Below are 72,089 nucleotides of genomic sequence, written 5' to 3'. Positions count from 1 at the left end.
ACAATAAGTGGCCGTATGCAGCAAGCCAGCTACCGTGGGCGATAGGTTCTCCAGCTGTGTACAGCAATATATCCACTGTTGTTCCGAGATTGGGGTTGCTATGTCTTTTTCCCAGTCCATTCTGGAGAGTGTATGACACTCTGGGGGATGTTTTTTGTGTAGTATTGTATATGCATGTTATCAGTTTCTTAGGGGAGGGATTAGATAGGACACTCTCCAGAACAGAGAGAGTCTGTGGTTCCTCAGTGTATTGTGCTCTGCAGGACCTCCTAAGTTGGTAGAGTAGTAGTGTGTCTGATATTGAAGGTGTCTTTACACATCTGTTGCAACATTAGGAATGTGGCTTCTGGGTATAAATCACCACCCTTCTGTCTCACCCTGAAGACACTGTGCACTTGTCGGTACTGTGCATAAATTTACAAATAATTGCAAAGAGCTTCCTGAATATGATCAAATATGATGCAATATATATTTCTATCTTTAGTGCATATAGTACTTTCACAATGGTGAAACTGAAGTTTTTACAAGCAGTGGGAGATCCGATGATTTTGGGATCCTCCCTAACCTAGAGAGAGTACCAAACAGATGCCTTGAAAACAAAAAAGCACATCTTATTGAACAATTTAGTTGTGGTCCCATCCTCTTAGGACAAACCCAAACACAGTTATTGGCAAAAAAACATTCCCAACCAAAGGCCCTGCAAAGCATTATGGGATGACATTAGCAGTGGGCAGTGAATATTATATAGTATACAATATCAAAAGATTTCTAAAAAGAGCTGCAGTTCAACTGATGGTTACTAGATGTCCCTCACGAGTCAAATGCAAATGCTTGTTGAAAGGGTTTCAATGGTTTTGCATTTGACTCGTGAGGGACATCTAGGGACGACCAGTGGAACTGCAGCTTGATGTAAGAATAATTTCAATGCTTTGCATTTGACTCGTGAGGGACATCTAGTAAGAAGGAGGTGAACTGCAGCTCTTTGTAGAATTATTTTGATATTGGATACTATAATATTCACTGCCACTGCTAATCTCGTCCCATAATGCTTTGCAGGGCCTTTGGTTGTGATTGTTTTTTTGCCAATAACTGAGCTTAGGGTGGTCCTAAAATGATGCGATGAGCCCTGAAGTTCAACAAAATGTGCTTTTTGTTCATGCTCTGTGTGTTCAAGGCATCTGCTTGGTGCTCCCCCTAGGTTAGGGGGGACTCCAAAATCATCAGCTCTCTCATTACCCAATAGTTATAATGTATATGTTCATTTTTGTCAATTAGGTACATGCTGGTAAGTATGTAAAATTGTTCTTACAAAGTATTGGAGAGTATTGTTTATTTAAATGCCTCAATGTACTAGTGAATTAGAATATTGTTGATTTACATGCTACTATGTATAAGTGAATTAGTACGAACTTGACTCCATCATAGCATGTCTTGACAATCAAACATAACAGTCCAATAGATAGAGAGAGAGTTTTTTCCATCCAATCTATAACCCTTCCTTTATTTGCCATCCTGGATCTATTTATAATTATGCCCAGATACTACAACTCCACCCATTGAATAGGGTAGTCTGCTTTGTCTCGTCGGATAGTGCTAATGTTATGGATTTTGTCCAATTTCCCCATACCTGATTACCTCTCTCATTATCACATTGAAGTTGTCTTTGGGATCAGTCATGTCGATGGTCATATCATCCGCGTACATTGAGATTATTAGTCCCCTGGTTGTAAATCCAATGCTCCTGTTCCTATGGTGCTGGTGAAGCCTCGCCGCCAAGGGTTCGGTCGCAATGGCAAAGAGCAACGGCGACAGGGGACATCCCTGCCTCGTACCACGGGTAATGTTAAAGGGCTCAGATACGTGTCTATTCACTCTGCCCGGTGCCAACAGGTTAGAATATAAAATCTGAATTTGGTGGATGAACGCAGGGCTGAGGCCCATACGGGCCAACAATAGGAAGAGGAATTTCCATTCCAGTGAGTCAAAGGCCTTGGTTGCGTCCAATAGCGCCGCCAATGCCTGGACTTGAGGAGCCAAATAATGCAAGGCACCAAATAGCGTGCGCAAGTTGTGTGATGTCGACCTTCCTGGTATAAATCCTGACTGGTCCAGAAGCGTGATTTGCGGCAGCATTGGCTGCAACCTGTTCGCCAGTAGCTTGGCGTATTTTTTGGCATCAAGATTTATTAATGACAACGGTCTGTAGGAGTCAGGGGAAGTGGGATCTTTGTCAGGTTTTAGCAGAGCTTTAATCGTAGCTTCTGTCACGGTGGGTGGAAGTATGCCCGTTTCCATTGCTTCTAGGTACACCTGTAATAAGCGTCAACGTATTCTTTGTAAAATGCAGCCGTTAGGCCATCAGCGCCTGGGGGTTTGTTAGACGGCATGCCGCTGATAACCTGTCGTATGTCTTCTACCGTGATTGGCATGTTCATATATCCGCATGCCCCATCATTGAACCAAGCCAGTGCTTCCGGGCCCGATTCACAGAACTAACTTAAGACAAAATCCTAAACTTACTACTTTTGGTATCCACAGAAGTTAGGATTTTGTCTTAAGACCGACTTAAGACAGACTTAAGACAGACTTAAGTAAGGATTCTGTCTTAAGTCTGTCTTAAGTCTGTCTTAAGACAAAATCCTAACGTCTGTGAATACCAAAAGTAGTAAGTTTAGGATTTTGTCTTAAGTTAGTTCTGTGAATCGGGCCCATTGTGTCCAAGTAGTCCGTTATGTCAAACTCCGACGGGCACGTGCTAGATGAATATAAGCACTGATAATATCTGGACACTGGGCCCGATTTACAGAATGAATTTAAGACTCAATCCTAAACTTACTACTATTTTGGTATTCACAGAATGCACTTATTACTTTTGGCATTCACAGAATGAACTTACTACTTTTGGTATTCACAGAAGTTAGGATTTTGTCTTAAATCTGTCTTAAGTCTGTCTTAAGTCTGTCTTAAGTTTTTCTTAAGACAAACTTAAGACAAAATCCTAACTTCTGTGAATACCAAAAGTAGTAAATTAATTCTGTGAATGCCAAAAGTAGTAAGTGCATTCGTGAATACCAAAATAGTAGTAAGTTTAGGATTGAGTCTTAAGTTCATTCTGTGAATCGGGCCCATAGTATCTACAATATCTCGTGGCGTCCTGGCCGTCTCCCCGTCTGTTGCCTTTAGTTCCGCATGGGCGGATTTTGCGGATCCACGATTCACGGATTTGCGTATTCACGAATCGTGGATCCGCAAAATCCGCGGATTTTGCGGATTTGCGTATCGGCGGATTTGGGGCGGGGCTTCCATGCGAGTGCACATGCATCTTGTGTGTATTAAAGGTCAGACACCGATCAGAGCAGCAGATGAAGATACAGAAGCTCCTGGCCACAGGAACAGCACGAGGATTGTGCTTGTGAAAGTCAAGGATGCAAAGGCCTCTGTCCAGCATCACAGCTGATTTTCGATGGTATATTTGGGAAGAAGGCACACCTGCCCAGCCTTGACAATGCTCACGATTGTTTTTTGGGCCGATGAATGAGTCACTGAATTTAAGCTTCAACTAGGGCACATGCTTAATTGATATCTGTAAGTGCTTCCGGTTGAGGTTTAATTTTTGTGCCAGGACCATCGTGCCAGAATGAACCCTGCCCTTCATATTTATTCAAGAAGACGCCACCGTTTTGTGCCATACCTCTTTGGGTAAATGTATAGTGCTTTTACTACACTACAGCTGCCTAAAGTGCCAGAGAGTTGTCTACAGCGACCAGGTGTGTGTTACTATGCAATCGCGCCGAAGGGCGCAGGGGTCCCTTGAGTGAGCTATCATAGTGGGTAAATGGCGGGAAGACGGTGCCCATCGTGAGTGTGTGAGCGGGGCCAAACGTGCGGGGCTTCCATGCAAGTGCACATGCATCTTGTGTGTATTAAAGGTCAGAGACCGATCAGAGCAGCAGATGAAGATACAGAAGCTCCTGGCCACAGGAACAGCACGAGGATTGCGCTCGTGAAAGTCATTGGATGCAAAGGCCTCTGTCCAGCATCACAGCTGATTCACGATGGTATATTTGGGAAGAGGGCACAGCTGCCCAGCCTTGGCAGCGCTCACGATTGTTTTTTGGGCCGATGAATGAGTCACTGAATTTAAGCTTCAACTAGGGCACATGCTTAATTGATATCTGTAAGTGCTTCCGGTTGAGGTTTAATTTTTGTGCCAGGACCATCGTGCCAGAATGAACCCTGCCCTTCATATTTATTCAAGAAGACCTGCCTGGCCTGTTGTTACTATTTTACGATGGCGCCGGCAAGCTGCCAGCGCCATCCTAAAATAGTTACTAAATTAGCTTCAACAGGAAGCTCGAATAGATAAAATAAAGCAGATGCACGAGCGCCTGCTTGATTTTATCTATTAGTGCTTCCTGTTGAAGCTAATTTAGTAACTATTTTACGATGGCGCTGGCAGCTTGCCGGCGCCATCGTAAAATAGTTACATCTAACGTAGTGAATGACCTATAGATTCACAGTTCTTCCAGACAGCAGCGGTATTGAGCCAACCCTCTCTCTCGCTCCAGACTTAATCGGGACTCTACCACCCACATATAGTACTTATCTGTGCGCGTAGCCGTCTGGTTCCCTCAGTTCAGTCGTTCTCACTCAGGGTGGCGTCCTCCCTCTGGTCTCCAGTCACCTCTTGCCGTGTGTGATCCTAGGCCAGCTGCTTTGCGTACTTGAGCGCCGCTTTTGCATCAGTAAAGAAGGCGGGTTTCCCGGGCCCTTGCACTCTCAGTTTGGCCGGGTATATCAAGGAGTATTTGGTGCCAATCTGTTGAAAAATGTTCTTAGCAGGGATGAATTCCCTCCGAGCTGATTGAACTTGGAGGGTAAAGTCCGGGTACAATGCTATGTGGTTGCCATCGTATTGAATGTCACCTTTTTCCCTCGCCATTCGTAATATTGTGTCTCGGTCTCTATAGTTCAGTATACGCGCAAGGACCGTCCGTGCCGGCGCTCCCCTCCTTGGCCGCGGCCCCAACGTGCGATGCTCTCTCTTGACCAGAAACATGGCGGACAGATCTTGACCAAATAGGTCCGACATCATCTTTTCAATGTATTTCTCCATGTTCTGTATGTTTGTCGTTTTCGCAATTCCGGTAACGCGTACATTGTTGCGGCGTGATCTGGCTTCTAAATCTTCGTTCTTTTGCTGTATAGCGTAAAGGATCCCGTCCATGTTCCGTAGACTCTTGTCCATCTCCGTCTGTCCTTCTTTACAGATGCCCCCATCCCTGCCTTCCGACAGATGCCCCCCATCCCTGCCATGTGACAGATGCCCCCCATCCCTGCCTTGCGAGCCACATATAAGAAGAAAGTCTGGTAGTTGAAAAGACAGTGGACAGAAAAGAACTGGCTTAAAGTGTTCTCCCTAATTAAAGAAACAGACAATAGCAAGCTATGGCGATAAATTAACAGTCTGAGCTCTGGAAGCCAGCGCAAGGAAAATAGTGTTGCAGGCAACGTGTGGGAATAGTATGTGAAGGGTCTGTACACCTGTGGAGTAAATAAGATGGACTCTCCCAGCTCAGAGTGGTCACAGGTGGCAGCTGTAACCATTAAAACTCAGAGCGCGCTGAAAGATATTACAGTGCCCAGTCAGCCCGTCATTTATACAGAGGAGGAGACTGTAAGGTACATTAGGGCTACAAGAACAGATGGGGCCCCTGGCCTAAATGGTATTCCCGCCCAGGTCTTCAAAACTGCCCCTGCCTTTTTTGCATCCATACTTACCCCGCTATACAATCATTAATTCTCCACAGCAATCTTACCAACATCCTGGCAAGGCTCGGTCTTATTTCCAATACATAAGAAGGGAGACCACTCGAACCCGGCTAATTACAGGCTCATAGCCCTTCTTGATATAGAAGCCAAGGTATATGCCCGCCTATTACTAAGGGACCTAGAGGCCTGGGTGGACAAGAACGGCATTCTCCCGCCTTTTCAGACTGACTTTAGGGCCAATAGCTCCACCATGGACAATATCATAGTGCTCTCCTACTTCTCGAAGCAAGCCGTTTTGAGGAACAAGCTGCCCCTGTTTTGCTGCTTCATAGACTATTCCACGGCCTTCGACCGAGTCAATCGAAGATGGTTATGGGCAAAACTCGAATCTTGGGGGATCCCTCAAACCCTGCTAAAAGCTATAAAAGACCTCTATGATGGGACATGGGTCCAGGTCAAATTAAGTCCAACAATCGCAACATCAAGAATTGAAACTAATACCGGACTAAAGCAGGGTTGTGTTTTGGCCCCCCTACTCTTCAACTTGTACACAGCAGACATGGGACAAGCCCTGAAAGACACCAACTTAGTACCTCCTAGATTGGGGAAGTTGGCCCTGGGAACTCTCCAGTATGCGGACGATTCGGTGGTCATGGACTACACGAGGGTGGGGCTCCAAAGAGCATTAAATAGTCTTGCAATATACAACAAGGAAAATAGCCTACGGATTAATGAGAGCAAGACCAAGATAGTAATCTATGGTAAATATCCCCACAAAAAACAAGCAACATGGTCTTTGGGTGAGCACTGAATCAGGACAGCCACATCCTACAATTATCTGAGGGTATGGGTGTCGGAGAGGGCCACTGCAGTCAAACACATAAAGGAGTTAACAACGAGAATTAACAAAATAATCCTGTCTTTCAGACGTCTAAGCCATCACCTAGTTAGTCCATCAATAGAACCCATGTTGACTGTACTTAGGGGAAAAACTGATTCCCGCTATCATGTATGGTCACTTAGCCTTCCCAGGAGCACTTGAGAAAGTCATCAATGCGGCCCAGATGAAAGCTTACAAGACTGTGCTACAAGCTCCCAGACAAGCAAGGAACACCAGGCTAAGGCTGGAAATAGGTTTGAACCGCCTGGAGTTGGTACTACAGGGGGACCTAATAAAATATTATATCAGAGTACTCAAAGCCCCTGAAAACAATCCTAAACACTTTCTAAAAATTATTTTCAGAGTAGCGGGCTCCCCATGGCACTCCAAGTTGGAACAAGCAATAGACCTATTTGAAAATCGAGGCACAGAGCATGCCCCTTCAGAAAATTCCTTATTCTGCCTGGGCCCAAGCTGTAAAGCGCCAAGTCCAGACCATCTCGTTTGAACTGGATCGCTCATCACTCCGGTACAACCCTCTCACATTGGCCCTGGACAAGTCATATACTCCTGGCAAACTTCAACCATATTTGCAAGATTCACTTTCAACTCAAGCAAGAAAGAACATTCTGTATTTGTGCCTCCTGGCCCTTAAGATTTTGGATTTTAACCCAAAATGGGCACGAACTGACAGTACCATCTCCTGCCGGTTATGCAACTACCACAGAGAATCTTGGCTACACCTTTTATGCTGCTGTTCAAAGCTGGCCAGCGATCGTCATCGTCTGCTGCGTCCGGCCCTAAGGAACGTGGGCTTCAGAACTTGCAGAGAGGCCTCGGACTGGTGCTTCTCAGAAACCACAACTTGTTTACTTGCCAGGGTTGGCAAGTTTATCCTTCAAGTTAGAATTGCACTTGATTTCCATCAAAAGGCCACAGAACTCAGGGGTCCTGTCATTCTGCAATGAAAATTATCTGGTGCCCTAACCCTGTTAGTCGTCACCTAATTTAGGGATTTCTTGCAAGGCCACTGGAATCACTGAAATCAGAAATCCAATTTGGGGCCGGACAGGGGGCTCGTTAAGAATTTATCTTAATGACAATTAGCATTATGGAGAGAACAACCCTGTTGTAATCTTATACAAGTATTTGATCCTTGGAGGTGCGAAGATGCGAAACGGTGCTAACTCATCATTATAATAAAAAAAAAAAAAATTTTAATTAAAAAAATCTTTTAATTGAAGTTTTAACGGACACAAAGTAGTAAATAGAGCCTGCGTAACCACGGTGCTATTTTAAAGCTGAACATTGGGTTTTTACTGGAGGATGGGTACTTTGGGTGGGGGGTGTTGTTTATGTGTTTTATACTGTAAAGATTTTAAGTAATCGCACAGTTAATAAAGTTACTTACTTACTGTGGTAACATGCCAGAGTGTATCCTAATACCACGCATACCAAACAGGGTGGTGAATCACATCTTCAAATTACAGTACAGTAATAACACGCCAGTATTTAATGGGATCTCAACTGTCCTTCTTCCGTTTCAGTGATTCTGGTTTCAAGGACACTCACACGACCCTCCTGTTTATTCATCCTCTTCGTTATCCCGTCCATTCTCTCGGCTAGGGTGTCCATCTTGGCATCTATATTCTGAAGACTCAACTTCAGGTCTTTAAAAATTTCACGAATGTCGTCGGGCGGCGGCTGGGATGCTGCGGGCTCCTCCATGTGACCTTGTGACCCGTTGTCTACTTCGGGTCCTTTGGCGACTTTCTTTTCAAAGTTGAATTTAGGCTCTCTGGCCTCCCTATCTTCGGTTCTATGTACTATCAGGCTTCCAGAAAGCGATGATGTCTCCTCTTCGCTGCTAGTATGGACTGTGATCCTGTTCTGATGGCACACTACTGCCTCCTCTCCACAATGATCCACACTCTTTAAGGCTGGGAGAACAAGATGTTCCAATGTTGTGGCTATCTGTTCACAGCACACCTCTTATGATGGCGCTGGTGGCATGTGTGGGTATATTTCGCCTTTTTGCGTGCTGAAAGCTAACCTGTGGTGCTTATTTCAATCTTGTATCTCTCCTTCTGACCTTCTGACTGCACCCGCCATATATTACTGGACATGGCCAACAGTTACACTGTCTCTGGATGTATATGTGCGGCCTAAGTTGTCTTCAGATTTGCTAATCTGGATATGTGCCTTGTGACCTCAGTAGTTATGTGGTTTGCCACAGTGCGCCCTCAGTAAGCTGCCGGTAGGATTAATAAAATGGCGGCTGCGCTCTCTGTACTGGCTTAGTGGGGGCCCCACCACCTTGCTGTGCCAGGTCGTTCTTTCACTCAGCCCACAGTCCCCAGCCGCGCAGGCACACAGATCGCCGTCTCTTCCCCGCTGCACACAGTGGCACCTGATATCATGCGATGGTATTCAGACTCCCCTCGCCTCCGTCAATAGCATATCGGCAGCGCCGACCGGCACCGCAGCGTCCCCTCGCCTCCTCTATTACACTCAGGCCTCTGCCTGGGAGGTATTGCTGTCTCCACCGGGCGCCAATGCATATGCTTATCAGTTGCCCGCAATGACCGCCTGCAGCTCCGTAGTTTCGCCGCGAGTGCACAGCGTCCGTTCAATGCTGTACAGGAGTCCGCCAAAATCGAGGTCCCAAATCACCCCCCGGAGGTTCGCGCCACAGGCCCCACTTTGTCGCGGTTCCTCCACTGCCTCTCCGCCGATCCAGGCCGCCACATACGGATCTTTTTCTGCCGCCCTGCAGGATTCATGGGCAGTGTCTCATGTCTGGGGAATCGATCTCGCACTGGGTTTGCGGATTTATACCGGATTAATTACCCGGCCGGCGGAGTCGCTTTAGATTGCGACCATCCCGCTGCTCGGCCAAACCACGCCCCAGGTGACAGAGTTATTAAAACATCAGACCATAACCACTCTGCCTCTGCAATGGACATTGAAGTTAGAGAAACAATTAACGAAATGAAGGATATTGCAAGCACCTCCAATGACACCTCTGGTTCAATATTAAGGGAGATTGCTCAGCATGTCCCTAGTCATGTAGCTAGCACTATGCCAATAATACCTAATCTGAGAAGAATAATTCAAAGAAAAAAACAGGCAAGTAACCCACAGAGAACTACTCCACAAACGTATTCTGATATTCATGGGGTGCAGCTCGCAGCGGTTTGTGTGCCTGGAAGGAAGCAGCCCAGCTGAGGGAGGAAGGGAGCACAGCGGGACTCCATCTACCAGGAGCCCCGTGGCCACCATCACCGCGCTCCACCCACTGATGCCCTACAGCCTACATTACTGGGAACGCGCCCGGGACGTGCGCCGGGCGAAGCACAGGCACGGTAAGACCAATCGCTTGGTCCAAAGACTTGTGAAACCTGTCAATCTGTGCAGAGGGTTATATTTCCAGCCATGGCAAGTGGTGTCGTAAAGGAAAAGAAAGGGCCGAGGGGGGGGGGCCATGGGAACTTTGGATTACTTTATCACAAGAGCCTCTAATGTGATCGCCCAAAAAATTGAGGTAACGAAACGATGGCTATCACTTGGTCCGGGCCAGCGAAGTGCCCAATCGAGGTCGGACAGTTGTGGGATTCTCTAACGCCCCAGGCCAGTAATATCACTACCGACGATCCGCCGCTGCTGGGTAATGCCACGTTGATTACGGTGGGGGATTCTGTGTTAGAAAAAGAGGCACTGGATCAGCCAGCTTGTGCAATAACTAGGTCTAAGACTGCCCCCCACAAGTGCAAAAAGGACCCACCAAAGGACAAACAAGGCAGCAGAAACAAGGTGAGGGTAGGGGGTCAACAAAAAGAAAACTGTTCCATCGGAGCTAGGTCAACAAGGCCTGTGGCAGAGGGACATAAAATTGTGGAACAAAATGCAGAGGTGGAGTCGGAGACTGTGACATCTTTCTTGACTCCGATTACCCCTGACACTCCTGTGATCCCCGTGGTTACCCTCAATAATGCCTTTTGGGAGAAAGTGGGGACTATCATTGCTGATTGTCTAACGCCTTTAATGAATAGAATGTCAGCTATTGAAGCAAACTTATTAACTCTCACTAATGCTCTAGACCAGATATCTGGTGTCCTAACAAGCCCTAGAAATGCCAATACTGTGCACTTACCTCTAATCCCACCTGGCGCTAATCCCATAAGTGGAGCAAGGTCATTCCCAGACCATCAAAGGGTCCAGGTGGCCGGGAGCCCAAAACCGGCTAAACCTAGTAGGCGCCTCAAATAGTATAAGTATTAGACAAGGAAGGCCAAGAGAATCCCAGTTAACCGAGGCCGTTGGCCTACACAATAGATTTAGTTGCTTAGACATGGTGGATTGACTGAGTCCAAGTCAACCTGAAAATAGCACTAGGGTCATAATTGAGGCAGATTCTGAGGCAGAGTCGGAAGATGGGGTTGATCGAGGTAGACGGACACAGGTAGAAACAGTGGATAGGAAGGGAGGAACCCGTGAGGCGGTCATATCGACTTTAGTTGCTGCAAGTAATTGCCCACCCTCCTGGGAGACTGTAGCTGACCCTATTGGGGAGGGCAAGCTTATGTCGAGTCCTATGTGTGAAACAGGACCGCTCGAGGAGCCAAATGTTGAGCAAAATAAGAGGAGAGTTAGGGGCTCCAATGTAGAGGTAATACAATTATTGTCCTGGAATCTGGCAGGATTATCAAACTCTCCTGTACGGAATGGTGATCCTTCGTGGATGAAAATGACGAGTGTCTGTTTCAGGAGACTTGGGCGCGCATGGAGCAATTCAGGATGGGTTTCGCCTCTTTTTTTGTCCCGGCAGTTTGGGGAGGGAGAGGCCGTCCCTTGGGAGGCCTTACAATCTGGGTGGGAGCCCACTTGGGGTGTAAAGCTACAGCACTCAGTACTCACTCTAGAGATATCCAATGTGTAGTTCTTGCCTGGCCAAATGCCTATAATCTAGCAGTGATTAATGTCTACTCATGTCCTGTTAGCATAGGCAGATAGTCCAGCACTATTAATGATCTTTCCACCTTCATTTCAACTATCCCGAATGATTTCCATATAGTGGTAAGTGGTGGTCTGAACTGCCACTTTAAGCCCCTAGAGGGTCTCAACGAAGGTGCCTTAATGGCAGAGGATGACTATTGGTCAATTCCTATGACCCAGGCCCCGCCCGCTAGGGCATGGTCCCTACTAGCCGTACAGGTCATGGCACTTACTGTCACTCACTCATTACGTGCATGTAATGGCCGTACCGCCTCGGACATCCTAGCCAAATGCACATTAATAAACCAGGACAAATGTCACATCTTGACTATATTTTATTGGAAACTAGGCTCTGGTCGATGGTAATTGACTTTTCAGTGATGACTAGAGTGGACAGCAACCATAACGTCTTAATTTTAGAAATGGGCCTGCCTAAATTTGGCAGGAGCGGAGCTCCCCCGACGGGTGATGGTGATAATATTAATAACAATCTCACTCTGACCAACAACAGGCGCAGAGTTAGATGGTCTAGCTTTAAGGAAAAACCAGAACAGATAGTGAAACTGTATAATTTGGCAATCCCCGTATTGTCTGAGGTTGCAGTCCTGGTCGATCTACCATCTTCAATGGATTCTCTATCACAGCTAGAGGTCCTCCATGGGGACCTGGTAACTAGTCTAGCTGAGGTACTGAATCCCATGGTGTCCAAGAAGGGTAACAGGGTTCCTTGCTCCTCCTGGTACAATAAGGTGTGTAGGAGGGATAAGTCTGAGCTAGTGTTGGCCCTTAAAGACAACAATAGAACAGTAATAAAAGATAGGAGGGCTTGTTACAAAAGGCTAACTAAGAGTGCGAAGGAAGAGTGGGACCAGGATAAGTGGACTAGTTTATCCTTTGCTTTAAACACCAAAGACTACAAAATATTTTGGTCCATAATCAATACCGGGACAGGTCAACCGAAAACAGCTGTAGAACCCAAACCTAGCGCCACAAGTATGGGAAGGCCATTTCCGGGCTCTGTATTCTAGCGTGGTTTCCCCTGATGAATCTGCTAAACCATTTACCCTTGGCCCGTATATCATTCAGCCAGAGGAGTGTGAGGTAACGGTGGCCGAGGTGTGTATTGCAATTAACAAACTGGCCACAAATAAAGCACCCGGCCTGGATAAACTCCCGGGCGACCTCTTTAAGCACCAACCAGAAGTATGGGGTCCCTATCTCTGGATTGTATTTAATGCAATTCTAAGAGGTATGGTTCTCCCCAGTACTTGGCTGGGAGCAGAGATAGTCCCTATTTTTAAAGGGGGCTAACCTCTTCTCCCATCTAACTACAGACCTATAAGTCTCATTGACGTCCCACAGAAGATCTTTGCGAGACTTATCCTGGAACGGCTACAGGACGGGATGGAGGAGTTTGCAATACTCAGCCCTTATCAGGCAGGGTTTAGGAAGAACACCTCCACCGACTAGTGCTTTTGCACTGGAAAATGGTGCGTATAGACGGTGGCAGCCTCTATATGGTGTGTCCATCTCGAGCTGGGTGTTCCCATCCATCTCCTTTCAGTCCTGATGAGGCTACATGAGGCCAATTTCGCCCAACTTAGATGCGGGAAGAGTGGTGAACTGACATCTAGAATTCCCGTTGACCGTGTGGTAAGGCTGGGCTGTGTGCTTGCACCGACCCTGTTTTGCTTCTATCTCAACGGGGTAATCGCGCATCTAAACGGAGTGCAGAACAATGACGTACCCAAGCTAGCAGGGAATAGGGTACCAGCGATAATGTTTGCCGATGACACCCTCTTGCTTTCCAGATCTCCAATGGGCATTCAACGAATATTGGATGGGTTTGAAGAATTTTGTACTGCCCGGGGATTGGAGATCAATTCACTTAAAACAAAATTCATGATCTTCAACCCGCCTAGAACCACAAGACCCTACCCCATTCTAGGTAAAACAAGACTGGAAAGGGTAAGCACTTTTGTTTACCTCGGGGTCACGATTAATGAGAGCTTGTCGTGGGGCCCCCACCAAACTAAATCTCAATTAAAACTTGCCCAACTATCGGGCGGGATTCTCAGACTATCCAATCTGTCATCGATAAAACCTCTTGGCCCACCTTTGGAGGTCTACAAATCACAAACCAGGGGCGCAAGCATGTATGGCGGTGAGCTATGGGGTCATTGTAATCAAACCCATATCATCAGGGATGAGAACAACTTTTTAAGGCACTTGTTGGCCCTTCCTCTCAGTACCCCGCTCCTCCCACTAAGACTTGATATGGGGATTACGCCAATTGCCGAGGTGTAAAAAGTTCAATCGGGTCGGGGACAATCGATATTTGCCCGGCGGTATTGCCTCTGTGACCCTCTAGTTATTTAAATCAATGAAGAGGCAGGCGCTGGAGACTGGAAAGCAGGAAACAAGGTTTTTTTATTCTCTCCGGAGGAGAACACAACGAAACGGACAGAAGGTATCGTTCTGAGGTGCTCTAACGGTATTTCTGAGGCCTGGCCTCTTATACCCACATTTATGACTTTATTGGAGATTACACATACATGTAAAAGCTTTGATGTACGGAAAAGACATTCTCGGAACTCCCCTTTGGGCCCGTTCCCACACACATTTACAGTTGAAGTCCCCACCCTAGTCACAACAGGTGATGAGCATCGCGCAGCTGGATAATCCGCCGATTCACGGAATGTGGGGAGTTTGATCGGATCTCATGGGGTGGGGGCTTTGATCAACCCGGGGATTCTTTGATGGGGGGGAGCTTTCTATTGTACGGGGAGGGGCAAGGATGGTATCGGCAGAGCTGGGTGCCGGCTTGGGAACGGGGAGGACAAAACGGGCACACGGGGAAAAAGGGGGTTTGCATCTAAGGGCCGGAGATCATGAAAGGAAAGCAGGGAGGTGTCGCGCTGGGAACAGGATGAGGGCCTGGGGCAGAGCAGCGCCGAAGAGGGGTTTATGACTCAAGGCAGGTGCAAGCAGGGGGTGGTCAGCGTGCAGGCTTAGCGAAGGCAAAGGGCTATGTCAGGGGCCAGCGGCATGCAAAAGGGTTTGTTCTGATCGGGGCATCTTAAAATGGCGGGCGCGCACGACAAAAGTGTGGCATCAGGGGAAGAGGCAAGATGGCGCAGATAATGTTCACCAAAACGCACTAATTTTCCACAGTCCTCCCTTTAACATATTCAAGACATCTTGCTGGTTCATTTTCTATTCGGTTCTACTGTGGTGAGCATGAGAAAGAAAACGGTAGGAACCCTAGATGGAAAAGAGTTGTAAACAATACATTTTGTGGTTTCTAGTTTTTTTTTTTTTTAGGAGGTGCACCTATTTGATAAAGCAGGAAAGTCATAGGAATGAAATACAAAAACGGCGAGCAGCAAGTACATATCATAACGTGAACTGGCAGGTTAATACATGTTTCAGATTCGGATTGGAGCAGGATCAATACAATGGCGGCTGGGAGAGAAATGAGGCGTAGCAAAACGGTGGTTGAGGATGTCGAATGTTCGAAGTTTTATGAGTTCTCATTGTTCTTTGTGGTCTTTCGTTGGCGCTGTTGAGCACCGGCGGTGGAGCTACAAGTCCAGCTCTGTTCTAAGTTCTGCGTTGCAGGGCACGACCCTTTCCTCGCGTTTCTGGTCGGAAAGGTCCTTTTCGCCCTGTGTCCTTTGAGGTGATTGTCAGAAAGTTCCGATGGAAGAAGAGCGTTCAAAACAGTCCATAGGGTAGGTCAGAGGGAAAAGGGGGATGGAGCAAGGCCAAATTGGGAACAAACTAGGGGAACGAGAGACTTCAAATGGGCGGGCGTGCGACGGAATTCAGAGAGCGGGGACTTGTCGAAAGGCACTGGACGTCGAGCAGGGGCATCAGGTCGACCCTTTCTTTTCATGCTGTCGAAAACAGTGCCTCGTCCTGCAGCTCCTTTCAGTCGTGGTCTCGCCTTGGCTAATGTCGCAGGTGTCCCTTAGTCTGCAGTCGGGCCTCGTGCTCCCACATCCGGTCCTTCTCTCCTCCAACAGCAGTACCCTTAAACAAGTTTGAAAAGACAGTTTTTAGAAAATTTGCAGATGAAGATAATCAAAAAGTCTATTTCTCTCCCAGCTCCAGGCAAAGAATGAAAATGTCCGTTATATTTAACGTTCACAACTGGCATATGAATGACCGGTGGCGGACCTGTTGGATTTACTATGACTTTCCTTCATAATCATTTATTACAGGCATGACAGTTCATCTGATGGTAACCCACCTTCGGGAGACAAATCTGGCAAAGATATGCCGTTCTCTAGAGTTTCACATTTACAAAAGGGTACAGTGAGTCGTCAACATGGTACTACACAGGTATTTTGCTGAGAGACGAACATGGCTAAACATTTCCTTTCTATCGGTGCATCCTGTTTTTCAACTACTGCGGGGTTCATTTTGATGATTTCTTTACCTTGGTCTAGTCTGTTAACCTTGTAAAACATCATTCTGGGTCCTACGTAACCTTTTACAGCCCGGTTACTTAACTAGGAAGGACAGGGGTTTTATGGGAAACAACCAGGGACATAGACAGGGGAGGTAACGGGGGTGATCGTTTTTCTGGTTTGGGTATTGCGACGATTCGGGGAGGGGAGGGTCGCGTATTCTGAGGTCCTTGTTTTATACTATAGGAGCCGTTGACATGTAGTTCCCTTATTTCGGGCCAGATTAGGGAACCTCTGTCGTCTTACCTGTCCTTTCCCTTACGGCCCAACCTGGGTTCATTGACTTCTAGCGGAAAAGGAGAGGTAATGACGCGGCCTCAGGGTGATTGTATTAAAGACAAGCGTTTGTGCAAATACTGACGGTATTTGAAGCCAATTAGGTGGTGTGCTAGGGGTGGCAATCTGCCAATTTCGGGGCTAACCACTCGGAAGAGTGGTAGTGCAAAAATAGAGAGAGAGAGAGAGAGAGAGAGTGAGAGAGAGAGAGAGAGAGAGAGAGAGAGAGGGAGAGAGAGAGAGAGAGAGAGAGAGAGAGAGAGAGAGAGAGTGCAACGGCAGGCTAAATAGTACACGTGCAACAGAGAGGGCGGCAGTGCATTCAAGAAAGGCTATTTAGTGCATTACACAGTAAAGGGTATTCACGAGTCCGCGTTAGAATCTTGTAATCATGCAGTTTGAGCATTAGACAGGGTAGAGGGGACGTGCTTTGAGAAAAGGAAAGAAGAAAAAAGGAGGTACCACTTTGTCGCACTTTCTCGCATTCTCGGTCCTTTGACCAGTTGGGTCAACGCCTCAGTCACACACACACACATTCCCTCACAGTTTCGCATCATACGTGACATGGGTTCATTCGTCCGGTCTGGTTTAAGGGTGATCACTTTTTATCAGGTTGTGCTAATTTTTCGGGTTTGTTCGATACGTGAGTAGTTTGCAGGCGTGCTTAGACACCACCCTGCGGCGCTAGTCCGTTTCGTGTATTTAGACATGGCAAGGTCTCAGATCTTCGCCACACCTTGGCTGTAATCTCTGATGTAACCTGCAGAGGGAGGAAAAAAGGGGGGGGGGTGGGGGAGACAGCATTCGCGCGCATTCAAATACATGGATTCATAAGTCCTTTACTTACCTCTTACTCGTCTTTCCTCCTTGGGGCAGGGTCCCCGGGGATATAGTTTTCGGAGTCGAGGGGGGGGGTAGTGTGTTCATGTAGGGCGTGTGCGGGGAAACATAAAAAGGAAACCAGAGGTGCCTAGTGCGAGGTATCTAGTCAAAGGATATATCTCACTATCGGGATCCTTAAACCTCTTTCAACGCCGTGGCGTTCTAAAGTTCTTCGGTTCTTGGGTCCCTGCTACTTTGGAACGTTGTACTTTACAATATTTACATTATTTCATTTCACCCTCCTTTTACATTCCCTCATTTACACCATTCGTTTTACCCATCCTGGGAAGTCACGGTCTTCCTCTACGCGAGAGTTCATGAGTCAGTCGCGTACTTTTAAGACGGAGTGTCGTGTTGTCGATCCGATCCGTCCTCCAGGGCTGGGCAACCATCTTCCTTTAACCTTAAAGAGAGAGCAGAGTAGGGTGCACAGAAAAAGAACTTTCCTACCCATCCCATATTGTTTTAAAATAAAGCATGCAATACCCGTCCATAGTTTCAAAGACTTTATTTTGCAAATTCATTTCAGCATATGGATTAGGAGGGTGTGGTCGTATTTGGTCGGTCGTGGCAATGGCTAAAGTGCGTACAGTGGGGGGTGTCGTTTGCAACAATAAAAACATCGGAAAGTTTTACTCATTCATTTGTAAGAGACTAAAACGTCTATTAATTGGCTGGGGGTTCGGGGGCATATATTTTCATAATTTAGAAACATAATCATAACAGTTGTAATCAGATTTCCTATATGCATACCGTACGTGTGCATCGTAAATGAGGTTTACATCAGTTATAAAAATATAATACATTGTACATTCGTAATCAACATTTGTAACGGGGATCTTTTCACACTATTCGTCGAGTGAGTTCTCTTCGTCTTTTCTAGCCAAGTGTACAAAGGATCATATAAAATCTCAGAACATCAAGTTTATATTAGTGCGAAGGAACACCACGAGGTGTTCGTAAGTTCCGATCGATACCAGCGCCATTTTGGGCGGGGCCGGCACAGTCCGGAAGCAGCATCAGGGGGAAATGTTTCCATTACTGGCAGTTTGGACCAGAGTCCTTTTCGGTAGTTCTAGAATTCACGCTAACAGAAGGTGTGGCAATGTCATGTTTGTTTCGTTGGCGATCAAGGCAGCCGTCCCTTACCGGAAACCTGCAAAGGCCGAAGGTTCCGCCGGGGACCTTTGTATGATCTTCAAGGCTGCGGAGATGCTGTCGGAGATGGGGGCTCGTGCTCCATGGGACAAATGTTCGAGTTGTATGGCTGGCCAAAGTTACTCTAGTGGCCGGGGCCCGCCTTCCAGCGGATCCAGACGCCATTTTGAGGCCCTACAGGGGCCACTCTCGTCGAGTTTGCAAGAATGGAAGAGACCCTTCGGAGTGAAAGGAAGAGGTCCCTGTTTTGTGAGAGCGGGACGTTCAGCTGGGGTGCAGCTGTGATGCCCCCACCTGGGGGGCGAGGGAGACTCGTTCACATCGTCTCCTTCTCCCGGTGCACTCCATGCCGCTCCTTTTCATCGCCCCGCATGAAGGCCTCTCCACATCCGGTGTTCCCCAAGTGCCACCATTGTACGTTCGGTGCTGCGCAAATACTGGGGTGCCACCATGGTGTGTCCGGTGCTGTGGAAGTATGGGCACCATCGCCTGACTGGGGGTGTTCGGCGTCGGGCTGGGGGCTGGGAAACCTCCTACCGGTGGAGGTGGGAGAGGCTCGTCCGCGTCGCCTCTCCCTCCCAGCCCAACTTGGACAAATTGTTGTGGAGGTACGTGCAGGACATCCCGCCGTCCAGGACTGCTGCGGCTGTGACGGAAGAGAAAAGGAAGAGGTGCCTCGTTCTCCTCTTGACATGTGGCGGGACTACCTTAGTCTTTCCAGGCCCGTTGCGGCCGGCCAAGGAGACATGTGGCGGGACTACCTGCAAACGCCCAGGCTGCGGGCTCCTGCCTCTCCTCCGGCTCCCCCATACGTTAAGATTTCCTGACCAAGAGTTGGCGGCGGGGCTCGCCTTATATGGGTTGCCGTTGGTTGGGCGTAGCCGTAACCCTGCCCTACTTTGGAAGGTTCCAGAATGGGGGGGGGCGAATGTTCTGTTTGACTTTCATTTTCTACAGTTTATCGTTATTATTCCTTGTTTGTTGTGTTAAATTAAAAGTTCAAGTTTATTAATGGTCTACGGATTTTGTTTTATCATTTCTTTCTTTCCAGGTTGCTTTTATGCTAAGTTTCTGCTAACAGGGGTCGAGTAACACGGAAACACGTGTAGAGGGATGACGCAGATTTGTACATTACATACACACGAACTCAGACGGGGGACAGTACAAGTACGACATACAAAGACCCAAGACAAATATAAAAACAGTTATTGGTCATAATTATCTCTTTCCGTCTGTGAATTTTAAACGAGGCTGGGTTCCCGTCTTGACATTGCCCGACCTAGGAGAACTTGAGCATGCCGCTGAGATTTTCCTGGCGAAATCTGTGCCATCGGGCATAATCAAACGTGGTGGTTCTGTCTGGTCTGTCTATGTAAGTCGGGTTCTTCTCTGTCTCGCGCCTTTTCTCGTACTGTCGGTCTGTCGTTCTTGTCGGCCCTTTGCCTTTACTCACGCTCAGTAGAGTCGGGCATTGGGCTTTCCAGTGTCCGACATACCTACAAAAAGCGCATTGGTCTGACCCTAAGTCTGGTCGTCCTTTGCATAGTGTCGGGGGATAAGTTGTGGGTAGCGGTGTCCTGGGGTTGTCCTGTCGGTATATTTCCCTACTTGGTTTATCCTCGTCTTTTCTCTGTCGTTTCGTAGCCTCTCTGCGCCACATACCGAGACTGTCGAGCATAATTGGCGTCGTCTTATTATTTCGAAGGGCTATTTCTAACGTTTCTATTTTATCAAGGTCAAAGGATCCTGCCAGTGGCCACTGTTTGTCTTGGCTATCTTCGGTATACCTGTGCCATAATTTATTATAAGCTATGGTGACTAACCCATAGTTTATGAACATGTCCTTATTAGGGGTGCCTTCTAGTGGAGCCATATGGTCCACCTCTAACACCCGGTCCGGGCTAAACAGGCTATTTATCAGTGGGGAGAAGACAGACATGACGGCTCGTTACGAGGGACTAAAAAGTCAGCACTGCCTATCTTATCACTAGGTGCAAAGACTAGACAGAATATTTCTATTCTACGTTGTTTGCAGGTAGTGAATACCTCATGGATCAAAAAAAAATATAAAACCAAATGACCAATAAATAACAATGGGGAGAATGAGTAGGTCCGCAAAGATCTGCGTTACCTACCCTTTTCACTATCTGCAAAAAGGGTGGTCTCTTCCCTGCTTGCAGACAGGGAATCTCCAGGAAACAATAGTTTGTGAACAACAGTTCAGTTTCAAGCAATTATTGAGTGGGGGAGAAAAAGAACAAGCACGGCTGCTACCCTACCTATCCTCCACTGCTTGCAAAGGGAGAGAGAGCCTGTTGCTTCTCCGTTTGCAGACAGTGAATCTCCAAATAAAAATAAACAAAGCAATACTAGTATTTTGAACAATCAAGCAATCAAAACAAATTTTTTTTTTTTCGCAACTTGTCGTGGCAACACGACCTTACCCGGACCATGTGGACAGTTTCTTGTCTTCCGAATCCAGCGCCCGATCGTCCTCTTTTTCTCGTATTTCTCACGGCACTCCTGATGGTTCCCAGTCAGGACCGTAGATCACTCGAGAGAGGTCTGTTCGGAACTAGTGAAGTTCGGATGATCGGCTGCCAGACGAGGGTCTATTGGGCAAGAGCTCTCCCGATCGTTGCAGTCGTTCACTCTGTCGTCGGGACCTCTCCCACTGGATCCACGAGTCGCTGATGGGCCCCACGCTTGGGACGCCAATTGTAAAAAGTTCAATCGGGTCGGGGACAATCGATATTTGCCCGGCGGTATTGCCTCTGTGACCCTCTAGTTATTTAAATCAATGAAGAGGCAGGCGCTGGAGACTGGAAAGCAGGAAACAAGGTTTTTTTATTCTCTCCGGAGGAGAACACAACGAAACGGACAGAAGGTATCGTTCTGAGGTGCTCTAACGGTATTTCTGAGGCCTGGCCTCTTATACCCACATTTATGACTTTATTGGAGATTACACATACATGTAAAAGCTTTGATGTACGGAAAAGACATTCTCGGAACTCCCCTTTGGGCCCGTTCCCACACACATTTACAGTTGAAGTCCCCACCCTAGTCACAACAGGTGATGAGCATCGCGCAGCTGGATAATCCGCCGATTCACGGAATGTGGGGAGTTTGATCGGATCTCATGGGGTGGGGGCTTTGATCAACCCGGGGATTCTTTGATGGGGGGGAGCTTTCTATTGTACGGGGAGGGGCAAGGATGGTATCGGCAGAGCTGGGTGCCGGCTTGGGAACGGGGAGGACAAAACGGGCACACGGGGAAAAAGGGGGTTTGCATCTAAGGGCCGGAGATCATGAAAGGAAAGCAGGGAGGTGTCGCGCTGGGAACAGGATGAGGGCCTGGGGCAGAGCAGCGCCGAAGAGGGGTTTATGACTCAAGGCAGGTGCAAGCAGGGGGTGGTCAGCGTGCAGGCTTAGCGAAGGCAAAGGGCTATGTCAGGGGCCAGCGGCATGCAAAAGGGTTTGTTCTGATCGGGGCATCTTAAAATGGCGGGCGCGCACGACAAAAGTGTGGCATCAGGGGAAGAGGCAAGATGGCGCAGATATGGTTCACCAAAACGCACTAATTTTCCACAGAGGAGCTAGCCTTAAAACCATTAAGGTATTGGCGCCGGCTATGGGTCACGCCGGAGCTGACTAACTACAGGCAGGAGCTCAGAGAAATACTCATCTGTACGAGCGCATGCAAATTCCCTTGGCTCACCTACATCAAGAAGGAATGTACCAAGTTGTGACTTCCTGTCCTATGGTCTGACCCAGAGCAGGGCGGTAAAGAGATTTCAGCCATTATGCTCACGAAGGTATATTGTGCTGAGAATATGAAAATGGCCCTGAGTAATCCCAATAATGGCTCTAGAACTGCTACCTTTCTGTTGGTTAAAGATTCATATTGCTTCGAACGTTTTTTAGATATAATCTACTCTGTTGTAGCCAGAAAATTGTTTGTGCAATGGAGGCATGGAGTATTACCCTTACGAACCTTCACATGTAACTGGACAATGTCTGCTCCGAAAAATTGCCCTTTGTGTGAATATGATAGTGAAACGGAGCCACATGTTTTCTTTTTTTGCCCTGCTTATCACAAACCGAGGAAGCACTGGCTTATCCCATTGTGCAAAAACCTTTGGCTTCCGGCACTGTGTGCACGTGCTTAGAGTACTGAAAACTGACACCACCAGACCAATTGTTTTTGCTGTCTCGCATTTTCTGGCTGCCATGGCACATTCGTAGAGTTTTAACTAACCAGGGTTAAGTCTGGCATATGAGTCAAATGATTAATTTTGTTCTGTTTTTAATCTATTTTTTACTGTATTTTATTTATTGTTCTAAATTCAATGTGATAGGTGATAATCAATTGTTATGTATAAAATATGATAATTATAAACCTGTGCTTTTATGGTACTTTTACCGAAATAAAGATTTTATGATGATGATGATGATATTCACATTCCTCAAGAACTCTCTGTATCTATATCTAACGTACCTTTCCTCCTGCATGATAACCAAAACTCTCTAAAACGTACACTTATCTTCAGTACACCCCGTAACCTTGTCAAATTAGAGAATAGTGAAATATGGATGATGGATGGGACATTTAAAAGCACGCCCCATCCATTCACTCAAATTTACACTATTCATGCAAAAATTAACAACAATGTAGTCCCCTTAGTGTACAGTTTGCCACCTGACAAACAATCCACAACATACACTGAACTTTTGACAGTGATTAAATCCAAAACTTCAAAAAAAAGTCCTAGGAAAATAATTATTGATTTTGAATTTGGAATGATAAATGTCATTTCAAAAACGTACACGGATACCCAAACTCAGGGATGTTTTTTCCATTTTTCCCAGACATTTTGGCGTAAATTACAAAAAACATCCCTAGTTGTGGAATATTCTTTGGATAGCAAACTGCAATTCGAATTAAAAAACACTAACAGCACTTTGCTTTGTTCCTCCTGAAAGTGTAGACGAATACTACACTGCAATTACAGAATCTCATTTTAACAAAGAAAACGAGGAAAAACTTGGCACCCGTACTAAATTATTTTGAGGACACATGGATTGGGCATCTAAGCAGGTCGGGTCGCAGGAGGAAACCACGTTTCCATGTGGAGTGGTGGAACTGCTACACGAGCTGCTTAGAAGGAGAAGCAAAGACAAACAATACCAATGACCTGACCTCTGGTCGCTCCCCACGCCACACGGCTCCTCCTAGGTGTCCGTAACTCTTCTCCACTGCTGCCGCTGCCGAGGGTTCGCCGCTGGGGGGCCCCATGTATCTGTTTTTCTTTTTTATCTCCTCTGTGCTGCTATTCTGTTGATTTCCCTACTTTGCTTTGTATCTTGTACTTTGTTCTTAGGCGATCCTTTTGCGCCCCTGCCCTCTGTGCCCCCCCGCTTCCCGCCGCTGCTCCCCTGCGGCCCTGCCCCCTTTTGCCTCTGTGTCCCATACCCTCGCCCATTAGCCGCCCCGCTCCCACCTCCCAGCTGCTCCTCTCTCCCACTTCGCCTCTTATGGAGGACCCCGCGCGGAAGCACAGCAGAAAGGCAAGCCCGTCTGCCCCGTCCGTGCCTGGACTGCGCCCAGTGCCAGAACCCCTGCATCCCGCACCCCCGCAACGCCAAATTGCGCTACGACTACAGCACCCTCCACGCACTCAAACCCGGACGATACCACCCCTGCTGCCAGGCAACCCCAAAGCACAACCAAGGGCCCTTCACCTGCCGGAACTGCAGCTACACCAGCATCCGGCCCACCAAACCACAAACCAGAGAGCTCAACCACCTCAGATGCATCCTCTTCAACACCTGTTCCACCCGCAAGCACGCCATCGAACTCTGGGACCGCCTAGATTCCACCACCCCCGATGTCGCCTTCCTGATGGAGACCTGGCTGAACCCCACCTCAGCACCGAACATCGCCATAGCCATCCCACAGGGCTACAAAATCTCCCGCAGAGACCAATGCCAATGGAGTTGGAGGGGGAATCGCCATCGTCCACAAAGACACCCTCAGAGTCTCGACCAACACCAACGACACCCTCACCACTGCCGAACACATGCACTTCCAGATCCACACCGACCCCAACACGACCCTCAGAGGACCACTCGTCTACAGACCACCCGGACCACGACCACAGTTCAACGACACCATCGCCGACCTCATCAGCACCCATGCCCTCGCCTCCACAGATTACATCCTCCTCAGAGACCTTAACTTCCACCTCGAAAACCACAAAGACGCCAACTCCACCGCCCTCATCGACAACCTCGCCAACCTCGGACTCAAGCAGCTTGTGACGACCCCCACCCACGCTGCCGGACACAGGCTGGACCCATCTTCTCTGCAAGCCCCCACGTCTCCTTCAACCACACCACCGAACCCCACTGGACCGACCACAGATGTGTCCACTTCACCTTCAAGAAACCCACCACACACCAGCGCACCCAACAGCTGCCACGTCGCTGCAGGGGCAAGGTCACCAAGGACCAACTCACAACCACCCTCGCCCTGAGACCACCCGCCGACCCCATCGACCCCGACACCACCACGACCAACCTCAAACAGTGGATCAGCGACTGCGCCAACACCCTCGCCCCTCTCAAGATCCCCCAACCAACCACATCAACAAGAAAGCCGCCTGGTTCACCGAAGACCTCCGGACATCCAAGCGCACCTGCCGGAGGCTGGAGAAGAAATGGCTCCACGACCGAACTCCAGACAACCACACAGAACACAAGAATGCCACCCGCAGACACCATCAACTCATCAGGACCACCAAGAGGACCGCCTTCAAGGACCGCCTAGACAACAACGCACACAACACCAAAGAGCTCTTCAGCATAGTGAAAGAACTCTCAAACCCCAGCTCCAACACCAACGACATTCCACCATCACAGGACCTGTGCGACTCCCTGGCCACCTTCTTTCATCGCAAGATCACCGACATCCACGACAGCTTCAACTCCGACACCCCTGCACCCACCTCCGAGACCACCACCCCCGTGACCTCCACCCGCACCAGCCCCCTGACCGCCCGGTCCACCGTCAGCGACGAAGACACCATCAAAACCATGAACTCCATCCACTCCGGATCCCCATTCGACCCCTGCCCTCACCACGTTTTCCACAAAGCCAGCACAACCATCGCGTCCCACCTCCGGAAAGCAATCAACATCTCCTTCGAAACAGCAACCTTCCCGGAAAGCTGGAAGCACGCCGAGATCAACGCCCTACTGAAGAAACCCAAGGCGGACCCCAAGGACCTCAAGAACTTCAGGCCCATCTCCCTGCTTCCATTCCCGGCAAAAGTGATAGAGTAGATTGTCAACAAACAGCTAACACGCTACCTCGAACACAACAACATTCTGGACCCTTCCCAATCCAGTTTTCGCAGCAACCTCAGCACCGAGACGGCCCACATCGCCACCACCGACGACATCAGGATCCTGATGGACAAGGGAGAAACAGCCCCCCTCATCCTCCTGGACCTATCAGCAGCCTTCGACACGATCTGCCACTGCACCTTATCAGCACGCCTCCATGACGCAGGAATCCAAGAGAAGGCCCTGGCCTGGACCACATCATTCCTCTCCGGCAGAACCCAGAGCGCCGCTTCCCACCCTTCCAGTCGAAAACCACCGAGATCATCTGTGGCGTCCCTAAGGGATCCTCCCTCAGCCCGACGCTGTTCAATATCTACATGGCACCGCTCGCCCACGTCGCACGACAACATAGCCTCAGCATCATCTCCTACGCCAACGACACCCAGCTGATCATCTCCCTCACCGAAGACCCCCACACCGCCAAAGCCAACCTCCACAGTGGGATGAAGGCCGTCGCCGACTGGATGAAGGACAGCAGACTGAAGCTGAATTCAGACAAGATGGAGGTCCTCATCCTCGGACCCACCCCTTCAGCCTGGGACGACTCCTGGTGGCCCATATCGCCAGGCACTGCCCCGGAACCCACCGACCATGCCCGCAACCTGGGGGTCATCCTCGACTCCGCCCTCTCCATGACCAAGCAAGTCAACGCCGTCTCCGCGTCCTGCTTCAACACCCTCCGAATGCTCCGCACTGGCTCCCCGTCAACAAGAGGATCACCTTCAAACTCCTCATCCACGCAAACAAACTGCTACACAACACCAGATCTACATACCTCAATGACCGACTCAGCTTCCACATCCCTACCCGCAGCCTCCGCTCTGCCAGACTCACCCTCGCCTCAGTTCCACGTATGTGGAAAACCACCGCCGGCGGCAGATCCTTCTCCTACCTCGCCGCCAAAACCTAGAATGCTCTCCCTACCAGCCTACGACACAACCAGGACCTGCTGGCCTTCAGAAGACTTCTCAAGACCTGGCTCTTCGATCATTAGCAGCCCCCCACCCCCTAGCGCCTTGAGACCCACACGGGTATGTAGCGTGCTTTAGAAATGCAGTGATTGATTGATTGATTGATAGAGGGATGGCATAACTCCTTCAATCATGCAATTGGTAAACCTCACCCTAACTTTTATCATTTTTTGGAAACATTGAGGAAGGAGCAAAGTTTCCAAGAAATGAGAATGTCACAAGCATTAACTGGTAGTCGAAATCCACGCATCTCTAAAAAATCAAAAGACATGTCTGAGAGACCATTGGGTACCTTACAACAATTTTCGTTGTGTGTGGCTTTAGACTACCTAGATAATGTTGCTCACATACTACATTATTAACTCTAACTACAACATTACTTTCCTGTTTTGTCCTAAATTTTAGTAACATTTCAATTCAATTGGCATTTTTAACGAAACATTTTTTCAATATTTAAATGCCGGGTCACCTTACCGTAGATGTCTTCTTTCTTTTTCTTTTTTTCTTTGAAAATCCCAAACAAATTCATTTTTTGTGGTAATCCATCAACATATCCACTGCAGTGCATGAAAAAGGAAAAAAAATCTTCTTTTTAAAAAAGCATTTTCCCAAAATGGCAAAAATGAAAAAACAACATTCTCCAAAGACGGTAATCCACTCAAAATGTGTAACAACTGTTAAAAAATAAGGTCGAATCACAGTTTTCAAATCGATAACCCAAAACAAATCCAATAATTCCATCTTTTTCCGAAATCCACCTCCAAATCAAAAATCGATTGATCTTCTTTGATGTCTTTCGATTTCTTATTTTAAAAAAACACAATCCAAAGAATCTTGAAATCCACGACTCAAAACATCCCAAATTAAAAATAAATTTTTTAGAAAATATACTCCAAAATAAATCCAAATTTTTCCATTCGCTAATTCCATCTGTATTCGAAATAGACCACCAAATAAAAAAACGATCCATCTTCTTACTTCTGTTTCGATTCAATTTTAAAAAAAACCACAATCCAAAGAATCTTCTTTTAAATCCACGACTCAAAAGATCCCCCCAAAAACAAAAATTTTTGCAAAAATATACTCTAAATATAATCCAAATATAATCCAAAACTGCGCCTTCGATCTTCTTGATTCGGTTTTTCCAAGACATTTTTTAAGTTTAACTAAACATTTTATATACATTTTTTTCCTATACTATGATTATAATTTACATTAATCAATAACATTTGCAATATTATAAATAATAACAGGTGACCCGACAATGGCATACTCTATCTACACGATCGGCGACATGCTAAAAGGGTGACAATATCATAAAACTTAAAATATACTATTCCTCCCTATTCTCTCCTTGCAATATATATACATTATAACAATCATCTGTTTAAAAAGTAAGTTAAAAAAGTTTCCTACCTGAGCGCAGACATGCTTGATGCTGCATTGTCCATCGACGCTCCTCAAAATGGCCGAGATCATGCACGTCTACGCGTCTACGTCATCAGTAGCAATAACGATAAAAAAGGACAATTTATTTATGTTTTACAATATTACCTATTAAAGTTAATAAAAACATTTTTATATGTAATGTATACATATGTTATATTTTGAAAAATATTTGAAAAATGTAATAAATTAATCTATATTTTATTATTAATTTTCTAAATAAAATACATTGTAACAAACATGCATTCTGTAGTTAATATTATCAATGTATGTTTCTTCTACTTTTTAATATTAATTTTATAATGTACTTACCTCTATACTTGTTCCATTTGCTTCTGATCTATCCTGCATCTATCTTCAAATGAACTTGAAAAAGAGTTCCGCGGCAAACAAACAGCAAGCTATGGAAATGAATAAAGGACAATTCTTTTCATTGAAATCAATGCTAAAGCATGTGAAAATTAGTACAATATTTTATAAATAATTATTAAACAATACTATTTGTACTAAAATATTTTTTTTAAGCAAATAATCATCTTTTATCAAACAAATCTGTTATAATGTTTTTTATCAAATAATATATATTTTTAAACTGTTTATTTTTTTATATACATTATTAATATTAATTTAAAAACATTTTTAAATTTTAAAAATATATAATTAATAATCCATACTTAATAAAAAAAAATCAAAAAGATAATATTGAGTATTATTTTTCATTGTAATTTATAAATCAAACAATTTTACATTTATTTGTCGAGTATTAATTTATTTACAAATAAATACTCCTACTATTTTAATAATTTTACAAAATGTTAAAACTATTTTTTCTTTTTTATAAACACGTATTAATTTCTAAACAGTATATTAAAATAAAATGTAACTCTTTTTTATTTTTTAAAATGTTCAAAAAAGAATTATTTTAAAAATGTACTAATTTATAAATACATTATTAATATTAATTTAATAAAGAAATACAAGAATTTTTAGATTTACATTACAGGAGTATTATATTAAAAAATGAAATATATGTATATATTTAAAATGAAATATAATATTAATTTTTTATATTTTTAGTAACTTAATATTTTTGTTTTATATCAATTAATAATAAAAAATCCGTACGTAATAAAAAGAATTAAAAAGTAATATTAAAATTACCATCAATTAAAAATTTCTTTTTTGAGTATTCGTTTTTCTTATAATTAAATACTACTACTTTTTATTTTAAGTAGTTTTTTTAAAAGTAGTATTTTAAAATAGAAACATGAGTATGAATTTGTAAACAGTATATTAAATTTAAATATAACTGTTGTACATTTTTTTAAAACAATCAAAAAATAACATTTTTAAAAATTAACGAAAATATAAATATATTATAATTATTAATTTTTTATTAAAATAAAATTAAAAGATACATTTAATTAACATAACAGGAGTAATATATTAAAAAATAAAACTAAAATGTATTAAAAAAATAATAATCAGTATTTTTTATATTTGAAAAATAATTAATATTATTAAAAAAAATTAAAATAAAATATATTTAACAAATACTTACGTTGTAATAACATGCGTTGTCATAGCATCTGCATTGTAATTACATGCGATGTAATAGCATGCGTTGTAAAAGCACTTGCGTTGTAATGGATTAGTTGTAAAGGTACTGCGTTGTAACAGTTGCGTTGTAATGGAGGTTTCCCCCCCGAGCCCAGCATTTGCAAGATGATAGGAGTTAGTCCCCAGATGTCTTGTTTCAGGGTGCGGCTCCCAAGGCTGGTCGCAGGGTCGGTTCTGCCATTAATCACCGCAAATGCGGCGAAGAGCCCAGGCAAAGCGTGGGGAAGTGAACTGGGAGCTAGGCCACTTGCAGGGACCAAAAGCTGGTATACAAGCGATAGCTACTGGCCACAACACAGTGCTTAGCAGGCCCCTTGGGATGGACCGGGGGATCAACAAGGGTGAAGGAGGAAGACATGGATCAGCAAAACCCAGACCAGTTGAAGGAGGAAGACAGGGTGCGGCAAGCGCTGTATATTGAAAGCATATTTGTAATAGAGAGTAAGAGAGAGTTCATAATCCAGGCTGCACTCACTTTGCCCTTGCAGTGGCCTCAACGACTCCGATGTTCAGCAGCTGCATGGAGAGACTGGTGCAGCTATGGCTGGCCCCAGTTGTGATCGCAGCGAAGGCTAACGGCAAAGGTATTCGGTTGTGTGTGGACTTACGCAGCCTCAATGAGAATATTTGGGTAGAAAGACACCCCCTACCAAATATAAACGAGATGCTCAGCACCACGGGCGAAGCAAAATATCTTCGTGAAATAGACTTGTCAAGGGCTTACCACCAGGTAGACCTCCACCCCGAATCCAGGCCACTCACCGCCTTTATTACTCCTTAAGGGGCGTTCATGTTCAAAAGGATGCAGTTCTGATTAGCGTCGTCTGCGGCGGTCTTTCAGAAAATTATGCAACTAATTCTGGAAGGGGTGGATCGTACAATGTTTTTCCACGACGACATACTGGTGTAGGACGAAATGTGGAGGAACACGACAACTCCCTTAGACTTTTCTTCCGGAAACTGATGGATGCTGGATTGACGGTGAAGAGGAGCAAATGCAAGATAAGAGTTTTGTCTGTCGAATATTTGGGACATTCCATCTCTGAAAAAGGTTTCAGACCCAAAGGTAGCCTGATTAGTGCTGTAAAGGATGCCCCATACCCAAGAAATAAAGAACTTAAGTCCTTTTTAGGGCTCATGGAATATATGTCAAAATACATTGACAATTTTGCTTCCAACTGTGAACCTATGAGTGATCTCCTAAAGAAAAGCAAGGATTTCACATGGAATGAAGAGCATGAGAGAGTAGCAGATGCTCTCAAGGAAGAACTGGTTAACTCGCCGGCCATAGGGGTATTTGATCCCAAGAAGAAAACCATACTCGCCACAGATGCTTCAAGCAAGGGTCTGGGAGCCACCCTAGTACAGAAGGGAGGAACGGAGGAAACGGTTATTGCCTTCGCTTCTAGGTGTCTTACGATTTCTGAATGTAACTACTCCGTAATTGAAAGGGAGGCCCAGGCGTGTTTCTGGGCGGTGAGGCACTTCAAATTCTTTTTGTGGGGATTGAATTTTACTATTCGGATGGACCACAAGCCCCTTACCTTCATCTTTACGGTGAAAGGGCTAGAAAATTGTACTCCACGCATAAGCAGGTGGATTCTAGGACTTGAACATTACAATTTTAAAGTGGAGTATGTACCAGGAAAAGAAAATTGGATTGCTGACTTCCTATCTAGGACGCCATTACAGAATAAAGAAACAGAAGAATTATTAGACAGTCCGATTATGACGATGGATGAACCCACCATCACTGAACAGGAATGGGAAAAGTGTATGAGAGAAGACACAGAAATGGACACTTTAAAAACCATCATGAGAGATGGGTGGCCCAGCAAGAATAGTAATCTTGAAGAAGGAATCACAGAATTTTGGGAAGTAAGAAACAAACTAAGGGGTCCATTAGGATGGCGGGCGGTCACCCTAACGGAGAAGTGGACCACCCACTAACAGTGCGGGGGTCCCAACAATGGCATTAGGATGCGCCCGCCACACAGGCGGGCACATCCTGTATGTTTACGATTGCGGCGGGCGGAGCAGGAATCTCCGCCCGCCGCAATGGTAAAAGTGCACGTTGTGCTTTTCAAAGCGCAACATGACAGGCACCGCGCGGTGCCTGCCATGTTGCACTTTGAAATGCGGGGGTACCATAGGTACCCCCCATGTGCACCCCCCAAGCCACGGACTCCCAGGGGGCCAGCAAGGGGCCCCCGCAGGGAGTCTCTGCATGCCTTTCCGTGGCAGAATTGTGCAAAGAACAACAAAAGGATTCTTCACATTTGTAATGAATTATTTATTGATTCGTAATCCTTCATTATATATTTCAGTGTTCTTCCAATTTTCGTAGATTATTTCATTTCATAATCATTAAATTCATACATCATATTATAATTTCATCATCAGCTTATCCACACCCAATGCATTTCGGGTCATAAAACAAATTGACCCTTCGTCAGGGGTCTGTAACGAAATAGAAAACAGGACCATTAAGTTCATTACCCTATTAGTAACAAAAACCCTCTCAAATATATACATTGACATTCCCAAATAAATTAGCACATCGTTGTGAAAATGGTAGTCAAATCGGGCCCGATTCACAGAATGAACTTAAGACTCAATCCTAAACTTACTACTATTTTGGTATTCACAGAATGCACTTACTACTTTTGGCATTCACAGAATTAACCTACTACTTTTGGTATTCACAGAAGTTAGGATTTTGTCTTAAGTCTGTCTTAAGTCTGTCTTAAGTTTGTCTTAAGACAAACTTAAGACAAAATCCTAACTTCTGTGAATACCAAAAGTAGTACGTTCATTCTGTGAATGCCAAAAGTAGTAAGTGCATTCTGTGAATACCAAAATAGTAGTAAGTTTAGGATTGAGTCTTAAGTTCATTCTGTGAATCGGGCCCATCATGTCTAACTTTGTGACTGTAGTTGTTGAAACGAAGCTTAGCAAGCTCTAAAGATGCAGAGAATGTATCTAAACGTTATACAACGATCGAGCTTTACGAGCGCTGCAGTTTGAATGTGACAGGTCAACGTCAAATGAAATACGATTTAGATAAAACGCAACAGTCTTTACGCGCAGGGAACATCACAACACTTACATATGGATCAGCCGATCTCTAGCCTGGTTGCGACGAACGCCAAAGCTGGTTTGTTTTAACGCGCCAAATTCTGCTTCCTGACTTAACTGACCTATCCGGACACGTGACCGGCAAAACAGCCAACCAGAGTGGTTTGGCTTCAAGTAACAGTGTCATGTGACGGGGGAATGCGCTCGCTGTTCGGTGCCGTGCCCAATTGTGTTAAATAAAGTTGTTTGAAACATCGATGTGTGTGTCAATTACATGGTGGAATCGAAAAATTATACAAAATGAAAAAAGCCTGCAGAAATGAACATTCTATGGCAATGCCACTATTTACATGAGCAATTTAAATGTGCATAATGTCCAAAGATAGTAACATATTATGTGAGACCCAATGTTCCTTAAACTCATGGCATCACTTATGCAGTCTGTCATAGAAAACATAAATGCTCAATGCGATCATTGAGCCCTATCGGATGGGCAGAATTTAATTTTTTGATCCAAAAGAATTCATTCCTCAATCTTTGTTTGGTGGGATCCTGGTCATGACGTGTGGTGAGCTTTTCCAGAACGAGAAATCTGAGTTGGGAAATCTGATGATTGCATTCCATCCAATGAGTAGCAATTGTTGATTTTGGATTTTTTAAACAAATGTTGCTTTTGTGTTCCGTTATACGTATCTTTACTTTTCTTTCGGTCTGGCCTACATAAACTTTGCCACATGGACACTTGATCATGTAGATGCAGTTCGTTGTGTCACAAGTACTTGTGTGTTTAAGTTGGATAGGAAACCCCTTGGTGGGATGTGTAATTGTAAGACTCTCAATCACATTTCCACAATGCGTGCAGTTGTGGCATTTAAGCATCCCTCGATGTTGTGTGACATTTTCTTTGGTTGTGCTCAGTATTTCCTTGATATTTCTTGACCGTTGAAAAGCGTATGTTACTCTCTCATTATATAATCCGGTAAGATCAGGTTCTAACTGGATTAGTTTCCAATGTTTGTTGATAATAGCTCTGATTCTGGAAGCATCGCTCGAATATTTCATAATGCATACAGTTTTTTTGTCTGATGATTTACTTTGCTCTTCTAGCCATTTCTCTCGAGATTGATTTGCAACAGTTTTTAGAGCCACATCTAGTACATCTTTGGGATAACCTCTTAAATGATATTTCTCAGTTTGAGTTTCCAATGCACTTTTGAGATCTTCCTCATTGGAGGTAATGCGTTTAATCCTGATAAATTGGGAAGTGGGCAGATGTTTCTTAAGTGAGTCAGGGTGGAAACTTTGAAACAATAGTGCTGAATTTTTATCTGTAGGTATAATGTAAACTCTGGTGGTGATTTTATTCTCATGAATATTTACTTGTACATCTAGAAATTATATTGACTTTGCATCAATAGTGTGGGTGAATTGAATACGTGGATTGCGAGTGTTCAAATTTGCAATGTTCTGTTCCAATTGTTGAGAGGTCCCTTTCCATATTAGGAATAGGTCATCGATGTACCTTTTGTACGTTATCAAACCTTCAGTCCATGTAGTGTTTTCCAATATATAGTCTGTTTCAAATTTGTTCATGAAGATGTTAGAATATGAGGGGGCATTATGAAATATTCGAGCGATGCTTCCAGAATCAGAGCTATTATCAACAAACATTGGAAACTAATCCAGTTAGAACCTGATCTTACCGGATTATATAATGAGAGAGTAACATACGCTTTTCAACGGTCAAGAAATATCAAGGAAATACTGAGCACAACCAAAGAAAATGTCACACAACATCGAGGGATGCTTAAATGCCACAACTGCACGCATTGTGGAAACGTGATTGAGAGTCTTACAATTACACATCCCACCAAGGGGTTTCCTATCCAACTTAAACACACAAGTACTTGTGACACAACGAACTGCATCTACATGATCAAGTGTCCATGTGGCAAAGTTTATGTAGGCCAGACTGAAAGAAAAGTAAAGATACGTATAACGGAACACAAAAGCAACATTTGTTTAAAAAATCCAAAATCAACAATTGCTACTCATTGGATGGAATGCAATCATCAGATTTCCCAACTCAGATTTCTCGTTCTGGAAAAGCCCACCACACGTCATGACCAGGATCCCACCAAACAAAGATTGAGGAATGAATTCTTTTGGATCAAAAAATTCAATTCTGCCCATTCGATAGGGCTCAATGATCGCATTGAGCATTTATGTTTTCTATGACAGACTGCATAAGTGATGCCATGAGTTTAAGGAACATTGGGTCTCACATAATATGTTACTATCTTTGGACATTATGCACATTTAAATTGCTCGTGTAAATAGTGGCATTGCCATAGAATGTTCATTTCTGCAGGCTTTTTTCATTTTGTATAATTTTTCGATTCCACTATGTAATTGACACACACATCGATGTTTCAAACAACTTTATTTAACACAATTGGGCACGGCACCGAACAGCGAGCGCATTCCCCCGTCACATGACACTGTTACTTGAAGCCAAACCACTCTGATTGGCTGCTTTGCCGGTCACGTGTCCGGATAGGTCAGTTAAGTCAGGAAGCAGAATTTGGCGCGTTAAAACAAACCAGCTTTGGCGTTCGTCGCAACCAGGCTAGAGATCGGCTGATCCATATGTAAGTGTTGTGATGTTCCCTGCGCGTAAAGACTGTTGCGTTTTATCTAAATCGTATTTCATTTGACGTTGACCTGTCACGTTCAAACTGCAGCGCTCGTAAAGCTCGATTGTTGTATAACGTTTAGATACATTCTCTGCATCTTTAGAGCTTGCTAAGCTTCGTTTCAACAACTACAGTCACAAAGTTAGACATGATTTGACTACCATTTTCACAACAATGTGCTCATTTATTTGAGAATGTCAATGTATATATTTGAGAGGGTTTTTGTTACTAATAGGGTAATGAACTTAATGGTCCTTTTTTCTATTTCGTTACAGACCCCTGACGAAGGGTCAATTTGTTTTATGACCCGAAATGCATTGGGTGTGGATAAGCTGATGATGAAATTATAATATGATGTATGAATTTAATGATTATGAAATGAAATAATCTACGAAAATTGGAAGAACACTGAAATATATAATGAAGGATTACGAATCAATAAATAATTCATTACAAATGTGAAGAATCCTTTTGTGGTTCGTATATAAAATCGCGCACCTATTTACAAGAAGGTTTACTCCTTGCAACATTTTGCCGATTTGAATTAAGACACGGAAGGACGCCGTGTGACATAGGTTGCGCCAACCGGAAAGTAAAAAACTACTGATATTTGAGTGTGATACTTGAGTGCAAAGGGATAACATTGAAACAGAATTGTGCAAAGGCCATTGTAATATGGCGGGCGGTGTCTAAAAGACACCGCCACCGTGTTACTGGTTTTCCGCCCCGGCCGCTAGGCGACCGGGGCAGAAAACAGGCGGGCGGTGTTTCACACCGCCACGGTCCCTCCCGCCATCCAAATCTGGCGGGGGGAATTGGGCTGATGGTGTCGGGCGGATTTCCTCCGCCAGGCTGGCGGTAGCCACCGTCGGCCTGTGGGAGGAAATCCCCCAGACATCATAATGACCCCCTAAGTATCATTGGGAACAGAGTATATCGACAAAACAGAGTAGTACCTCCTAAGGGCCTGAGGAAAAGAATCGAAGACTTGGCGCATGAAGGTCATCTGGGACGGAGCGCAACGAAAAGTAGAGTGAGGGCACATTTTTAGTTCCCGAAAATGGACACTATGCAGAGCAACTGGTGAAGGACCATGTAACGTGTGCCAAGAGCGATAAGTCAAAAGCCTTACGTAAAACTCCACTATCTCCTGTCAAGATACATACAAAACCATGGAGCAAATTAGCCATGGACATCCTAGGGCCGATGCACAACTTAGGTATCCAAAAGAGATTCATGTTAGTTTTAATTGACTACACTTCACATTGGATCAAGCAGAAATGTGTGCATTGCATCACCACTAAAACTGTTAAAGAGTTCCTCAAGGGATTGTTTTGTGAGGAGGGTTTACCCTCTACATTAGTAACAGATAATGGTGTCCAATTCACCTCGGAAGAAATGAAGGATTTCTTAGGGAATATGAACATAAACCACAAAGCCACTGCCCTTTATTGCCCTAAAGCTAATGGCCCAGTTGAGAGGGCAAATAGACTCATTAAAGAGCACATTCAATTGGCTATCACCAATGGTCACCACGTGGAGACTTCTCTTCGTAAGTGTTTATGGGCATACCATACATCGCCTAACAAAGTGACAGGAGTTTCCCCTTTCGTTTCCCTCCGCAGGAGAGAGCCGTGCACAAAGTTTAATCCCACTTGGCTGGAAGGAGGCAAGACCAGTAATTTAAATCAGGAAGAAATTACTAAAGAAGATCAACCAACACCAAGCTAAATATAAATAGTGGTATGACCAGAAAAATGGTGTAAAAATCTCCAACTGGAAAGTAGGTGATATAGTGCAAGTAAAGAGAAGCAATAAGGAAGGGCCTAATTAAAGTAAATTCTATCTTCCTTGCAGAGTAGTAAAGGCTCTCAATAATGTGGTTCAACTTGATAATGGGCAATGGTGGAGCTGTGACAAAATTGTAAAATCACAGATGTGATATGGGTTGCCTGTTGTCTTGTTACATCCTCCTTTTTACTGTAATGGTACATTCCGTTCCCCCCTCACCTTTCCCCTGTCGGTTTCCCCCACCTAAGCTCGCATTGGAATGTTGGTTTATTCTGTAGTGAGGAGAGTGAATGGCCAATACAGTGTACTTACTTACTTACTTACTTACTTCTGGTTCCTGACATTTTAATTCCAACAATCACACAAGCCTCTATACCAGATTTATAAAGCCATACAAAGCCACTTTGCATGACTTTTAATAGATTAAGAAATCTGGAATAATGCAATGCAGTGCAACGCAGTAGAAATGCCGACTCTTTACACATTGAATCCCTCCCTGGCACAAGGTAATGCAAGGCAGCGAAATGCGCTGCCTTGTATTGCCTTAGATTTACTAAGCTACGCAGAGCCATGCAGAGTGACTTTGGGCCTCATTAGGATGCCACCCTAGCGGAAATCAGGACCGCCCGCCAAAAGGGCGGGGGTCCCGACATTGCCATTAGGATGCGCCCGCCACAGTGGCGGGCGCATTCCTCAATTTAACATTGTGGCGGGCGGTGCTCACTGCACCGCCCGCCACAATGTTAAAAAGCAAAAGCACGCCTTTGCACAATCGAAGCGGCAGGCACCGTGCGGTGCCTGCCTCTCCGATTATGCAAAGGCAGGGGGGGTACCACAGGTACCCCCTCCGTGTGCCACCCCCCTTTGGCCATCACTCTGGGGGCCCACATGTGGGGGCCCACATGAACACCGCATGCCCAATGCCGCCACGGAAAAGCATTGAAAAAATCCCATAGTAATATGGCGGGCGGTGTCTAACAGACACCGCCTCCATGTTACTCGTTTTCCGCCCCGGCCGCAAGGCGACCGGGGCGGAAAACAGGCGTCGGTGTTTTTCACCGCTGCCTTCCCCTCCGCCATCCTAATATGGCAGAGGGGATTTGGGCTTACGATGTCGAGCGTTATGCCTCCACCAGGCCAGCGGTGGCCACCGCCAGCCTGTCGGAGGCAAACCGCCCGACATCGTAATGGACCCCTTTGTGTGGCTTATGTATCCCAGATAAGGGTTTGCTCTGCCTTGCATGACACAAGGGCAATGCATGGCTATGGTAAATCTGGCCCCTGGTATCTGCCAGCATGTGCCTATTCATGTTTTACCCAATTCCTGGACAACAAAGATCTAAGTGGAACACAATATAGCACAAAAAAACTAAGACCACCTATGACTGCACAAAAACAATTCTCTGAGGCATTTGTCTCTTTTTTTTGTCAAATCTATTTTATTAGCATTTTATAGTATTCGAAAGGCAGTGCAATATTCAGAAATTATAACAGGACAATCCAGGCGCACCAGTGCATTGTTAACATATCACAGATCGCCTTGTTGTACAGTCCTGTGGCCATGCTTACACTAACACATTCGGGCAGTGCGTGCGCTGTGGTCCGGTACATACACGCAGGGTTGTGCCCCGGAGTCCTCTGGAGTGTTGCACGGCTTCCTGCCAGTCCAATTGTGCACAATAACATAATCACATAATCATGAGGTGAATCCCACTACTGTACATTTACACATAGAGATGACAGTAATCTAACTGTTAATGCCAACATTCAAACTTTCAAACTATTGCGGCACAACCACATCATGTTAATCATCCCCTTCCGCCCCCGCCCCCTCACCCCCCGATGTCCCACCCCATGGGTGTCATTGTGTGCGAGCATGTACGCATCTCAGTCTTGTGCGCCCAGATGCGGACAGGCCCAGTGCAGTAACACGCCCTGACAGTAGAGGAGCCCGCGGCATGCGTGACCATCCGGGGCAGCTGATTAGGCCTCTCTAGTATCCTGTGTGTCCGCCTCCTCCGGGGCGTCCGCAAGGCGCTAAGCATGCGCTCCTACCTTTCCGCCATGGGTTCTTTCCGAAGCCCGGTTGTCTCCTCCCGTCTCATGGCTATCCATTCCGCCCGTGCCCATGCCTTAAGGGAGGCTACCCACGCTTGCACAGCAGGCGGCTCACGCGCCTTCCATTGCCTCGTTATCAGTCGCTTAGCCACCACCAGACCCAGATCTAGGAAACGGGACGAAGCCTTATCTTGCGGCCTCCTCTCGAATTGGTGCAGAAGGTACTCAGGCCAGTTGAAGGGAATGACGCGGCCCGCGCATGCCCCGAGCGCCTCGCCTATCTCATGCCAGTAGATGACCAGCCTGGGGCAGCTCCACAGAAGGTGAAACAGCCCCGCATCTAGCTCATCGCACCTAGGGCAAGACGCGTCAGAGCGGTGAAAATACCTATTGATTAGCTCAGGCGTAAGGTAGGCTCTATGGACAATGAAAAGTTGTATCTGAGGCATGCGCATGGTTCGGGGGATACGTACCGGGCTCCTAAGGAGCCACTCCCACCCCTTATCGGTAAGCACCCTGCCCATGTCTCACTCCCACTTGCCTCTGAGCGGGGCTAGGCTAACCTCCGTGTGTACCCGCAGCGATGCAGCGAACCAGCGGACCAAAGGCCTACCTCTCCCCATAACGTGTAGGTTTTGCATTGTAAGATGCTGTGCAGGCTCCGCCGCCATATCACCCCATCGGGCCGCCATCTTTGCCACTAGCGAGCGGTGCATCAGAAACCCCCCAGGCAGCAATCCGTCTTCAGCTATCAACGTGTCGTAAGCCACCAGCTTTCCATCCCTGTACAGGTTCCCCAGCGTCCGAACATCGGCCTCTCCCCACTGTTCCAGCAAAGGGTGTGTGTTCACCCCCCCGCTCCCAGGGGAGCCTTCTAAAGGTATAGCAGGTGCATATGGGGACACCTTTCGGGTGAGGAATAGGGTTCTGCGGAAGCATTTGTAGGCTACCGCCAGTAACGGCGGTTTGGGTTTCTCGGGCGGCGCCAGTGGGTGAAAGAGAGCAACGACGCGGCTTAAAGAGTATGGTGGTTCGGTCGAGGCAGTGTCTTCCCTACCCCTGTCTGCCAGCCAGCGGGCAATCCATTGTAGCTGCGCAGCCAGGTAGTAGTGCCCAAAGCAGGGGACAGCCAACCCTCCTCTGTCTGTCGGTAAGAACAGCTTCGGCAGCCCCAACCGATGCCTAGACGTGCCCCAGATGAAATCACGAAGGACCATGTTGAGTTTAGAAAAGAAAGAGGCCGGGACAAACAAAGGCAAGTTAACAAAATAGTAGAGAAGCCGGGGAAGCATGATCATTTTGGTCAGCACCACTCTACCCGAGATTGTCAGCGGGAGTGTGGACCAAAAGCTTATCTGGGACTTGAGCGCTGTCACCGCTTGCCCCAGGTTCCCATCAAACAGGTCAGTTGGTTGGCGGTAGATCTGAATCCCCAGGTATTTGAAGGTGTCAGCTCTCCATTGGACCCTCGTGTCTCCTAGGCGTAACTCTGCGTCTTCCACCTCACTGTTGTACGCATACAAACAGGACTTAGCTACGTTTACCCGAAGTCCAGAGACTGCAGCAAACCTGTCCAGGAGTTGGGCCAGTCGCTCCAGTATATTATGCACGTCCTTAAGGAACACCAGCAGGTCATCAGCATATAGCGAGACCTGGTGCACAGCATCCCCTAAGGGAATGCCTGCGCTAAGGGTCTGCCGCAGTGCCGCCACCAGAGGCTCTATGGCCAGCGTGAACAGTAGGGGTGACAGGGGGCAGCCCTGCCTGGTGCCCCTGCCCACCACCACCTCCTCCGAGATGTATGGGCCCAATCTCACGCGCACTACAGGTCTTTTATAGAGGAAGTCTACCATCTGCAGGAAGTCCACACCGAACCCAAAGCGCACCAGCACCTCAGCTAAGTATCCCCACTCCAGGCTATCAAAAGCCTTCTCCAGGTCAATCATTAGGCAACCTGCCCTCTGCCACCTCCCCGCCACTTCAGCTGCAACTCTGAAAAACCTTCTGAGGTTCAGGGACGTGGACCGCGCCGGCACAAATCCATTCTGGTCAGCGTGCACCAGATGTGGGACCACTGGTGCCAGCCGTTCGGCCAGCAGCTTTGCTAAGATCTTGTAGTCCACATTAAGCATTGCCAGCAGCCTGTACGAGCCCAAGTTCACTGGATCCCTACAAGGCTTGGGCAGAGAGACCAGGAACGCCTCTCACATGGAAGTGGGGAGTGAGCTCTCATCTATCGCCACTTTATATGTGCGTAAGAGTAAGGGAGCCAGGGTGTCTCTGTAGGGTGTCTTCCCTGTTGCTAGGGACTGGATCGCATCGCCCACCTCCTCCAGTGTGAGGGGTGCGTCTAGGGCGTCTTGATGGTCCTCGGGAACCAACGGCAAGGTGACCAGGTCTAGAAAATCTCCCAGCGCACCTACAGGACCAGTGCCCGAGCCCGGTACAGCTGCGCGTAGTGCCCAACCAGGGCACGGTGTATCTCGCGCTGAGTGTATACCATCCGCCCCTCCAGTGTGCGCAAAGCTCCGATTGGGGTTCCCCGGCCCTCCTTTTGAATCAACCAGGCTAGCAGTCGTCCGGCTCTATCTGCCTTGGCATGCGTTCTAGCTGTGTGCGCCGCGTAATTGTGACACCTCAACTGTTCCATAAGGGTTGCGTGCGAAGCTCGCATGTCGCCTAGAGTTTGTGATCGCGGCCCGCTCCCCTCGCCCTCCCTCTCGTGCTGCATTAGCTCATTTTCCAAGTGCATGAGGGAAGTGGACAGCTGCTTGCGAATATTCCATGAGGTCCCCATACAGTGCCCCCTTATGACCGATTTGTGTGCGTCCCATTCCACCGCTGCACTGCTTGCAGTCCCCTCATTAGTGTCAAAGTAGTTCAAAACCGCTGTACCTAGTGAGGAGCGAAACTCAGGGTCCTCCAGCGCAGCTGGCTGGAGCCTCCAAGTAGGCACAGGTGGGCGGTCCGCCTCCCAGGTAAGCTGGAGCCGCAGGGGGTTGTGGTCGGAGTGTGTCCTCCCCAAATATTCCGACTCAGCAAGCAAGGGGAGCAGTGACTGTGAGCCAACTATCCGGTCCAGCCTGACATGTAAGTCGTGTACAGGGGAGTAGTATGAGTATACTTTGTCTCCGGGGTGCTGCATCCGCCACAAGTCCTGTATCCCCCCCCAGTATGCGAGCCAGCCTCTGAACGCCTGTGCAGTGGACATCACGGTCGTAGGGCGGAGCGGAGGGAAAGAGCGGTCCAGTCCGACGTCTAACACCATGTTGAAATCCCCACCTATCAACCAAGGGATGCTAGCATACGGGTGGAGGACCTGGTTTAGGGACTCTAAAAAGGAGGCCTGATTCGTGTTGGGGGCGTACAGGGAGCCTAGCATGAGTTCCTGACCATTTAACCTTCCCCGCACCAGGCAGTATCTACCCTCAGGATCCGCGTGCACGTCTTGACAATTGAAGGGGACACCTGCTCTTACCCATATCAACGTGCCCCGCGCATGTGCTGAAAAGGTGGTGCTGTGTATTTGCCCCCGCCAGCGCCTACGCAATTTGCCTAGCTCAGTCTGTGTCATGTGTGTCTCCTGAAGGAGGGCAATCCCCACCCTGTGCCTTTGCATATAGGAGAAAACCGAGTAGCGCCGCGCCGGTGTGTGCATACCCCGGATGTTCCATGTCAAGATATTAGTGTGTGTCATGTAGTTGCGTGAAACCTATCCGCACCATGCCATGAGAAGGACCCCGGGGGGGGGAAGCGGGCAGCGTCTAGTGGGGAAGTCAATGTGCCGCATGTTAAACAAACAATGAAAAAGAACCTTGTAACTAAAAGGGCGAATCCCCGGAGGGGCATACGTCCAAACTTCAACAGGATCCACCCTCAGTAGAGGTGGGAGGTCAGCCTAGTGGTTGCCCAGGTGGGTGTGCCGCCAGTGACCAGAAAGTTACAAGTATCGAGTACTCCCATTTATCCCCCTATCCGGGGCCCTTAGAATATCTTGAGATGTGTTCAGTACAAGTGGCAAACTGTGATGTGACGAGACGGTGCGTTCCGCCCCCTAATATCACTCTGCGCATCAGGCGCCCAACCGCCCCTCCCAGCCAGCGCAACACCCCGCAGCCTTGCCATCCCAGCACTTCTGTGCTCTAGCCTTGCGCAGATCACCAAGTACAGGAACCAGCCCCCGTGACATGCCCCAGTCAACACAGAAAGGATATATCAGACAGCCGGTGGAGCACAGTCATGCACAGCCTGCCCTCTCCCCGTAGACAAGGTCAGAAACCTTAGGTTCTTATTAGACAAAGAACTCTCATGTAAAGCCCAGGTGAATCAGGTAACTTCCGCCTGTTTCCATAACATCAAGGTGCTTAGAAAAATCCTACCCTACATCCCGAACACGCTAAGGAAGACGGTGATGTGAGCCCTCGTAATGTCCCGGATAGACTATTGTAAATCCCTCTATCTAGGAGCAGGAGAAAAACAACTGTCCAAACTACAGGCAATTCAGAACGCGGCGGCCAGAGCCTTACTGAACCTCCCCAGACGCCACCCTACGCCCAAAGCCATCCAGGAGTTGCACTGGCTCCCGGTCAGACGTCGCATCCAGTTCAAAGCTCTTTGCCTGGTACATAGATCCCTGCATGGCAAGGGACCTGACGACCTCAACAACCTACTGCCACGATATGTACCCTCGCGCACACTGAGGTCAGCCACCCACAACCTAGTTTGCCAACCCAGAATAAACAGAGCCCGATGGGGGGGAAAATCTTTTTCCTACCAGGCGGCTAAAATTTGGAACTCGCTACCCCCAGCACTTCGTGCCCAAAAATCTAAAACCAGCTTCAGGAAGGATCTAAAGACCTGGCTTTTTGCCTAAATCGATCTGCCCCCCCCCCCCGCCTCCCCTCTGCTGTATATCTTCAGCGCCAAGACGCCGCGGCATTCGTGCGCTCTACAAATGCTTCAGTCAGTCAGTCAGTCACATCTCAAGGCTGTCCTTGGCTACGCAATGTAGTCCGCCGTCTGCGGGGTCACTGCAGGCAGGATAGTGTCTTCCGACATCTCTGTGGATGGTGAGGATGACCCACTCGTAGCTAGTTCAACCTTCTGTCTGTAGACTGTGTCTTTATTAGCAACCACTACTCCCAGTGTTGCCACCGCTTCAAGCGCCTCCTGTCGCTCCTGCCTTATCTTCTCTGGGCCGGGCGCCGTCAGCCCCGAGCCCTTGCTCCGCCTGGCTTCCCTCTTTCTCCTCCTTCTCCTGGGGCGCTGCTCCTGCCATCCCCCCTCTTCCAGGCCCACCGGCCTCGTCCCCGACCATTGTCCCGTCTCTTCCAGCCAGTCCCAGACATCAGATGGAGCCTCAAAGAAGCGCGTGCCCTCCCTAGGGATGACCCGCAGGCGTGAGGGGAACAACAAGGAGTAGGGTATTTCCAATTCCCGGAGCTGCTTCTTCACTGCAAGGTAGGAGCCCCGCCGTTTCTGCACCGTCGCAGTGTAGTCCGGAAAAAGCATCACGCGGCTATTGCCCACTCTAACGTCACTGAGCTTCCTGGTCTTGCGGAGCACCGCGTACCGGTCGCGGTAGTTAATTAGTTTGAAGAGAAATGGGCAGGGCCGGGTTCCCGGACGCTGGGCCTGCGCCGGCACCCGGTGCGCCCTCTCCACCATGAAGTGCGGGGATAGCGTTCCGTCGGGCATGAGCGACCGCAGCCAGTTCTCAATGTATCTCTCAGGGTCCTTCCCTTCTTCACCTTCCGGCAAGCCTCCTACCCGGACGTTGTTGCACCGAGAGCGCCCTTCTGCATCGTCCATGCGGTCTTCCAATGCGTGTACTCTGTCAACTAGGTCCTGCAGGGCTGAGGCATGGCTGTTCACCACTGGCTGCAGTTCTTGAACTGTTTGACGCTGCGCTGCAACGGAGTCCGACAGCTTGCGATGGTCCGCGTGAAGCAGCGTGAAGTCAGATGTGACTTTGTTCAAACGTGCTTCTAGGGAGGTCTTGGTTTGTACCAACGTGGTGCCAATGCGCTCCACCGCTGCCAGAACAGTGTCCATTTTGGTCGCCAAGGCGGCTACTGGCTCCACGGCGGGTCGCCTCGGGTCATGCATGTGATCTGCGCCACTCACTTCTTACTGCTTCGGTGTGGTCCTGTCCCTTAGCTTGCCCTTCACTATCTGCTGTGCTGTAGGCATCATCACCCTTGTCTCCGTACCCAGCCGTGTCCAGAGAGGCAGTCTGCCCTGCTCAAATGGGTAATGCTGCGTGTCAGTCAGAGGAGTGAGGAAGAGATGGCGGCCTTGCCCGCTCCTCACCGTACAGTGCCGCGCCCGGAGCGGCTGGGTTCCAGTCGTCCGTCCGTGCTCGCCTTTTCCCGGTGGGGCAGATAGGACCACCCTCCGGAGCACCCCCTCTTCAGTCGCACAGGGGGGTCCCCCCTGGTCCGGTTCTCGCTTTTGGCTCAGCCCTGTTGTCTAACCTCGACAGTGCGTGTGGAGCGGCCAACGTACGCCAGGGGCAGGGCCTCCGCACACCAGCGACGATCCAGATGGCACCCAGGGCAAGACGGTTCCTCTGCCTTCGGGATGCGCGGCCTGTCACTCCGCCTCCGCTCACAGCGCTGGCCCTCCGCTTCTACACCGCAGCCCCTGGCCCTCGATCAAGCACCTGTTGCCCCCAGGGCCAGTGATCTGGCCAGTAGTGTTCCCAATCTCTGTAACTTACACCTCAGTGGCAATCACGTCTGCCTCGCCCCACAGTAACACCAGTGCCATGCAGTCAGCGCCCGCCAGGACAGGTCCCCATGCCACAGCTTACCACCAGTCCGCAAGAGCCACTGCACGCCAGGCGGACGGGAAGGGAGCTGCACCGTCAGTCTCCTGTCGTTAGGCGCCGCTAATGAAGAAGTTTGGGCCCATGGCCACTCGGTCCAGACGCTTGGCAAGCAGTCCCCACCTCGTCCCTGCGCAGCAGGCAATCACAGGTTATTGTCTCCACAGGCGCTTTCACCGCACTGCTACACAGGGGGGGTTCTCCTGCCCAGGTCAATCCTCCAGGCCAGCGCCCGGCTGTGGCAGCGCTCGAGGATCAGACAGCCCAACTCAGCAGCAGGGGGCTCTTCGACTCAGTGCTGGTTTAAAATGGCGGCTGTAACCAAACGGCACCTTGGCTGTTAGGGCAATCAATGTCTCAGTTTCGCAGCCCTTGTCCTCTGTAGTCATGCATGAACTCCTCGGTTCGTGTGTGGCAGGCGACAATGTCCCCCCGGGTCTGCAGGGCACCGCGTGGCCAGGAGCAGCGCCCGCTTCAGACCCCACAGAGTGCCAGCACCGGACAGCCGACCCACACCAGGGCAGGGCTCAATTCCGCATCTCGCGGCAGTGCACCGCAGGCTTACTGCCGTCTCCTGTGCACCCCCGGGTCCCGCACTCGTCTGGGGAAGCCCTCCGCAGCCTGCCCTGCTGTGTTCGGCCACACCGCCTTCAGAGTCTGACCTATCAGTCGCCGAATCTCCGCGTCTCCCTCCGAAGCCCTTGCCTCACCTCCGTCTCCGCTCTGCGCCGGCTGATGTCGCTTCCCGGCTCATAGCCGTGAATATCTGCTTCAGGGGTCCTTTGCTCTCCCCCAAGTGCACTCTCACCAGCCGCCGCACCATACAGGCATTGACAGCGCTCGGCAAGGTCAGCGGCTCCACCAGCTCCTCTCCCTTCGCCGTCAGCAGTGGTCGGGTCCCGCTCGCGATTTCGCGCCTTTCCGTCGCAGAGGGTTCTCCTCCCGTCCTTCGCTGCCAGCAGCTCGTTTTTCACCGCGGACCTCTCTCGAGGGTTCCTCAGGGGATTCCGCAGCCTCACCGCTCCGTGTTCAGGAGTAGGGAACACTGTAATAGGTTTATTACAGGATAATTTAGGGCCCGCTAGACGGAGCTCTAAAGAGTCGCGTCCGCCATGTTTGCCTGGCTGGCCACGCCCCCCTGAGGCATTTGTCTCTTTCTATGTGTGCTGAAGAATACAGCACACATAGAATGAGGAAAAAACGAGGAGAAATAAAGATATTTCTTCTCACCTTGGAAGATGTAGCATTATGGCACATTCCCAGGTCTACCAGTAATGGTAAATTTGGGAATGTGTCAAAATCCATGGGTGGATGCGTGGAATCCCCCACCTTCATCCATAGAAAGTCTCAGTTTGGCAGAATACTGCAACACAGCAATTTGTGCTGCAATGCATTGTGGAACAGTAGGATCTGCTTTTATGGTTACCCCCACTTTTTGCTGGTGTCATTCTGTTTTCTGACTAGTCTGACTGGGATACTGCTAATCAGGACCATAGTCTCTGTGCTTCCTCCCTATATTGGACCCTGGTGATTACTTAGTACACACATTGGCTACTGGTGTACCTTTCTACCCTTGTGAGTCCCTAGCATATGGTGCTATGGTATCTAAGGCATAGGCACCCCAGGGGTCCCCGATGGGCTGAAGCATGTATTATGCCACCCATGGGAGACCACACAAATTGTGACGACAGACCTGCCATTGCATCCTGTGCAAGCTGGTGCTAGCACCACTTACAACATATATACGTTTTCTTATATCTGAGGTCACTACACTTAAAACCTATGTCAACCCTAAGGCAGGCATTTCAATCCTGAAGGTGGGATGCTCGGTTATAAGTCTAAGGGTGCCCCTGCATGAGCAGGGCACCCCTACAAACCCCAGTGTCCATTCTCCACGCATTGTAAGTGCATTAGACATCACAATATATCTACTGGCCATGCAACACTACGAGATGGCTAACTATAAATTGGCTGTAACAAATGCTGGCATGCTTGGTATCAAACATGTTGGAATCATACCCCAACAACGTAAATGGTGTTGGAGGTATGATTCCATGGACTGTGGGGCTCCTCCGGGAAGCTCTCAGTGCTCCCGGTACCAGTATGCCAGAGTCTGACAGCAAGCTATGGCTGCTGCTGACCGCAGACACGATTCTGCCCTCCTGCTGCTGAGCCAAGCTCAAGCAGGGGAAGGTAGGACAATAGTGGGTATATGTACAAGCACCTATTGCCACGGGAACATCACTTTTTAGGCCATTCCTGTGGCGATAAGGGCTTCACCTTATTTACAAGGCAACGTTAAGCCACTTAATGTGGCTTAATGCTGCCTTGTAAATAAGGCCCCCTTTCAGGATACAGTTAGCGTGAAAGGAGTGGGCATTGGGTGTTGCCATGGGCGTTCCACCACAACACCCATCGATTGTGATGCTGACTCCTATTTTCAACGGTGGCGTAAATAGGTGGCAGTGCCAAAACTAAGACCAGGGAAAACCTGGTCTTAAGTTGGCGAAATGAAGTGAAATGCTCTATTTCTCCTCGTTTTTGCTTTTTCCATGTGTGCTGCCTTGTGCAGCACACATGGAAAAAGCAAAACGCCCTGGATTGTTTATGTGCAGGAAGTCCCCCTTCCTGCACATAAACAACCTTAAAAAATGACATTTTGTAACTTCCATGTGTACTGCATTAAGCAGCACATAGAAGTGACAAAACGGCATTTAAAGATTGTTTATGTGCAGGAAGGGACACCTTCCTAAACATAAACAATCCTCTCCTGCATGCAGACACCCTTGCACTTCGGTGCAAGGGTGCCTGCGTTGGTGCTACACTTAACAGTGTAGCGCCTGCGCAGGGGGAAGCGCAAGGCTGTACCATATTCTTGTGAATATGGTGCAGCCCTGTGGTTCTGAAGTGGCGGAGTGACCCGTGAAGCCATGATGGCTAACACCACACTAAGCCACTTCTTTGTACATATGCCCTTAAGGTTTCCTTCCACGGGGGGTTGTGAACACCTCCCAGACAGGATTTAGTTTATTGGCCTACGGTGGGGGTGCTTGCAAGTGCCACAAGACTGCTTTGAAGGGCACATTTGGTGCCCTCTTTGCATACTCCAGTTGGAACCACTTCGTGGAGGCGTTGGCTCCCACTCTGGTGCAAAGCTATTGTGTACGATCTTTAATTCTCTTCAGGGGAACAGACCAGCCTACCTCAAGAAGAATTTCGAATTGTATCACCTATGTATCAGTTGAGATCTAGCAATCGCAATCTGCTTTGTACACTGAGAATTAGGAAGGCCAGAAGGGGTGGTCGGGCCTTTTCTCATCTAGCCCCCAGCCTCTGGAACAATCTCCCTGATGAGACCCGGGCCTGCGCCGACCTGTCCAGATTTAAGAAAATGCTCAAGACCTGGCTGTTCTAAGTCTATGCTGCTCATGGGGTGTCATCTTCTCAAGCCCCGGGAGATCCCCCTGGGGATGATTCGCAGCGCCATACAAATGAGTATAATAATAATAAAACTGGACAAACGACATGGGAGTATCCTCCACACTATCCTGTCCCTCCTCTGGGAGGGATCCCTGAATCGTCCCAACCCTTTCCTTTAGGGTACTTAAGGGCTGTAGGTGGTTCTTTAGATTCATTGTGGGCCAAGACTCAGATTCAAAACCACTTCATCTTCCACTGTATCGGCACTTTGGACTTTGCAAGACTTCGCTTTGGGAACAAAGACTGCACCTGGAAGACGCCTGCTGCTCGTGGTCTTGTCGTCCTGCCAGTTTTCTGGGTCATCTGTGCATGTGCTCCATACAGGTGCTTCTACAGGCCTGTGGTCATCCAAGACACCCGAAGGAGTCACTACCCTGAATCTGCAGGCACCGAAACAAAACTGACCGGTCTGCTGTTCCTGAGCTCCCATGGACTCTGAAAGGTTCAGCAACACAGGTGGTCGTTTTTCAACTCCCTCAAGGCCTGCACTGTCTTCACAGGAAGTTTAAAGCCTGGATCCCTCATTGGAACTGCAGGAGCAGTACTCCTGTGCACAGTGTCGACTTGCCATTGCCAAGGCTTGTTCACTCTCTTTTCCAGAGTTCTTCGGGTTCTACGAAGCTCTAGCCTCCAGCATCTCATGCTACCAAGATCTTCATCCTCACCAGATCCTCTGCATCATTGACCGTCCTGACGCTCTCAGAAGCGGTCGCTCCCTGCTCCCTGCTCCAGTGGTATCGTATTGCTACCCAGCCTGTGATTACTGCCTGTGTTATTTGTGCTTTAAACCCTCTGCTTGTCATTGCGCTGTATGCAACAGTAGACCAAGCGTGTGCATTATTTCCAATTACTAGCGCTTTACCGATTGAAGCACTATCGTGGTGCTACACGCGTATGCTCAGCTGTTGTCTCTGCCAGCTGCCTCTTAGCATTGCGCTCGTGTGTGTAAGCATTGGCGAGTGTCTAACTTTCATTTTACCGTGTTGTGAAGCCGCTATTCACTCGGTGTGCCCCTTGATTTAGGCAATTAGACTTGGATGCCATTTTGTTTGTTGTTTGTGCCTCGGAGCCCGTCCTCTCCGACCGATCCCGCCTCCCTGCTGACCCTCCCTCGCCCCTCCCCTTCCACTATCCATTTATGTCAGATGCTTTCTCGCGCAGCGGTCACGCGCAGCGGTCGCGCCCCAGTCACGCCAAAGGTGCGCCAAAGGTAAGCCCGTCTACGCCCGTCCGCGCCTGGACCGCGCCCAGCGCCAGACCCCCTGGTCCCCGCATCACCCACCCCTCCCGCATTACATACGACGCCTCCACCCTCTTAGCACTAAACCCCGGCCGACTCCCTAACTGCACCCAAGCAGCACCAGGACACACCCATGGACCCTTCAGCTGCCACTCCTGCAATTTCACCTGCATCAAGACCCACACCAAGCCAACAAACACCAAACAGAGATCCAACACCAACCACCTTAAATGCATCCTTCTCAACACCCGCTCGGTTCACAAACACGCCATCGACCTTTGGAATCTACTCGACGCCTTTTCTCCGGACATGGCCTTCCTAACAGAAACCTGGATGAATGCCTCTTCTGCCCCAGACATCACCATAGCCATCCCGGACGGCTACAAGATCATCCGTAAGGACCGCACCATTCAAACAGGAGGAGGCATCGCCATCGTCCACAAGAACACCATTCGCGTCTCAACCAGCTCAGAAGACAATCTCACTATCGCCGAAGACCTTCACTTCCAGATCCACACCGACCCCAAGACCACTCTCAGAGGCACCCTCCTCACAGGCCACCAGGACCCCGTACAAAATTCAGCGAAGACATCACTGACTTCATCACCCCACACTCCCTCCCCTCGGAAGAATACATCCTACTGGGAGACCTCAATTTCCATCTGGAAAAGAGCAACGACAGTAACACTACCACCCTTCTGGACAATCTCGCCAATCTCGGACTCAAACAACTTGTTAACACCCCCACACACTATGCAGGACACACACTCGACCCTATCTTCACTTCCAGCAAGCATATCTCCTTCACTCACACCACACCCCTCCACTGGACGGACCACAGCTGCATCCACTTCATTTACAATAAGACCACGATCCACAACCACCCTCAACCAACTCTGCGAAGAAATTGGAACAAAATTACCTCCGACCAGATCTCAACATCGCTTCTTCAAAAAACCCCTGCCTATTCAACGAACCCTAGCGAAGCTGCCATCAACCTCACACAATGGTTAACCCAAACCGCCGACAAACTAGCACCCTTGAAAAAACATCAAATCAAGCAAGGAAGCAAGAACGTCCCCTGGTTCAACGATGACCTTAAGAAATCCAAGAAGCTCTGTCGTTCCCTCGAGAAAACTTGGAAAACAGACCCAAACACTATCACCCAAGCCGCCTTCAAAAACGCCACCCGCAAACACCACCAACTAATCCGGACAGCCAAGAAATCAGCACTCAAAGACCGACTAGACAACAACGCCCACAACAGCAAGGAACTTTTCAACATCATCAAAGAATTCACCAACCCCACCGCTGGCTCTAACGACATCACCCCCTCTCAAGTCCTCTGCGACTCCCTCGCCTCATTCTTCCATGACAAAATCGCCGACATTCATAACAGCTTTGACAACCAACCCGTAAACCAGTCTACCCCACTCACCTCCGATCCTGTACCTCCTCCGAATAACCTTTTCAACTGGAACCCAATCACCACAGGAGACACCATTCGCCTGATGAACTCCATCCACTCAGGATCCCCCACAGACCCATGCCCCCATCACATCTTCAACAAAGCAAACTCCATTATCGCACCCCACCTCCGAGATGTCATCAACTGCTCCCTTCACTCCGCCACATTCCCAGAAAGCTGGAAACACGCCGAACTCAGCGCCCTTCTGAAGAAACCCACAGCTGACCCCACCGAACTCAAAAACTACCGCCCCATCTCGCTCCTCCCATTCCCTGCCAAAGTCATTGAGAAAGCCATCAACAATCAGCTCGCCGCCTTCCTCGAAACCAACAAATCACTCGACTCCTCACAATCTGGCTTCCGAGCCAAACACAGCACCGAGACCGCCCTCATCGCAGCAACAGACGACATTCGAACACTACTGGACAACGGAGACACAGTCGCCCTCATCCTCCTTGACCTCTCCGCAGCCTTCGACACAGTCTGCCTTAGCACCCTGATACAACGCCTCAGAAACATCGGAATTCAAGGAAAAGCACTGGACTGGATCATTTCGTTCCTCGCTGGAAGAACTCAGAGAGTCCGCCTCCCCCCTTTTAAGTCAGAGACCACCGAAGTCATCTGCGGCGTCCCGCAAGGATCATCACTCAGCCCCACCCTCTTCAACGTCTACATGAGCCCCCTCGCAACCATCGCACGTCAACACAACCTCAACATCATCTCCTACGCTGATGACACTCAGCTGATCCTCTCACTCACCAAAGACCCAACCACCGCCAAAACCAACCTACATGAAGGGATGAAAGAAGTAGCAGAATGGATGAAGCACAGCCGTCTGAAACTGAACTCGGACAAAACGGAAGTTCTCATCCTAGGTTCATCCCCTTCCGCCTGGGACGACTCTTGGTGGCCAACGGCCCTAGGAAAAGCCCCCATTCCGACGGACCACACACGGAACCTGGGCATCATCCTGGACTCCTCACTCTCGATGACCAGACAAGTCAACGCCGTCTCATCATCATGCTTCAACATCCTACGCATGCTCAAAAAAACATTCCGCTGGATCCCCACCGAAACAAGAAAAACGGTTACCCACGCACTAGTTACAAGCCGTCTTGACTACGGAAACACCCTTTACGCCGGTTCCACCGCAAAAGTGCAGAAAAACTCTAACGCATCCAAAATGCTTCAGCCAGACTCATATTAGACATCCCCCGCACAGACCACATTTCCGTACACCTGAAAGACCTTCACTGGCTCCCCGTCAACAATAGAATAACGTTCCGTCTCCTCACCCACGCACACAAAGCCCTATGCGAACTTGGACCTGATTGTCTCAACACGCGCCTCTCATTTTACACCCCCACCCGCCAGCTGCGTTCATCCAACCAAGCCCTCGCCGCTGTTCCGCGCATCCACAAAGCCACCATGGGGGGAAGATCCTTCTCCTACTTAGCTGCCAAAACCTGGAATTCCCTTCCCATCCACCTCCGCCTTACTCAAAACCACCTAGCCTTCACAAAACAACTCAAAACCTGGATATTCGATAAGTAAACCTCCCCCCTTCCTCAAGCGCCTTGAGACCCTCTGGGTATGTAGTGCGCTATATAAATTCTGACTTGACTTGACTTGATCATTGGTGAGCTGCTCGAGGTCCTCTTGCGACTCTTGTGCCTCCAGCCTGTGGGTCCTCTGGAGGATCTTCTTTGACTCTAGTGGGCTTCACTGTTTTCTCGGGCCTACTCTGACTTACCTCCTTGTGGTGAGTTTCTTTTACCTTTGTGGTCCTGACACTGCACCTTTTTTGTCTGCCATGTTTATTGCCGCTGCCGAGACCTGTTGGTGCTGCCGCCGTACACCAAACTTCTGGCTCTTGACATCCGATGTGGAACAGCTTGCGAACTGCTCCTGATCTTCCACAGCGTCACCTGGTCCGCACAGCTACAGCGCCAAAGTCACCGTCAACCCTCCTGCATCTTCCGACAGTGGTGGGCATTCATCTTCAGTGCCTCCTGCTCACCCCTGAGTGACAGACTCTGTGCCCTCTGCTTGTAAGTACCTCTCTTCCTGAATCCACCCTTGAATTCCATCGGACTCTTTCACCTTCTTTGCCAGCGGCATCTTTACTGAAGTCCTCCATTGTGGTCTACGGCGGTTGCCGACATCACTACGCACCTATGCACACAGCTTACCAGGTGTAGGTATCCTGGTTTCAGGGGTCTCCACAGGTGGGGTGACTCTCCAACCTTGTATCTGCCACTGGGTTTCTTCAGGGCGCTCTGCAAAGGGTACTTCTTCATGAAAATAGCAACCGCGACTTCCCTATTGACTTGTACTGAGCATGCAGTCGTGTTTTCACTCTGCACAAGGCCTCTGCGGGTTCCTGGGTACTCACCTTGTCCTTTGTGTCCCTGGCTCCTCTAAGTTTTCTGGGTCCATTCTGAAATTTAGGTCGTGGTTCGCATTCCACTATCTTAGTATATGTTTGGTCTCTGCCTAGAGACCACTGTGTATTTGTGCTACTGTTCTATTACTGAAGTATTGGGTGTATTGTGATTATATATCTGAGGAGGAGATATTGCAATGTGTAAGTGAGTGTTTATGATCAATACCTATTTTTATAACTACACTGTGTGGTTTTTTCTCACTTAATCTGTCCTAATAAGATTACGTTCTGGTGAAACAAGCTGCTTTACACTCCTTCTGGACTAAGCCTGAAGGCTGCTCTCCGCAGCTACCACTTGGCGAGCTTTCTACGGTTGTCTTAGACCACTAAAATCACCATAAGGGTTGTCTGGATTAGTGCCGGTGCTACACTTGCATACGTGAGCACTACATACTAAGCCAGCCAGGGCCGGACTGGGAACCAAAACCGGCCCTGGCAAAGTGCTCGGCCGGCCCACCTACCCCCCCGGGGTGTTGGGGGTGCGACCGCGCCCTTTGACAGGGACGGTTTTTGTCCGATTTTGTTACAGGGCCGTTTTTGCAGCAACACTGCAAAAACGACTCTGTAACAAAAACGACCCCCAGGGGCCCAAAACCGGCCCCCACCCTTGCGGCGCACCGGGGGATTGCCCAGTGCCCGCAACAGCCAGTCCGGGCCTGAAGCCAGCTCCGACATGCATTACTCTTGGTTTATCCAGCCATGCGGGCCACGTAAGGTGGCATTGCATGGCCGGAGAAATCAGACATAATAGTTGTGTTGCCCTTTCGCCCCCTTGCTAGGCCCCAGGGCGACGCAACTGAATGATAAGTATGCCCCTTAGTGAGTATGCCCCGAAACGGACACAAGTCCCATTGCTTCCAAGGTCCTCTTGTAGGACAGGATTTCAGTCACTCTGCACTAAACCTTGGGCGCAGTTGCAAACTTCCTGCAGTTGCTGATCCTTGTGCATTCCACAGTTTATGTTTTTGTAGGCTTTATCATCCTGCGGGCATTAGGGGCACAGTCCTGCCAAGTATCACGCATCGCGCGTTAGACTAACGCATTTCAGTGTGGTAGTCTTTATTTATTTATTGAAGTTTTGTATAGCGCTAGCTGGATCTAAGGGTATCAGAGCGCTTCACAGCAACTACAGATATGCAGCAGATGAAAATAAGCAAAACAGGAATCAAGAACAACAGGCAGGAAATAGAGTCTGTACGACAGTAATTTGAGCGCAGAGTGGGACTGAGATCAGTAGCGAGTCAGCCGACTGGGTTTAGAGAGAAAGTGGACTTTGACCGGCAGGCGAGGGGTTCTCCTTAGGCACCAGAGTGTTCAAGGAAGAGGGCTTTGAGTAGCGATTTGAATTGCGGGAAGGAGGCGGGGGGGGACGGAGTTCCAGATCTTGGGGGCATTCCCCACAAAGGATTTATTTGAGGTTTTGCGTTTCTGTGATTTCAGAGGGATGATTAGTAGTGTGTTGGAGCTTCTGAGGTTCCTGGACTGACCTGCCCTTTTGAGTTTGGAGGCCAGGTATTCCGGTTTGCTTGTATGCAGGGCTTTATGTGTGAGGCAAGCTGTGCGGAAGTTGGCTCGTTGGTCAATCGGGAGCCATTTCAGTTCTTTGAGTGCTGGAGAGATGTGGTCAAATTTCTTTGTTCCTGTGACCATTCTTGCTGCTGCGTTGAGGGTGGAGGTGAGAGGTCCTAGGTGCGACTTGGCAGTTCCAGTCAAGCACTGCGATGCGATAGTCAATTCTGGAGAGCACAAGTGCCTGCGTGGCATGTTTCAGGTCTTTGGGGGGGAGGAAGGGTTTGATTATGTAAAAAAGTTTCAGGTTCAGGAACGCGCTTTTGGCGGTTTTAGCGATGTGTTTATTCATGTCCAGTTTGAGATCGAGAGTGATTCCTAGGGATTTTGCGGAATCTGTTGGCGTTAGAGAGACGTTGAGGGCATTTAAGGCTTTGAGCAATTCCACTATTTGTGGGTTTTCATCCTTGTTCGAAATTAGGAGAACTTCAGTTTTTTCTTCATTCAGTTTGAGGTGATTGGCTGCGAGCCACTGTTGGACCTCCATGAGTGTCGTGTTGAGTCTGTGAATGTCTGCGATCAAAGTGGTTTTCAAATAGAGTTGTGTTTCATCTGCGTAAAGGTGGAAGGGGATGTTGAAGTTCCTTAGAAGTGAGGTGAGGGGTTCCATGTAGATGTTGAAGAGTTGTGGAGAGAGTACTGACCCTTGGGGGACTCCTCTACTGATGGGGAGGGGGTCAGATTCGAAGCTGTTGATATTTATTTTTTGAGTGCGGTTGTTAAGAAAAGAGAACCATTTTAAGACTGTCTTTTCGATGCCCGCTCTCTCTTGGAGGGCGTTGAGTAGGAGGGTATGATCCACTGTGTCGAACACAGCCGAGAGGTCAAGGAGGATGAGAAGGCTACATTGGTTGGAGTTGAGTGACATGTGCAGATCATCTAGGACATTTAGGATTGCGGTTTCAGTACTGCAGCCTTTCCTGAACCCTGACTGGTGTGGGTCTAACAGATTAGAATTCTCAAGATGTCGGGTTAATTGTGCAAGCACGCATCTTTCAAGAATTTTGGCTAGGAACGGAAGGTTCGAGACCGGTCTAAAGTTGTTCAAGTCCATGAGATCAAGGCCAGGTTTTTTCAGAAGTGGTGTGACTTGACCTAGTTCAAGGCAGTCGGGGATGAAGCCATCGTTCAAGGAGCTGTTGATGATCTTGGCCCAGATAGGGGCTAGAGTGAGCTTCAAATCCTTAGTCTCGAGGGAAGTTGAGATGAGGGTTTAGCGGCGGCGATAAGATTGCTTATCATTTCTTCCTTAACCGGCTGGAAGGATGCCCGGAGGATAGACGGGGTTACTGGGGGGTTGTGGTTGGGTGCAGGGCTCGTGCTGAATGAGGGATCAATTTTGGCGATTTTTTCATTGAAGAAGCTTGCAAAGTTTTCGCATTGGGTCTTGGATGCTACTAGGTTGGCTGCCTTAGGGATGGAGGTTTGGTTCCTAATGATGTTGAAGAGTTCTTTGGGGCGGTTTTTGGCATTGTCTAGGGTGGAGCAGAAGAAGGATGACTTTTTGCTCTTGATGTGGGTATAATAGTTTTTGCGTGCTGTCTTGAGTTGGTCTCGATGGAGGGCAGTAGGGTTGGTCCTCCAGGTTCTTTCCACAGCTCTTAGATGTCTTCTTTCCTCATTGATGTCAGTAGAGAACCAAGGGGTATATTATCAACAACTAGCGATAATTTTTGTCTCTAACTTGTTTAGAGACAAAAATTATCGCCGCACATCGGCAATTTTTATCGCAGATAAACCTTGCTATTAGCAAGGTTTATCGCAAATGCGATAAAAAACGCCCGCAATGCATGAATATCGCTGAAAAGTCAGCGATATTCATGCATTATCGAGCAAATGCTCTTAGCCATGTTATCCACCTCCCATTGGATAACATGGCTAAGAACTGCTCAGGGCAGGTGTTAGCTTTTGGAGATATTCGCCCTTAGCGCAAATATCTCCAAAAGTTGGTAATAGGAGATAGCGATGTTAGCGACTGTTTCCAGTCGCTAACATCTTGGCACGCCCACTTTGCATATCATTAGTGATAAATATCACTGACATGCAAAGTGGGGCCCATGATGGTCGCTATCTCCTATTAGCTGTCGCTAACTGGTGTTAGCGACGGGGGCGTGGCTTGGCAAGCCACGATGGCGGCTGTGTCCTGCTGAGGCTCCGCGGTCGGGCTAGCATCTTGCCCATTTTCCATGATCGCCGGGAGCCTCAGCCTTCCTATACCTACTACTAAACGACTCACCCGCAGTGAGGCGTCTTCTGCCTTCATCTGGGAATCTGCAGACGCACGGCAACCACTGCTCCGTCCCTCTCTACACCCGGAGCTGAGCGCACAAGATGGCGGGCGCAACTCCCTTTGCCCACCGGGAGCGCCTCTAAGACTCTGTCGCTGAAGCGGCGACCATCGCGAGACAGGACTATTGCCGGTGCCCGGTGGGGAGCGCGGCAGCTGGACCCCCGGACTTTCGGTCCGGTGCTCTTCTCTGCACCGTCTCGACTCACAAGATGGCGGCCGCATTCACGCAGCTCCATGGCGTCGGCGCCTCTTCGTGTCCAGGAGCCTAATCTGTCCACCTCATCGCCGCGGAGCACCGACGGAGATCCTACCTGTGTGGCGCTGGACCCTCCGCTGACCACGATCCCTCCTGAAGGCGGTAGGTGTGCACCCCCCCTCCCCCCCATCCCTCGCGAGCCGCGGTGCCGGTGATCCGGCGGCCCCCCTGTCCCCTCTGGGGTCCGGTCGCGATCCATGTTGGCCCCTGCTCGGGGGGGGGGGGTGCTGGGACACGCCTAAATCCTCGAGTGGCCTGGTGGACCCAGGTGCCTGACTCTAACATGGCGCCCATGGGTGTCGTGGCACCGTGACTGGAGTGAGTACCACCCTAGGGACGCGGAGCTCTACTGACCCTGAGGCATAGACACTTCGTCTGAGACCTTCCCTGGGCCCGGGTCGTCTGTTCCTTGGCCCCCGGGGTTACCTGGGGAGCGGGGCTGCACGCCGGAGAGGAGGGAGCATTGGACCCGGCCCTAACAGGGGCGCCTACTCTCCGAAGGACCTCTGGCCTCTGAACTGTGGTGGCAGTACCCCTTTCCCTGCCCATCCACCAACACCCGAAAAATTGCCCCCTGCGGCTGCGAGCTCCTAAGGACGTCCTGACCAACTGTGGGGCCCCCCAGTGGGTGGACAGTGACCGCCCCCGTGTATTCATCCTCTGCTGAGCTTCTATCTGAACGTACCAAAAGGAGGCGGCCTGCTGAACGCGATATACACTGGAGCCGGGGCCCCCCCCCCCCCCATATCTGTCATGGGGAAAACGAATGCCGCGAAATGCTCGGCGGTCCCCGAGACGGCCCCCGAGAGGATGCCACAAACGAGGACGTGGACGCAGGCCCATGCGTCGCAACCCGACCCTACACTGTCGGCGAAGTTAGATCAGGTGTTGGCGGCAATTGAGTTGTCCCGCCTATCGATGGAGGAGCGGCTGGGAGCTTTGACGACGGACATTAGTCTAATCCGCGACGACCACCGCAAGTTGGCAGATCGAGTGAAGGAGGGAGAACGGATCGCGACCGAGCTACAGCCTGTGGTGAAATCGCAGACGGCGGAACTGAAGGAGGTCCTACACCGTGTGGCGGCCCTTGAGGAACGCACGGTGGACTTAGAAGGACGCTCAAGGAGATGTAACATTCGCGTCCTAGGTCTCCCGGAGGGGATTGAGAATTCGGACCCTCTGATGTACATGGAATCCTGGACCAAATCTTTCACGCCGGAGGCAGACAGGACGGCGTACTTCTCCATTGAAAGGGCCCATAGGGTCCCGGCCCGAGCACCTAAACCAGGCCTCCCACCACGACCCATGCTGGCAAAATTTTTGCACTTCCGAGACCGCGACGCAGTGCTCCGTGCGGCCCGGACAGTGGGTCCCCTACAGGTGGAGGACCAGCATGTTATGGTATTCCCGGACTACGCCCGAGAAGTACAGCAACAGCGCTCCACCTATCTCGATGTCAAAAGACGCCTTCGTGCCAACGACCTTCAGTACTCCCTACTGTTTCCGGCCCGCCTGAAAGTGCTGCACAAAGGGAAAGCCCTCTTCTTCAATACGGCGGAGGAAGCGCAGGATTGGACTGAGTTTCACTGCCCAATCATCCCTAATCCCGGACCCCAGAGAGCTCGCAATAACGACTTCCGGCGTTCCAGACGACGAGGTGCGAGCCGTGCTCGATCGGGCCGCCCCAGAGACCAGGAGTCACCCCCCCAGGGTTCACCCGACCTCGCACAAATCATGCAAGAACGACGAGATGCCTTGAAAGCGGTGACCGGCCTACATACGTCGCCCACGGCATCAGATCTGGAAGGCCAACCGCACCTGTTCACCCCTGAGAAGGATCGGGACAGTGATGGAACAATGTCCGGGATCGGACCGATCTCCTCCCCCCTTGTAGCGGCTCACGCCTTGGGAGCTGCCCAGCCCAGCTGATTTGGCACCTCCTCCTGAGGAAAGGACTACCTACTGTTATATCCTTCTCATGGTGTTCTGTTGTGCTGCGCGACGTCTAGGAGCCTAGACTATCTGTCATTTGCTTGTAAGCGCTAACGTGCGATAGACGCTTCTCCTACAAGAGCCTGGCCCGCACACAAGCCCAGCAGCGACACACGCTGCCACCCCCGCAGTTATTCGTTGTATTTCTCCCCAAGTGGGACATTAGTTTGGATATGCCACCCCCGGTGAGATATCCTCAGTATTGGGACTGTTTCCCACCTACAGTTCTGTTTATCGTTACTCCCCTTAGTTCCTCCCCTACGATTGTGGAAGCTCGGCGCGTAGGAACACGTATGTCACATGCACACCGGCGGCCGGCGGGGGCTGCAGGGGGTTCCCTCTCCCACTCACGACACCCTAAATATGGCAGTCTCATGCACGGACGTTAACGTCCTTACACTGAATGTACGAGGCCTACACACACCCAGTAAACGCTACTCGGTTTACTCATATATTAGGCGCATGTCAGCCAATATAGCGTTTCTACAGGAGACACATATTAATGCCACCGAACTCGCCCGCCTACAGGTCAAATGGCGAGGTATCCTCTGTGCCACACACTATTCAGCATTTGCGCGCGGCGCTTTAATTTGGGTCAGGCCTGGCACTCCCTTCCGGGAACTTCGACGGGTGGTTGATCGAGAGGGCAGGTATGCACTTTTGGAAGGGGTGCTCGATGGCCAGGGTATACTCCTTGGAAGCATATATGCCCCCAACACAGATCAGGACAAATTCTGGGACCACCTCACAGGCGTTCTAGCCCAGTTCACTACAGTTCCATGGGTGTTGGGAGGCGACTTTAACTGTACACTAGACCCCACCCTGGATCGCTCGCATCCCCCCCCCACACACTCCCCGGCCCCTCGACAGGCAGACCTCTTCAGGGCATGGACCACGCACTGGACACTCACCGACGCTTGGCGACACTTACACCCGCTGGCCCGCGTTTACTCCTTCCACTCGATCCCACATAACCTCAGGGTCCGTCTGGACCGTTTCCTTTGCTCTGCACCGATCCTCCCTAAGATCGCATCTACAGATTACTTGGGTCGGATCCTATCGGATCATGATGCCCACGTCATTCGACTGAACTGGCGCCCCCCGCGCCCGCCAGTCCCCACCTGGCGCCTCCCTAGAGACTGCCTCACGGACCCAGTGTTCAGAGACGCACACAAGTCCAGCATCCAAGACTACTTCACACACAACACAGACACGGCATCGTCAGTACTGGTGGAATGGGACGCTTTTAAAGTGGTGGCAAGGGGCGAATGCATCAAACAGGTAGTCGGGGTTCGCCGCACCCTGGAACGGATGCTCCAGACCTCAGAGCGGTCTCTGGCCGCACTCACTAGGCAGCCTGACGACTCAGAGGAGCACGCCATGCTCACTGCCGAGGTTAAGGCGAAATATCAGACGGCCTGCGCTGACCTCCGAAAGTACAATTTTAGAGCTTATGCCTCTAGGGTGCATAAGGACAGAGACAAAACTGGCGCGCTCCTGGCTTGGATGGCGAGGCAAGATACCGTAATCAAGCCGATCACGGATATCATCAATCCAGACGGCGTGCTAGTGCGCTCCCAAGCCGAGATCCTCCTGGCGTTCCAGCGACATTATACACAAGTATACGGGACTCCGACCCACTGTTCCCCATTCTCCGTGGATGGTTTTTTGCACCCGCTGACGCTACCTACAATATCGGATGCAGACAGGCGCACCCTCGACACCAAGATCAAACCCCCTGACATTACCCAGGCGATTCGTGCCATGTCCCGGAATAAAGCGCCAGGACTGGATGGCTTCCCGCTGGAATACTACTCGACATTCTCTTCCCTAGTGGTCCCCCATTTGTCGCGGGTATTCGGGGCGTCCCTTCATCTGGGGAGATTGCCCCAGTCATTGCGGGAATCCGTGATCGTCACCTTTCCTAAGCCCCACAGAGATCCACTCCTCATGGGATCGTACCGCCCCATCACGCTCCTATCGGCCGACTGTAAAATTCTGGGGAAAATTCTAGCTGATCGTTATGCACAGGTCATACGCCCACTGGTCCACCCCGACCAATGCGGCTTTGTTCCGGGAAGGAACACCTCCCAGAACCTTCGCCGAGTTTTCCATGTACAAGATCAAGTGCGTGGCAGATTTCCTCGCGCCGCCTGTCTCATTATGGACCTGGAGAAGGCATTTGATACCCTCACCTGGCCCTATCTCTTTTCGGTCTTGCAACGCCTTAATATTGGCCCGACGCTTATAGCATACACGCGCCTCTTGTACACTGATCTGACTACGCGTGTCCGCATCGGGAAACGTATATCACCAGCGTTCGTGGTTCGGCGAGGCACGCGGCAGGGGTGCCCCCTGTCGCCTCTTTTATTTGCACTGGCGGTCGAACCGCTGGCGGTAAGGCTACGCCTGGAGGGCGCGGAATGGGGCATCCCGCTAGCGGACAGCACCCACAGTGTCTCCATGTACGCGGATGATCTCCTCATATATGTCCGAGACATTGATACGGACCTGACCGCTATTGGGGCAACACTGGAGGAATTCGCGAATGCCTCCGGACTACAGGTGAACTGGGACAAATCCACGGTCTACCCCTTACACCCGAGCCTGCCCCCCCGGGAGGTCGAGCTCGGAACACATACACTCTCGTGGTCCACGGAAGCCCCCCGATACCTTGGTGTCCGCATGTATCATTCCCCAGCGGACCTCTTCGCAGGGAATCACTGCAAAGCACTCGCCAGTCTACGCCCGGCGGTTGCCTTCTGGAATAAACTCCCACTAGCCCCAATAGGTCGGATTGCACTGGCTAAAATGATAATGCTTCCCCGGCTCCTATACCACTTTACGAATTTGCCGGTGGTGCCGCCTAGATCTTTTTTCCGCGACGTTGACTCCCTCCTAGGGACCCTTATCTGGGGCGAGGGCCGACACCGGGTCGCCCTGCAAACCCTCCAACTTCCCACGACGCTGGGCGGGCTCGGAGCTCCATCCTTCGAGTCATACTTCCTTGCAGCGCAGCTCCAGTGGCTGTCGTACTGGACGGCGGACCGTTACCTTCAGGAAACTGTCACTTCGACCGATAGAATTGCGACCCCGGAACTCACCCGTCTACTGCTCCCGGGCACCAAGCCACGGCGCACATACCCCCTCCAAGTGACGATAGCGCGCCGGTGCATGATGCGGATCCACCGCATGTCCCCCGCTAGACCTCCGTACTCTCCGCTCTTACCGCTGATAGGCAGCCCCAGGCAAGACTCCTACTTCACGGCTCCGTTCTTCGCCAGATGGTCGCTCTGTGGCATCATGGATCTGGAGTCGCTCTTTGAGGAAGGCCAGCTAAAAACACTTGACCGTCTGACCGCTGAGTATGGGCTCCCCCCGGGCCAATTCCTCAGATATCGACAGCTGATTGACGGATTCCGACCCCATTTCGACCTTCGTACGGGCGAGCCAGACACGCATCCAGTCATACACACTATCCTACGCATGGGGGTGGGACGTCATTTGGTTACCTGGTTGTACAAATCCATCCGAGAACTCTCACAAGCCCCCCTGACGACCTTGCGCACTACATGGGAGGAGGACATAGGCCGCGCGCTGCACGACTCTGAGTGGACTAAGGCGCTAGAGGCCCCCAAACGCGTCTCTAGGAATGCCCGCTTTAAGAATATCCAATACTATATCCTACACAGGGCATACCTCACCCCAGCGCGCTTACAGAAATTCTATCCCTCCACGTCCTTCCTATGCCCCAGATGCTGCGCCCCTGCTGCGGATTTTCGCCATATGCTTTGGAGCTGCCCCGACCTCCATTCCTTCTGGCGGGCGATACATGACACCTTGTCGGAACTGACAGGCCTCACCACGTTATCCACCTGGGAGTCTAGCGCATTAGGCATCTTTCATGTCCCTAAGCAGGTTCCAGTGCATAGACGCTTCGTGTCCTTAGCGCTCCTGTTGGCGAACAGATGCATCACCATGCGCTGGCGATCCCCGGAGAGTCCCCCTATAGCAGCCTGGACGGGGGCGGTCAGTAAATGGGCGGCGGCGGAAGAGGATGCCCTCAGGGAGGAAGAAGCCAGGGGTGCGCGTAAATTTCCCATATCCATGGAATGGGCCATGCTCCTCCACAGCTTTCGACAGTCCTTGACAGTGAGTGAACCACCTACCCCTCCCCTTCCCCTCCCAGTCCGTGAAGTTCGATAGTATCTGCCTGATGTCTCCCACCCCCCCCCCAGGACATGCTCCTGACTACCTGCTCGCCCCTCTGGAACGCAGGCTGATTGACCCACTGGGTCCCCCCCCCCCCTGACGCCCGTCACTAGTGTCCCCCTACTTTGACCTTGCTAGCGCCCACACGCTTCCCTCCCACGGTTTTGTTTCCCCCTGTTCTCTGGTAGCACCGCTCATGGACAGTACAGGCCCCGATCCAACGTCTTTGAGACCGGGACTTACATACATGTTACCGTCCACTGTTCTCTTGGCTATGCTGGTTCACTGTCTCCCGACCAATAGACATGGCTATACGACCGGCATGGCTTGATCGAGGAATTGTATATTTGCACCAGTTATATAAACCAAAAAAATGTTGCACACATGGCCGAATGTTGAGGCCAAGTCGGCTGATAATCTTTACTGTATCTGTTTACTTTGATGCAACAATAAAACAAATTTATAAAAAAAAAAAATAACTGGTGTTAGCGACAGCTTGGTAATAGGGAGATAATTTTATCTCCGCTTTCTTGGCTTTTAAAGCCAAATAAGCGGAGATAAAACCCCTTGATAATATACCCCCAAGACCTAGAGGGGATGCTTCTGGGTTTTTTTAGTTTCAGAGGTGCGAGTTGGTCCAGGGCGAGCTCCAGGTTAGCATGGTAGAGCAAGGTGAGATCCGAGGTTGAGAGGGACTCCGTCGTGTTCGGGAGGAGTGTGCTGAGACCTTCTTCTAGCTTGTCTCGGGGGATTCTGGAAGTGTTCCTAACACACTTAGCCGGGGCTTGGGTGGGTGGGAGGGATAGGGCCGGCTGAATGATACTAAAGAGAATGATGTGGTGGTCTGACCAGTCCACCGGGATGATGTGATCAATCGAGATTGCATTTTTGTTCGCAATGATGGCATCCAGGGTCGCTCCTCTGCGTTTCCCCTGAGCAGTGTTGGATCAAATCATTGTCTTGTAGAAGAGTGTTGAGAGATTGAATCAGCGGGTTATTGGATTTATTCCATCTTAGGTTGAGGTCGCCTAGAATTAAACTGTTGTCGCTGTTGAGTGCTGATTGGGTGATGAGGCCCGAGAGCTGAGCTCTAAATTCGTTGGAATTGCCTGGGGGATGGTATAGGAGATGGCATTACAAAAAACAAACCGTAAGAAAGGGTCAAAGGGGAACCTTTTAAAGACCTGCTTGCATCTCATCCCCCAATTATCTAAGAACAAAACACAAAGAATGTCAAGGGTCTCAAAAACAGCTATCTAAACACTCAGTAAGTAGTGTAGAGAGATAGGTGTACATATATGTATGTGTGTGTTATGAGAAGAGAAAGTATATAAACCCATCAGCCCACCCATTGGTGGAATCTCATCATCTGGGTTGTTTTGTATAGACTGGTACCATCCAAAAAGTCCCACTGTATAGTATTGTGGGTTACTGGTATGGAGTCAACCAGAGAGAGAAAAAGAGATGTCACAGCTGAAGGGTCAAAAGTTGCAGTGCTTAAAGAGTGTAATAACAAAAGACAATGGTGATTAAAATTGCCTGTTGTGATGCCAAAAGAGGAATTTTAATAGAGGGGTCATCATAACGACAAGGTTAAAAACAGAATGTGGTGATAGTATAACAGCAAATATTACTATCAAGGATATCTATGTGGTCAACATGTTTCAGCCTTGATTGCTTTCGTCAGGACCTAAATTTGTATACCACTACTGCAACAGTGAGAAATAATAAAAGTGGTGTGAATTTATACACGAACCAAATGACAACACCTACCGAGAGTTGACTCCATACCAGTAATGGGTTTATATACTTTCTCTTCTCATAACACACACATACATATATGTACACCTATCTCTCTACACTACTTACTGAGTGTTTAGATAGCAGCATAGGAGATGGCATTGCCGTGAGCTCTGACAGTGAGATTTGATGTTGACCGACAGGCATTCAAAGGAGCTGTACAGGCAGGAGGGAGCTTCGGATATGGAGAGGTCATTTTTGTGGATAATTGCTATGCCCCCACCTTTGTGTAAGGGCCTGTCTTTGCGGATAATTGAGAAGCCGGGTGGCACCAGCATGTCCAGAATGGGGAGGGATAGGGTATTTAGCCACGTTTCCGTGATGAAGGCTACATCCAGGTCATGAGAGAGGATGGCTTCTGCTATTTCCGTAGCATGTTTGACTGCGGACCGGCTGTTGATAAGCATGCAGTTCATGGGGGGGTCTTCTTTCGCTTTTAACTTGTCAGGCTTGGCTCTGGGTATGGAGAAAAGAAACAGTGGAGGTCTAGTGGCTCTACGGGGGGAGGTCCCTACCCACTCCGGTGATGACTTGTATCAAAGAGGTGAGATTCGAGTTCGTGAGTGGGTCCTGGGCTGACTGGTTCGGGGGAGTTCGTACAAGGCGACGAGTCCGCATTACCACCCTGAAATGCATTGTCACGCATATGCATGTCTCAGCTGTTACTTAAAGTGATGTCTAAAATTGTTGATTGTGGCAGCCTGCCGTCGTCCTAGGTGCGCTCGATGCTCCTGCAGTCAATTTGGGCCCCCCAGCAGAGTTCAGGTTGCTGGCAGTCTCATGCTCACTCCAACTGCTACAATGTTTCACAATCCATTATTGCGATTTCACATGGCGCCGCACGGTCTGTCAGCCTGACGTCACGAGGTAGTGCATCCAATGACTGTCTGTCACTGGACGTTCCCGCCCAGTAGGACGCACAGGAGTCAGGATAGCATCTGCCTGGTTGATTATCACCGGAGGAGGTCCGGGCAGCAAACTTGAATATCCGCAGCCTGTGGTGGCCTACGGCCTGAGTCTGCCTGCTTGGTGCAGCTAGCCCTGCACAGCAGAGTCGTGCGTGCAATTATGGAGTAGCAGCCTGCCAGTCTTCGAGTCCGGACTGAGACCCTCGTCAGCCACTGCAGCAGAGGCCCAAGTAAGTTCCAGCCTGTGCATGAAAATGATCAAATGCCGACTCCTGTTTAGTGGTGTGGCCACTCGGGAGGCAGGGAACGGGGAGTGAAGATCCTCCCGTTCCTCCCCATTCTGGGGCAACGCTGTGGACCGCAACTACTCTTTCTCCTGTGATTGGTTAGAGAAGACTAAGCCACCCTGTGGACCGCTGCATGTCCGTTTCCCCCTTGCGATGGGCTGGCCCAGGGGTACGTGAGAGGGAGAGGAGCGGCAGGTCCCTCACCGTGCCACAAAATATCAACTAACGGCCTGTTGGGCAGTTGCCCCTTTTACGTGGTTGGACTCCAGGCTCTGGTCACAGTGATTCCTAATGAAGTACGTCTGTTACAACGCCCGCCCTCTTATTGACACAAAGATAAATTAACTCTCACCCCAGGTACCCAGCAGATGGGAAGCAGCTTGGAGCAGGCGCCGGCGATGGGAGCCCCTGCCTCTTGACCAGAGCCTCTAGTGCTTCTCTTGCGAAGCGCTGGTCACTGTTGATGTTAAATCCCGCAGTTTCGGCCTCTCAGGGAAATCCTCGAGGTCACACTGGCTTGGAGAGCCGATTGTTCCTTGCTGCACCCGATTTTCAAATTCTGATCCAATACAAGTTAACAGGCTGCAAGGCAGGAGTGGACTGTAGGGGCATCCAGCCCCATAAGTAAATATTGAGCCAGGCTAGGCAGGCCCGTAGCTCTTCTTAGTCTGAACCTTACTGTGTAAATGGTAGTGTAAAAACGCTGAGGCACATGCTGTGACCCGCAGGGGGTGACTCTCTGCGTTACTGCTGGGCCTGGTGCAGTGACAGAGCAATTAGCAGCTCACTGACAAGACAGGGTGCATTTGCATTTCAGAGGCTAACATTTAGAATCGATAACACCTTGGGTGAAAACACAGACAGACGCCCATCAGCGCAAGGCAGCACACCAACTCACCGCTAAACAAAGGAAGGAGAAAATGTAGATCAGCTGTGTAAAGACAAACATATATTTACTTCAATTTAGCACCAAATCAGACAATATATTTTAAAATATGCACACCTGTCAAATTACTAGCAATTTACGGGTGTCATGCAAGATTTATTTTAAACACTAGCAACATGTGCATCTCACCCACAGATGCACTGTCAGGCTTGCCCCTCACTGTAATTTGATGAGAAACACTTGTCTCAGGGCTGTGATACAACTCTTACATACACAGCACTATGAGTTAGCAAAACCGAACTGTCACTCCATTGTCCTTTTATTTATAACAGCACCACTAACCACCAAGCAATAGGCTGAAACAGTGCCCACACCACTGCGCCCCAGTAAAGTGAGTAGGTTTGTATAGCAGTGTTGCACTTGCAAGCTTCAGTAAAAGCCCAGGGGGCAGATTTATGAGGCCCTTGCGCCTCTTTGCGCCGCAATTGGGTCACTTTATTTGACGCAACGGCGGCGCAAACAATGCGCCCTATTGCGCCATAAGGAGGCGTTCCTGCGCAGGGGGGGGCGTTCCTGCGCAGGAACGCCTCCTGAAAGTGGCTGAGTGAAATCTATAAGATTTCACTCAGTCACTTTCAGGCCAATGCTGCGTCAAAACCCTGCGCCTGCTTGAAGCAGGCGTAGGTCTTGACGCAGCATTGTGAAGATGGGGCACCCCCGAGCCTTGCTGGAGCTGCGTCGCGCTTGCGACGCAACTCCAGCAATGCGCCACCTTTACGGCACAGATGCGTCACGCATCTGTGCCGTTTTTGCCCCATGGTGCATTGTAAATGCGGCGCACCATGGGTGGCGGAGCTCTGGCGCACTGTGGCGCACATTAACTGGCGCATCCCTGGGGATGCGCCAGTTAACATAAATCTGCCCCCAGATGCATAGCTCCGTTGACTCACTTCCAGGCACTACATGCTGCTTTGAATACCAGAGTTTCAAACTGGGGTTGAGGTCCCAGTGTCTTTACCGAGGTAGCTCAAGGGAAGCATTCAAGGAGTAAAATGTGTTTTAAGGAGCACCAAAGACACTGTAGATTCTGCACATATCTCAGGCAAACGGAGCATGACTTTCAATGCAGGAACACTGTAATTTAAAGTATACAAACATGTTTCCCCTGGAGTGCATTGCTACCACGCATAAAGCTGACGTTATCACGTAATTTTCTATGTTTCCATTGCACATCTCAAGGTTAGCTGCAGTTGTTTCTTGTTGTTGTGCAGGCAGACACTTTCTGTCCAATGGCTAAATGTGTTCTTGTTTAAGGAAATATATATTTTGTGTTAAACCCTGCATTCATTAAAGTAGTTCATACACTGTCATGTGAAGTGTATGCTGCCATGGAGATCTGCAGCTGGGCTGGTGAGTGTGACAGGGACTGCCTGTTGCTGCGGTTCCAGCTTGCCAGGCTCACAAAAACAGTAAGGGGCAGATTTATGAGGCTCCTGCGACTCCTTGCGCCGCAATTGCGTCATGTAATGTGACGCAACGGCGGCGCAAACCTTGCGCCCTATTTACAACGTGACGCATCTAGGAGATGCGTCACGTTGGAAACCCCTGCGCCATGAGGAGGCGTTCCTGCGCAGGGGGGGGCGTTCCTGCGCAGGAACGCCTCCTAAAAGTGGCTGAGTGAAATCTATGAGATTTCACTCAGTCACTTTCTATGTCAATTCCTTACGCCTGCTTGAAGCAGGCGTAAGGGTGACGCAGCATGCATTGGATAGGTGGCTCCTGTGCATTGCAGGAGTCATGTCGCACTTGCGACATGACTCCTGCAATGCGCCGCCCGTGCGCCGAGAGATGCGTCACGCATCCTCACTGCCTTGCACCATGGTGCGCCGCATCATAAATGCGGCGCACCATGGGTGGCGGAGCAGTGGCGCACTGTGGCGCATGTTAACTGGCGCATCCCTGGGGATGCGCCAGTTAACATAAATCTGCCCCGAAGTGCCTGAGACGGAGTAACGGTAAAATCTCCTAGTTGCACTTGCATTGCTATAAAATGTGCTTTTTAGGCTAGCGAGTGGTCTTGAATGATCATATCTATGAAATAATTTTCTGAGCGGCTGCAGTGCCTGCCGGCCCTCTGTTACTGAGAACTATAGTCATACAGTCTGCCTCCAATGAGTGCACTTCCATTTCTGGTGCTTTGTAGCAGTTTTCGACCTTCTTAGAGTTTCTCGATGCCCAAATAGCTGTAATTTCCTGATATGTATATGTTTCCAGCGTCTTCATTCCTTGATTTTGCTCCCGAGCCGAGAAAGTGTCACTCATAGTCGTTGAAATGTCACTCATAATTAACTTGAAATTATGAAAATGTCACACACAGCAATCTGAACCCTTGGCAGCTGTGGGGCCGCTTTGTAACAAAAAAAGAAGAACCGGACACATTTTTTTTAATGAAATTGAAAATCGATTCATCGGGTTTTTTCAAAAGTAGTTACCCTCCTGCTCCACCTGGGGCTCTTGCTGTCTCTCTGTAAATCAGATATTCCAGCTTTACACCGGGAGAAAAGCGTGTTTTGTTAAGGACTGAAACAGTCCACGAGTTGATCAAATATACTTTAAAAGACTTGTGCTGAAAATATCCTTTCTTTAAATATACACGACCGTCGAATCGTGCGAATACTCCGAGTACTATGTATCTGTGGTGCAACACTACCCATGATTTCTCTTTCTTTTAACCAAATAATCGGTTTCTGTATTTACAGAAACCCTCCAAAAATTGGCCTTGAATTCACCGCCATTTACTCATTCCTTTCGCGCTAATCATTTCAGGCACGCGCGGTGAATCGCGGCTTTACAGCAAAGAAGGGGGAGTGAACGAGGATTGCAGCTAATGTGAAACCCTTTTCTTGCTTGTGTGACTTTAT

This window comes from Lissotriton helveticus, chromosome 1_1 (assembly GCF_964261635.1).
Source record: "Lissotriton helveticus chromosome 1_1, aLisHel1.1, whole genome shotgun sequence".
Taxonomy (NCBI): Eukaryota; Metazoa; Chordata; class Amphibia; order Caudata; family Salamandridae; genus Lissotriton; species Lissotriton helveticus.
This window is presented reverse-complemented; position numbering follows the sequence as displayed.